Raw genomic sequence first — 72,089 nt, 5'->3', positions numbered from 1 at the left:
AAAAAAAAACAATTTTTTTAATCTATCTAGTTTTTTTTTATCCAATTAATAATTTAATATTGATTTTCACCTTTTAAAGTATTCTTTTTTATCTCTTTTAAAATAAGATAAACAAAAATTAATTTTAAACAATCTTATACACAAATTTAAAGAAAATTAATAAATGTTACATCTATATCTATGTCTATTGGTTCTAGTCAACTAGAATTCATAATTTCAATACATAAATTAGTTGCTTAACACTTATAGTAATACATAAAAAGTCTAGCAATAACATAAAAGATATATGTTTCCATTATTTTGGCACAAAATTACATATCTATCTAATATAATAATATAGCATAAAATTTAAGTTTTTTTTTTCACATCAATAGATCCAAAATCAATTTTAACAAACAAAATACTAGATCTAACCCAAAAAAAAATATAAATCTCTAAAATATATCAAATTCAAAATACTAGATGTAATCCAAACAAAATAATAAATCTCCAAAATATATCAAATTCAAAATACTAGATCTAACCCAAACAAAATAATAGATCTCCAAAATATATCAAATTGAAAATACATTTTCTCAAAAATATATCAAATTCTTGAAATCTTCATTCTACAATTCTCTCCTCAACGTCATCTACATCTGTAAAAATTCAAAAATAATTAGCCAATAATATTTACAAATTATGATCGCAAATGATAAAATTATACCTAAATATTTATCGCAATCTAGGTCCAAATCTATATATGTGTCCATGAATGATGTTTCATTTAGAGGTTCACCTACACATTATTAATAAAAAAGAAAATAAGAACTTAATTTTTTTTTAAATTATTAACAATACCTGATAACCAACTTTTTGCACACATAAAAGCCTCCACCATCTTCACATTAAGCCTACTCCGATGAGAACCAACAATTCTACCACTTGTATTAAACGAAGACTCTAAAGCAACTGTTGACACTAGAATCGCCAACAAATCTCTTGCAATTACTCATAACGTGGGATATTTAAAGTTACCATTCCAATAAGCGATAACATCAATATCCATGGTTGTTGGGAACAATTTTTTCTCCAAATACATATCTAGCTCAGATTTCATTTGTGTGCTCATATATTCGTCGCTCTCACAAAAGCTAGTAAAGTCTGCAGAATAGATAATACTCATTGATCGGAGAATATTTGTGTTACTCGTGGTTAATGGGGCATTGGAAATATTATTTGTGTATTCCTTCAACAAATAATAAAACTTTTGACGCACTTCATCTAACTTTGTTTTTCATTCACTTGGGTAGAAACGTGTAAAATAATATTGAACCAACTTCAATTTACTCCTCGGATCTAGAATACAAGCAACATCCATCAAGATATGTGTATCTAACCAAAATTTGTCAAACTTTGACATCATTAAAATTGTCATATCTTGAATCTTTTCAATGGGAGACTCTATCCAAGTAGCGAAAGTCAGTTTAATCTCACATATATTAGCAAAACATATATTTGACGTAGGATATTTTGTTGAAAAAAATAGATCAATCGCATTGAAAAATAGTTCAAGTCTTTCCCATACTTCTTGGGCAAGATCCCATTCATTATCGTTTGGCTCGTGTTTGTATTGTCTATCCCGAAGAGAGCATCGACAAAAAACCATGCAAAACAGTTCTTAGCATTAAAAAAAGTTGAATTCCATAGAGTTGGACAATCAAGAGACAATTTATTACCCATGTGAATTCCAAGTGTCCTTGCATTATCTTCAAATTCCTCTATCCTTTTAGGCGAAGCCAACCCATACACGACACTATCATACACTCTCAATTGACGACTTAATCACATCTAACTCATCTTTCACAATCAAATTCAAATTGTGTGCACAACAACGCATATGTACATATTCACCGTTAGATAAAAATTACTTTTGTGCAACCTACGCACCACATCTTGAACAATTACATCATTTGTAGAGCAATTGTCAACGGTGATGGTTGACAATTCAAGTCCAAATTCTATTCCAACAATGTATTTGTTAATACATTTGCAAAAGTTTCGCTTTTATGAGGACATGGTACGTAGAAAAATCTTAATAAAAAACTTTGCAACACCCATTTATCGTCGATAAAATGTGATGGAACAACCATATACCCTTTCCGTTGGTATGTGCAAGTCCACATGTCAGTGGTGATAGTGATTCTTGATTCATTTCTTTCTAGCAAAAGCTTCACTCTAGCCTTTTCAACCTCATAAATCTTTAACACATCTTTTTTTGTGGTGTTTCTTGAAGGAAATTGCATTGGTTTTTGATGAACACATTCAAGTAAATCTCTAAACTTGATGTGTTCTACCATAGAAAAGATAGTCATGGAAAAGGATCATCATTGCAACATGTCTTCAAAATTCTTCATCAGTAAATGAATCAGCCTCAACAACTTGTTTTTCCTTCAACAAATCTACGTTTGGAACTTTCTTGCATCTTCCATGATGTTTAAACAAATGATAAGTTCCATTGATCGAAGAACCACCCAAATATTTACCATAATAATTACATTTGGCTTTAACACTCTCCTTAGTGAAATGCTCCCAAATTGTACTTCTATATTTTTTTTGGAGTAGTATTTTTACTAATCTATTCTCTTTCATTTTCAACACGATTCAAGTGTTCCCTAACGGATTCTATTGTGTTATCAAAACAACCTAGGAACTCTTCCATAGTGGTTTCCTTTATAGTTTCTTCCATTTGACTCATTTGACTAAAACAAATTAAATAGAAAATACGTCAAGTGGACAATCTTGATCATAACTCTAATTATTAAAAAAACAAATAATTTAAACTGACAAGCCTACCAGTACAGCAAACAAAAACAAGTTTGGATGCATATTAAAATCGCAAATACAAGTGATTCCATTATACTCTCTTACTCTCAAACTCACAAAGTTTAGAATGAATTGTCATGAACTTTGGCTATAAATACATTTCCTAATGTATATCCACTTAAAGTACTAGAAACTTAGGTTGTTAAACACAATTTATCGTATGAGATTATTTGAGTTGACTAAAGGAAGATCAGAAGCCAAATAAGATTAATTTCCGAAAAAGAGGATAGGCCTAAAGATCAACTAGTAGATAGAGAGGGAGGAGACACCTTATTACATTTACTCTTATAGAATTTCACTATACTCATTCTTTATCTGAGTTGTGGTAGAACAAACTGCATTTTTTTCACAAAGACATTTTTTCTGCGTTTTCACTAATTATCCATTTTTGCATCCTCCTAAAATAAAAGCATTCATTGACAAAGTCATTCAATTTCCATCACAAAATATAGCAATACCACTTTCTGGATTTCAATGGGAGTATGGAAAGGTTGTAAATTCATCATTTATAGGTTGGAAGTGACCTCATATTGTCAGATAATACTGTGGAAGATGATAGTCTGTTTCCTAAACAAGATGTTCTGCAAATTTTACGATTGATGCAAATAAATAAGATGTTTTACAATCCCATTCATTTAAGGAAGGAGGAGAAGCATTTACAGTGAAGAATCTGAAGAACCAATACATTAATTCATATTTATAAACATAAAATCTACAGGTAAAAGAAAACTATAATCCCAAGCTTTAAACAACCCTAAATATTTAAAAGGAATACACTATAGACAAACCAACAGCCTATTTGAAATCAAGATTCAATCCTGCCTGCATTTAAATGTTATTGGTTCATACATGCACTTACTTGGATTAGAGATAGCTATAGTCGTCGTCGGAGGCCTAAACTAGGTTTAAGGATTAGAGATAGTTATAGCCGTCGGAAGTCTGAATAGAGTTGTCTTGGGCAGAGGAGGAAACCAGACTTATCAGAGTTCCAAACTACTTCTTTGGGCGACAGAGGAAATCAGAGTTCCAAATGGGTTCTTTGGGCTGTGGACGGAGGGAATCAGGGGAGACGGCCAAAGTGTAGAAGAGGGTAGTAGATCTGCAAATTTATTTTTGGTTCGATTCTGGACTCGGTTTATTCATTGGGTACCCGAATCGATCAGTTCTACCCCGATTTCGCCCCGAAACCAAAAATCAAAGAAATTACCCAAACCGATCAGTTTGGTTCCTTCGGATACCTAAACTGTCGGTTCCATTTTTCCATGCCCCAAGTAGGGTGGTGTGTGTTATAGTAATTAATACTCATAAACTGAAACAAGTATCTCAATCCTCAATTAAATACTGCACAACAAATATAAATTAGTTAACTCTTCATAATAATTAATCTCTAAATCAAATTCACTTAGATTATTAATGAAAATTTTAAATCATTTATAAATAAACTCTTATCTAGGTTTGGTATTGAGGAGTCAATCGACCATCTTTTGGGCAGTTGCCTATTTACAAGGCAAATGTGGAATAAGTTCATTGCGGCGATGGGTCTTTCGAGCTCTCCGGAGGCATGGAAAGAGATTAAAGTTGATTCCCAAGATAGAGCCAAAGTAAAAAAATTTCCGGCAAGCATTTTCATGTGCGGTTTTGCATCTATCATGTATTATATTTGGGCCGGAAGGAACGCACAAGTGTTCGGAAGGGTGCGTCGAAGCGTTGACCAAGTTTGGAGCGATATTGTCTTTCATTGTGGGGCGCTTATGCGAACTTGGAGGAGGATCCTGCGAGGTGAACGAGAATAAGAATTGTGCTATGAGTGGAAAAGTTCGTATGAAGAAATCACGAGTTTTGAAAAGTTAAAGCGAGATAAAACTTTAAGTGTTTGTGTTTCTTTATTGTAATTCATTAAACTTGTAAGTTTGAATGTTTACGTTTATTGTTTTTCATTTTGAAACTATTTTCTATCATTCTAGGGTGTTAGAATGATAGAACAAACTTTATCCATTTTTTTCGTTTTGGGGATTTTTAATAAAATAACGATAAGTCATTTTCCAAAAAAAAAGTTTGGTCTCTTTATCTATTTTGATGATAAATGTTGTTTACACTTATAAAGAACAAATTACAAAGTTTAGAACAACAAAATTCAATCATAATAAAGTTATCTAAATAAACTAATAAATTTATAAAAATGTAATCCAATTAGATTGGTCGGCTATGGCTAGAGATGGCAATGGGTACCCGTATGCCCGATACCCGTGGGTACCCGATAGTTGGGTTCGGGTATTTTAAATCGGGGTCAGGGTCGGGCATGGGGAGAGGGAGAAGGTACCCGGTCGGGTACGGGGTCGGGGATGGGGAGTGTGCGAAACCCAAACCCGATAACCGGTTATATTAAAATTATTGATTTTTTTTATTAAAGTTTAATGTGTGACTTTTCAAAAATTCTTCATCATTGCAAATCTATCATTAATATACATCATTTAATTTGATCTTATCCACACTTCACTCCAAAAATAGTCATAAATACACTACACTTCAACTTTAATAATTTTATATTCCCCAAACAATATTTCTCTACATAACTTTAATTTTTATTTTAATAACAAAATATTACTCTCTCTCATAATTCTTCATATTCAATCTCTAATTTTTTTCCAATGTTCATTCTACTTTTTCACCACTATAGTTTATCTTCTTCAAGATTTACAAAAATTATGAGGTAGGTAAGTTATGGTTTTGTTTTTATTTTTAATAATTCGATATTACTAATGTTAAAATTATTTATTAAAGTTGTGTTTCTTTTTCTTCGATCATTATAATCATAAGTAATTTAATCGGGTAATTGGGTACCCGTTAGGAATTGGGTACCTGACTAATCGGGGATGGGTATAGAAGTAGAGATACCCGTCGGGTTTGGGGTCGGGTAGTAAAATGAAAATCGAGTTCGAGGATAGGTACTTCACTACCCGTCGGGTAGGGTACCCGTTGCCATCCCTAGCTATGGTAATATAAAAGTGCCTCCAGATTGTATTATTCGATCGTGGCTTAAGAAGCTATCAATTCCGGAAAAGTGATACCTAAATCTAACATAAAGATGAATATAACCAAACTATGCAACCTCGATTCAGAGAAGGAACCTGGTGTTCTTGTTCTACTACTATATCCAAATTGGTTTTGTTGGATGATCGCAATCTTTTAAATTGTTTTGATGTCATTGATTTGGTCCTGGGTCTGGTTCGTCTCCAATAAAGATATGAGTTAGTTTGAATGGCTCCATATTAATCAAGTCATTTAGCAATTTGAACTTTCATTTAGCTTTTTTTAGTATGTGATTGATTCATGATCACATGCATTATCAAAAGACCAATACAAGTTTGGTTAAAATGCATTTTCTAAAATAATGGGTACCACAATGAACAAATAAAAAAACCTTTTATTTATACACTACTTAATAAAATTTCATCTAATTTAATCATATTTTTTATAACATATATATACAAAATCAAATTAAGTCAAAAATGATACTATAATCAACAAATTTGACAAAAAAAAACTCTTTATTTATACGATTTCACTTAATATATCACTTTTTACTCTAACAAATTGTAAATATAAATGCAACAAAATACTAACATAATTTCTGGAAGTTCTTTGGCATCTAAAGCTATTAATGTTTGTATGGTTGATTGGCTCTGTAATTCCAATGGGAAATTTTTATCTTGATTTTTTGGATCATAATTATATATATGAATGAGTGTTATTGATAAACAAAATAAGAATCTTAAAGGGCATGTTTAGATAAGGTGCAACCAAACAGGAAGCACCCTACACTTTCAATCAAATAGGAGGTATTGGCCAACATTCAAATGTTCATGAGATTCTATAATCTTAGCTGGTTCAGTCAACATTGTCATCCTATAATTGGATGGAGTGTCACGATATTATGAAGTTTGAAGAACTAACATCAACATTTCCCAGTCTCGTCTTCAACCTCAAGTGGTTCAAGTCATTTTCATCTTTAATTTGAGTAGGATGTTATAATATATAACTAGCATGTATCATGTGCATTTGCACGAGTAATAATATAAAAAACATAAAAAAAATATTACGTTAAAAATGTTTATGGGCGGGTCAACCCACAATCCGACCCAAATATCTATTACTCTCACATATATCTGAATTAACCACAGCTCTCGACCTAGCAATCCGAACACTTTATAAATTAAGCATCATTATATATATATATATATTAGTTAGCTAAAAAGCTGAACTTATATTGTTAAAATGTCCTGCGTTCATAAATTTGGTGTTAAATTTAAAATATAAAGTGTTATTAACCTAGTTGGTTAAAATGTTGTATTTGTTTTGTTATGTTGCAAGTTTGAACCAAACATATAGTATTTTTTATTTTATTTTTTACCGTTTTAAGTTTATGGGCGGTCAACCCACAATCCGACCCAAGTATCCATTACTCTCACATATATATTCAAATTAACCACAGCTCTCGACCCGACAATTCGGACACTTTTAAAATTAAGCATCATTATATATATATATATATATATATATATATATATATATATATATATATATATATATATATATATATATATATATATTAGTTTGTTACAAAGTTGAACTTATATTGTTAAAATATCCCGCGTTCATCAACTTGGTGTTAAATTTAAAATATAAAGTGTTATTAGCCTAGTTGTTAAAAGGTTGTATTTGTTTTGTTAGGTTGCAAGTTCGAACCATATCTATAGCATTTTTTATTCTATTTTTAACCGTTTTAAGTCTATGGGCGGGTCAACTCATAATCCGACCCAAGTATCATTTACTCTCACATATATATCCAAATTAATCACAACTCTCGACCCGACAATCCGGACAATTTAAAAATTAAGTATCATTATATATATATATATATATATAATATTTGTAAAATATTATCACAATATTATAAATTGTAATAATATTATTATTATATTAATTTTCGTAAAAGTATAATGTCTATATAATATACCAAACATGTAACTCTATCAAACAATTCAATTTCTCCATTCTTTTTTTACATATAAACTCATAGTAGTCAAGCATTCAACCTATAAACTTTTAAAATCCAACCCATGGTAATCAATCCTTCCACTACCATAATTTTTAATAATTGAAATTTTTCAAAAATAAATTAAATTGGGCATTGTTATTTCATATCATTGTGAGCTTCACATGTCTTCCAAATGCACTAATCATCCAAGAATCATTTAAATCAAATCAGTTATTGCATCGCAATTGCATCTCCCAATATATCTTGAAATTTCAAATTTTCAAAATGACCCAAATAAGGTTTTGCCTGAAAAATTATCTGGTTCATTGTGCCCACCATTCACTCATTCTAAATCAACCCAATAAATTTTCTAAGTTGATCAAAAGTCAACATTCATCACAATAAAAAATCATTTCACAAAATTTCATTTGAAAAAATATTTTATAAATTAATCTTGGCCAATATGGTGAATTACAATAAAACAATAGTTGAAGTTATACATCTTAGGTAGCTAATCAAAGTGACAGAAAATTATATTCTTCAAAACTGAACACTTTCCTACTAATTTAGTATAATAAATGAGCAAACATAATGAAATTGAAATGAAAACACAAGACAATTTTAGCATGAAAAAACCTCTCTTCAAATCGAAAGTAAAAAACTACGAGACATGAACAGATCACTTAACAATCCACTATCATCAGCAAGGTTACACTCTAGATATAACTAAACTAGATTCTAATCAATTGCATCAAAATCACACAACAATCTTGGCAAATAACAACAAAGAGCAGAAAGTGTAAGATCAACCAACCTTATCAATTTTGCAATTTTGGTTTTCTCTTGAACTGACTTAGAAGGTTCATAACACAGATTTTCACCCTTCAGAATATAGACTCATAAATAACCAACAAGCTCTCAACGTTTGAAATCGATCAAATGGTGCAAACGAAAATCTTCTACAACTGCTACGTCAAACCCTTGAATTCTTTTTACTTTGTTCTCTCTAAATAAATCCCACACTAAGTTGGGTCTCTCAAACTAGAGGACAAAACCCAACAAACTCCCTAGACTAACTAGTTGGAGGGAAATCTCAACCCGACATCTGAGCGACAACTCGAACTTGTTTCGCGACAACACATTTGTCATCATATTTGATTTATTATCATATTTTCTTTGCAAAAAGCCTTTTACAACCAACCAAAGCTTATATATAGGCTGTGAAGTATGCTCATCTTGCTTCAACCGATAAAGCCATCAATTTTTCAAAGCATTCTTTCCCTTAGACGACTTTGTTAACTCAAAAGTGTTATTCACACGAAGAGATTGTATCTCATCCTCCATGGCATCCATCCATTCATTTTTATTTTCATTTTCCAATGCTTCTTAAGAAAACTCTCGGGTTCTTCAACATCAGTAAAAAATACATACTCATTTATTGAGTATTTAATTGAAGGATGGCTATGTCAAGTATACCGTCTTGGTTCATTAGAAGGTATCGACTCCTCAACATTTTCATTCCTTTGCTCATTTTCATTTGCAGCATTAGATTCACTACTAAAATCAACATCAACAAAATCATTAGTATTTAAAAGATTACCAGAATGTAAACCCATACCTTGATTTTCAGTTTGATCGTTTTTTATGTTTATCAAGTTAGGAGCAACTTGAATTGAATTCATTTCAACTAACTCCTCATTTACTTGAGTGAGAACAATCTCGTCTACTTTGTTGATATCTTCTATGGTACAATCATCCATGAATACAACATTACGACTACGAATATTCTTCTTATTAACCGGATTAAAAACCGATATCCAAACTCATTTAGTCCATAGCTGAAAAACACACACTTCTTGGTATTGGCTTCCAACTTTGACCTCCATATTTGAAAACATGCACATAAGTCATACACTCAAATACTCTAAGATGATCATAAGAGACATTTTTACCACTCCAAATATGGTTTGGCACATACAAGTTCAAAGGAACATATGGTGTGAGATTTAACACATGTACCAATACTCAATACTTCACCTTAAAATTATTTTGGCAATTTGGCTTGTGAAAGAACACATCTCACTCTTTCCACTAGTATTCTATTCATTCTTTCAGCCAACCCATTTAATTACAGTATTTTCGGAGGCGATGTTTTTTGACAAATACTTTGTTGTCGACAATACTCATCAAAATGCCCAATGTAATCTCCCCCGTTATCCATTCGAATATATTTCACTTTTTTTCCAGTTTCCCTCTCAACTGAGGCTTGAAATACTTTGAATGTGTCTAGCACTTGATCTTTCATTTTCAATGTATAGGCCCAAACTTTCGGGAATGATCATCAATGAAGGTTACAAAGTAATACGCACCACCAAGTGATCTTAACTTCATTGGACCACATATATCATAATGCACCAAGTTTAGTAATTCTGACTTTATTTTCGATTTAGATGATCTAAATGACACTCGTCTTTATTTTCAAGTCAAATAATCTGAACATCTCTTCAAGTGCACGTTTGAAACCCTACGTAGCACATTCTTCTTAGTCAACATAACTAAGTCTTTCTTGCTAATATGATCCAAACATTTGTGCCATAACTCAGAATAATAATCAACTTCACAAGTGTTGATGTAGCATTTAGATATTTTAGAAGAAACAATATACAAATTCAAAAGTCTATTACTTTTAGCAACAATCATTGATTCCTTTTAAGTTTTCATTTACCGCCAGAAAAAGAATTACATAAGCCTTCAACATCCAATCTTCTGACTGATAAAAGATTGAAGCGAATTTGAGGAATATGCTTAACCCCTTTTAGAATAAGAGTAGTGTCATTGACCATATCAACACAAACATTACCAATTCCAACCACTTGAACTTGATTAGTATTGTCCATACAAGCAATACCAAAATCACCAGCCTCATATGTTGAGAAAAATTTCGTCATGATGTAGCATGAGTAGAAGCACCGGTATCCACAATCCAATCCATCTCATCACAAGACACATTAACATTCTCAATATTATTATAACAAACAGTAAAGAAATCATCAACAATAGAAACATCATCATAATTTTTACCTTCTTTGTGGTTGGAAGTAGTGAGTGTTTTCTGAGTTTTCTTATTGTTCTCCTTCTTCAATTTAAAACATTTTTTCTTGATAAGGCCCTTTAGGACACAATGATGACACACAATTTTTTCACACTTATTAGAAGCCCCATGAGATTTGTTATGATTACTTACATCTTGTAATTTACTTATCCCCTAAATTCTGTAACTAATACCTCGGATTTCAAACAATAGTCTTGTGTCTTTTGTCTCATCTCTTCATTCAACACACTGTTTTTTACTAAATTCATTGAGAGAATATCATCCAAAGCAGAATTAGACATAGTTGTTCTACAAGTCTCCCATGAGTTAGGTAGAGTACCAAGTAAACATAAGCCATGTATCTCGTCATTAAAGTTGAGTTTCATTGCCTCCAAATGATTAATAATTCCCACAAAAGTATTTAAGTGGTCAGTCATTAGAGAATCAACTTGATACCTTAAGGACATCAATTACTTTATCAAAAACAACTTATTATTACTTGTATTTCTCTCATACAATTCTTCAAGTTTACTCAAAAGGGTATGAGCATCAGTAATAGAAATCACATTGTTTAGAAAATTGTCATCAACCCATTGACGAATATAACCACATACTTGTCTGTGCAAAAATTCAATTCATCCACACTTTTTTTGTAGGATTAACTAAAGAGAACACTGGAAAATGAAAAAAAATTCATATATAGTAAATCTTCTATTTTAGACTTCTAGATATTATAATTAGAACCATTCAAACTCACCATTCTATATGTGTTAGTCTCCATCCTTATAGTCAAATAAAACCAAGCTCTAATATCACTTTGATGAGAAAATGTATTCTTCAAAACAGAACACTTTCTTAACTAATTGAGTATAAGATATGATCGAGCAAAATAGAATGAAATTGAAACGATAATACAAGACAATAAAACCAAGCTCTAATACCACTTTGATGAGAAAATGTATTCTTCAAAACAGAACACTTTCTTAACTAATTGAGTATAAGAGATGAGCAAAACAGAATGAAAATAAAACGACAATACAAGACAATTTTAGCGTGGAAAAATATCTCTTCAAATTGAGAGTAAAAAATCATGGGACCTGAACAGACCACTTAACAATCCACTATATCAGCAAGGTTACAATTAATGGTTCACTCTAGATATAACTAAACTAGAATCTAATCAATTGCATCAAGATCACACAACAGTCTTGGTAAATAACTGCAAAGAGTAGAAAGAGTAAGATCAACCAACATTATCACAATTCTAGTTTTATCTTAAATTGACTTAGAAGCCTCATAAAACAGATCTACATCATTCAGAACGTAGTCCCAAAAATAACCAACAAGTTGTCAACGTTTGAACTCGATCAAACGGTGCAAGCTCCAACAAACAGAAATCTTCTCCAGTTACTATCTCAAACCATTGAATCTGTTTTTGCTTTGTTTTCTCTCTTGTTATTCTCAAAACTCAGTTAACCTAAATGCAAAATAATGTCTTTTTACATTATATATTGTGGTCCTAAATAAACCTCACACTAAGTTGGGTCTCTCCAATTAGGAGGACAAAACTCAACACAAAGTTCATTATGAAGTTTAATAAAATAGCATCATAAAAAAAAAAAGGCCGAAATCAATCAAAGAAGAAAATATGTAATCAATTGAAGAAGGTAAATAAATTTTAGAAAAATAATATTAAATGTTCTTCATTTTCAAACATTTTTAAAATTTTTCCTCAACCTTACAAAGATTTAAAATAACTTTCGCTTCATACACGCGTGCCTTTTGACTTTCTTACATGTTTTTAAATCCGCCCCCGCTTTTTCTAAGTGTGTCCCAAACTTTCGTCCACGGGGAATATTAACCCTAAAGTTTTAAAATAATAAAATCAACCTTTGGCTGGGTTATTTCTCATTATAAATTTTGATTTTTGGACAAATTGTCCCGAAATTGCATTGAACGTACTCAAATTTGATTCCAAATCAAATCTAGAAAAAATATAATATGATCTAAATGATAAATCATATTACTTAATGAGTATGATATGTTTTTGAATATATTAGATTATTTGATTATTTAATAACATTTGGATCATTTGAAAATTATGCAAATGATATCAGAATCGTGGACACATTAGGATTAGCCCCTTTAGATAGCATTGTAGACCATGATAAATAGGAACGACATATTCTCTTTTCTAGCCTAGCGGCAATAAGAGAATGATATCCCTAGTCTACCTGTAGTCTAGGTTCGAGTCCGTTAGGATGTAAATTATGTGTCTGGTTAAATAGTTAAGTGTGTTTGTGGACTATGTACTTTAACCCGCGAAGATTAGTCACACTCCAAAAGAGAAGCATAACTCATCGTTTTAAAATAGAATAGAAACAACATGAGGTCCAATAAAGGAAGGTTCTTTTTGTTCGACTCCTTTTGTTTATTTAAGCTTTAATTAGAACATGTATTAAAAATTGCATGACAAGTGTTAGAATTTTAAATAGTAGATGTTATAAACCGATATTAAATATTTTGAAAGGATTATTCTTTTTAGGTATTATAACGTTAACCGATGGATCAGACCGACATGGAAAATGGAAAGTTTGTATCCATATTGCAGATTATAACAAACCTTAGATTTTAACTCGCTATGAGTCATTGGGCCACGTCAACGTAACATGACAATGTGGCTAGCAAGAGATTCGGCCCGAAAACAACTTGGGTCGTTTACTTATTATGTGATAAATTATTTACATGATTGGACTTTGAGGATAATCCCTAAGTTTTGAGTCAAATGAACTAATCATTGTGCATAAAATAAGATCTTTTGTTATCAAATCTTCTATTTCCTTGGTATTCAGGCCAATCATAATGTAGCATTTTTATTTTATTATTAAATCAAGTTTTGGGTTGAATGAAGAGAGATCCGGAATTTGGATATAATTATGGATCCACTTCGATCAAGTTTGAGAAGCACAACACAAAGAAAGAAATGAAGTATTTTACATCAGTAAGTGATATTCAATGAACCTTATTTCACTCCGCTACTAACGATAAATATATAATTCCTTTAATCTACATGTAAATCCACCTACTAATTCATGTAAAACCATTTATTCATTCTTTAAAATCATTTATATCTTAATTTAAACCTACTAAACAATACCCAATAAAATATATTAATTATTTTATGGTCTATATTATTATATATTATATAAATATATATAACAATATATTTATAAATTTATTTGTGATCTATATAAATTAATTTGTATGAATTATTTTATAATTTATATACGTGGTTATATATATTTAAATATCTTACACATAAATTTTTGAATATGTGATTATATATATATAATATATATATATATAATTATATAAATTATAAAATAATTCATACAAATTAATTTAAATATATCATAAATAAATTTATAAATATATTGTTATATATATTTATATAATATATAATTATATAGACTTTAAAATAATTAATATATTTTATTCGGTATTATTTAATAAGTTTATATTAAGATATAAATGATTTTAAAGAATTAATAAATGATTTTACATAAATTAGTAAGTGCATTTATATGTAAATTAAAGATATTATATATTTATTGTGAGTAGCAGAGTGGAGTGAAACAATGTTCACTGAATAGCACTTACTGATGTAAAATATTTCACTTCTTCCTTTGTGTTGTGCTTCTCAAACTTAATTTTACATGACCTGTAATTATATTCGGTTTCGAATATCTCTTCATTTCAACCCAAAACTTTATATAATAATAAAATAATATAGTATTTGGTAGCATAAGATTATTTGATTTTGCATACCTTGTGAATTTTACAATTTTATCATTCCAATAGGTTTCATGACATTCGGCTTTCATATCTTATTGGGCCTCATGTTAAGCTCTATCAATAGATATTCACAACTTTTCTTTTCTTAGGACCATTTTGGTCCATCAAAATAAATTTATTGATTTTAAATTAATTCAAAATCCATTTTTCATGAAGAATGAATTAATTAATCCTATAACTCATTTTTTCATGAATTATTGAATTTTTTAATTAATTATAATAACTCAATTTTCATGAATTAATTGATTTTAGTTAATTAAAAACCTATTTCTAAACATAATTCATTTCAAATTAGTTGATTCAAAACTTATTTTTCACACTTAGTTGATTTAATTGTCAATTCCAACCTAATATTTTTAAGAATTATTTAATTTAAAACTTAAGTTTAAAATTAATTAATTATTAATTAATTAAATCAAAACCTCTTTCAAAATTAATTACTTTTCAATTGATAATTTAAGATTTTTTCTGTCAAAAATTAATTAATTAATTCAACATCAATTTCACCAAGGTGGTGGTAATTAATGTCGAGTGTGGGATATTTACCTAAATTTTAATAATTTGTTTCAAAATTTCTAACTGGAACATAATTGGTTTATTTATAACTTACTCGAATTTCACCGGCTTGAATTTGAACTCGAACCTAATTCAATTAACCGAATATAATTAAAATCACATATCTTATTAAAATTAAAATGATACTAAAAAATAATAATGAAACTAAATTATAAATAAATAAATAAATAAATATGACTATATAGAGTAATGCCACCTATTAATAGCGACCACTACATAATGATAACAATGTTAAAAAATTTGAAGAGAGAGAGGACCTATTAAGTTTGGAGTTAAAAAAAAAAGGATAGAATCAAGTTGAAACATTCTAAATGCTTCAAATTTATGAGTAAAAATGAGGAGCAGTTAAAAAAGAAAAATCAAAAAATTCTAAAAACAAAATTGTGAACGGATGGTTAGATCTACTTTTGAATGATTTAGGTGAACCAAATTTTGACATGTTAATCGGGTAAACCTAATTATAATTTCAACCTAATACATTATCAAAATCTAATTTTTTTTTTTGTATAATCATATTTTCATATTGGTCAGAAATTGTCAACTCTACTCTCAATATTCATTAATTGTTTTAATTAATTAATTCACCAGCTCATTTAATAATTAATTATGTTAAAATTTAATTACATATTTTTTAAAGCTACATTATTTCATTCTACAAATTTTGGAATAACAAAATAATTTAACTTTGTAAATTATATTCTCTAAACTATTTTAAAATTAACTAAATCAATGAACTTTAAAATACTCATCTCTACACTTTTAAATTAACAAAATCATTTGAATTTTGTTGACTCAATCAATTGGATTCTAAAATTTTATTTTCTATAATTTTAAAATCAAACCAAATATTTTAATTTCAAAATAACATTTTCTACAATGTTGACTAAATCAAATGAACCCTGAAGTTATATTTTCTATAATTTTAGAATACAACAAATTATTTGAATTTTAAAATAACATTTTTGTACAAGTATAATGTTTACTAAATAAATTAGGTCCTAAAATACAATTTTCTACACTTTTAACATTGACAAAATCATTTGAATTTTAAACCACTCTTTTACAATTTTAGAATTGACAAAATAATTTGACCCAGAACCATTTTTTTTACAATTTTAGGGTCCTAAAACAATTTGGACCCCCAATATGTTATGAAAGCGAATTTTAAAGATCAACAATTTGTATCAGTCTATTTTGTTAATTGTGATCATTTAGATATGCAAGTTATCAATTTTTCTTGTTCTTAGCTTCATTTTTTATTATATTATTCAAATTTGTCTTTTAGGTTTGTCTTTGCAAAATAATTAAATGTGCTGGTCTGATAAATGTATAAATAGATAGAGAATTAAAATAATTTTATAAAGTTCTTTTAGTTAGAGAATAAAACAAGAATGGTAGAGGAAGAAGATTGAATAAAAAGAATAGGGAAGGGAGGGTAGAAGAAAAATGAGTAATTTTTTTTCATTTTTTTACATATCTTTTGTATAGGGTATCTATTTTGGTTTGTCTAAACCACTAGACAAATTAGATATGTTTAATATATATATTTATTGTTTTGACTTTTATTTTATTGTAAAATAAAAAATAAAATATTTTTGAAATCATCATTTTTTTTAAGTAAAATTAATAATTTTAATTTGTATATATTTGTAATGATTATAATTAATGATAATTTTAAATTAAATATTTAAAAAATGATTTTAATTAAAAATAATAATAATAAGATTAAGAAAATTAATTTATATAAAATTATATTTATAATATATTTTATTTTAAATCATTATTAAAATATTTGCTAAATAAATATATAATTAAGTAAATAATAATTTAGACTCAAATAATTTGAAATAATAGTTGTAAAATTTTGAATAAAAATTAATAATATATATATAATACATTCTAATAAATAAGAAAAAATATTATATATATATATATATATAGTTGTGCATACGGTTTATATAATAGTTTAGTCTTACATAACTATTATTTATAAATAAAATGTAATACATGGTTTAACCCTAAAAGTAAAATAATATTTTGTACGACACTCTAGATGACGTAAATAGTTTCGTCGAATATCGTATGTTTTTTCTTTTTTTCTCTATTATTATTAGTTTATGTGGTTACTCGAATCAACAATTGGTGTCAGACCATTGTAAATTTAATATAAACTAATTATAGAGGAAGAAGTTGGGTTCTACGTTTGGGTTCTGAGAACAGAATAGATCATCAATCAACGGTGGTGGAGATAACATGTGAAGCTAGCCTGACTAGTTGAAACTTCCAAACGAAGACAAATTTCACGATCGGTGATCGGTAACAAGAAGTAGACATCTTCTTCTTAGTTGGTGAAAAGCTACAAATAGATGGTTTTTGGTTTTCTCTCTGTTACAGAAAATATATCAACATAATCTAAAGGAAAGAGGAAGAATTTCAGATCTGTTTTGATCCGAAAAAAAAATGTATATATCTAAAGAAATATTTTAAAAGAGGAGAGAAGATAATAGCATAAACTAAGGTAGGAGAGAAACAAATCACAAATTTTATGGCTTCCTTAATTTAGGTCTTGTTTGTTTGTCAAAATAAACAAAAGGATTATTTGATTCCAAATTTCAATAGTTCATGAGACTTTGTTTAGTTTTGGTTTTGAACTTGTTTGATTTTTATTGGAGTTAGTTGAGATGTCTTCTAGAACCAGATTTGAAGTTGAAAAGTTCAATTAAACGGATAATTTCAGTATATAGAAAACGAGAGTTAAAGATATGTTAGCATAACAAGAAATATTGAAAGTCTTGAGTGATAAAAGCCAACATGATTTGATAACAATAGAGACTGGTGTCTGGCTATTGATAATAACTAACAATAAACGATTCGATTTTGACTCTGTTAGAAGTTAAAATTTATTTATATTCTTCACAAATCCTTCAAACTTTGAAACGATTTCAATTGCGGAAATGTTCGTCGGATTTGAAGTTTTGAACCAATGAAAGATAAATGATAGAAAGAAAAGAACACAGGGAGTTATTTTTGGATGTTCGGAGCAAACCCTCCTACGTCACCCCTTCTTCCACAACCGGAAGAATTTCATTAAACTCTTTGAATCAAATATAATTTACTGAACTAGCTAACACTCTGTTGAATAGACAACCTCTGTTCAACTTACAATATTAAGAACAATATTCTCACAACTTGTTGGAGAAATCGAATAATAGCACCTGTTTAGCAATTCAGAAATAAACAAGCTACAACAAGGCCTAACAATTCTTTTTCCCTTTTGTGTAATCAAATAGGCAGCCAAAACAATTGAGCATCAAACAATCAAAAACAGAGAGCAGGACACCAAGATTTTACGTGGAAAACCCAAATTAGGTAAAAACCACGGGACACTTCGGCCACTTAAATCATCCACTATATCAAATGGGTATACAATGTAGTTCAATACAAGCCTAGAGGTAATCTAACAAAAGTTATCAATTGACCTCATTCTAACTTGTCATTCACATACATTATCATCATCATTAAAGATGGCTAACCAAATGGAGAAGAGATCAAGGAAATCAGAAGAAGAACCTGCTGCTGCAATGGAGGAATTGCTGCTTCAATGGAGGAAGAACTGCTAGAAGAGAGAGAGAAAAACCAATCTAAAAAACTGCTGTGTTTTTTTTTTCTTAATTAAATATGCCCTAATGGGCTTTATTAATTTGTTAGGCCCAGCTGCCAAATGAGCTGACCCAACAAATCTCCCCCGTCAGCACAACTTCGCGGGCTCCAATAAACCCGCTCTCTCCCGACAATCTTCAAACTTGTCTTTAGGCAAGGATTTCGTAAACATATCAGCACCATTCTCACTTGTATGAATCTTCTCCAAGTTCAGCTCTTTTGCCTCAAGCACATCACGTATCCAATGATATCTCACGTCGATGTGTTTGGATCTCGAATGAAAAGCTGAATTCTTTGAGAGATGAATGGCACTTTGACTGTCGCAAAACAAAGTAAACTTCTCTTGCTTTTGACCCAACTCTTGTAGGAACTTCTTCATCCATAACACCTCTTTACATGCCTCGGTAGCTGCAATATACTCAGCTTCTGTAGTAGACAAAGCAACACACTTTTGTAACCTTGACTGCCACGAAACAGCACCGCCTGCAAAGGTAACCAAAAAACCTGATACAGATTTTCTTGAATCAACATCACCCGCCATATCAGAATCTGTAAAGCCTTCCAAAATAGGAGTATCACTTCCGAAACATAAACGTGCTTTCGAAGAGCCTCGAAGATATCTGAGAATCCACTTAACAGCCAACCAATGTTCTTTTCCTGGGTTGGAGAGATACCGACTAACAACACCAACTGCGTGTGCTATGTCCGGTCTTGTACATACCATGGCATACATAAGACTACCAACTGCAGAGGCATAAGGTACATTCTTCATTTCATCTTTATCTTTCTCACTTGTAGGACATTGTTTAGAACTTAACTTGAAATGACCTGCAAGTGGAACTGAAACCGGTTTTGCATTTTTCATTGCAAACCTCTCAAGTACCTTCTCAATGTACTTCTCCTGTGATAGCCAAAGTGTTCTGTTCTTTCTGTCTCTTGTGATTTCCATGCCTAGGATCTGTTTCACTGAACCCAAATCCTTCATCGCAAAAGACTTGTTCAACTCCCTTTTGAGCTTCTCAATTTTCGCAATATCTTGCCCAACAATCAGCATATCATCAACATAGAGCAGAAGAATAACATAATCATCAACACCGTATCTCTTGATGAAAACACAATGATCAGAAGTAGTCTTACTGTACCCATTTGCTTCCATGAAAGAGTCAAATTTCCTGTACCATTGTCTAGGCGCTTGCTTGAGCCCATACAAGCTTTTCCTCAACCTGCAGACAAGATCTTCTTTACCTTTAACTTTGAAACCCTTAGGTTGTTCCATATAGATCTCTTCCTCCAAGTCACCATGGAGAAATGCAGTCTTCACATCCAGTTGTTAAATTTCCAAATCTTGACTAGCAGCCAATGCTAACACAACTCTGATGGATGACCTCTTCACAACCGGTGAGAAGATCTCTTCAAAATCAATTCCCTTTTTCTGTCCAAAGCCCTTCACAACCAGTCTTGCTTTGTATCGAGGTTGTGAGCTATTCTCTTGATACTTTAACTTGAATACCCACTTGTTCTTCAAAGTCTTCTTTCCTTTCGGAAGTTTCACCAAGTCATAAGTCTCGTTCTCTTGTAAAGAATTTATCTCTTCTTGCATTGCCACCGACCACTTGTTCTTGTTTTCATGAGACAATGCTTCTTGATAGGTTTCTGGTTCTCCCCCGTCAGTCAACATCACATACTCATTGGGAGGATACCTACTAGAAGGTTGTCGCTGCCTACTAGATCTTCTAATATACTGATCATCAGGTGGCTCTAGAGAACTATCATCATCTTGTTCAGCTTCCTCTGTTGGCTCAGCATCAACTAAAGGAGTCTCATCAACCTCAACTTGGGCATTCTCCACATCATTGGGCTGTGATTGTGGTGTACGAATCCTACCATTGTCAGGCAATTCATTCTCTGTAGACTTCGGCTTTTCCTTTTTCTCAAATTCTTCAATGGTCTGATCTTCAAAGAACACCACATCTCTGCTTCTAATGAGTTTCTTGTTAACCGGATCCCAACATCAGTACCCAAATTATCCGTGACCATACCCAATAAAGATACATTGTCTCGTCTTGCTATCAAGCTTAGCTCTCTCATCTCGAGGAACATGAACAAACACTTTACAACCAAAAACTCTCAAGTGATCATAAGAGACGTCTTTACCTCTCCAAACTCTTTCTGGAACGTCGCCATCTAAAGGAGTTGAGGGTGAAAGGTTTATCAGATCAACCGCTGTCTTCATTGCTTCTCCCCAAAAGGATTTTGGCAACTTAGCATGAGACAACATACACAAAATTCTCTCATTGATAGACCTGTTCATCCTCTCTGCAACTCCATTCTGTTGAGGTGTTTTTGGCACAGTCTTCATAAGCTTGATCCCATGACTTTTACAGTATTCCACAAATGGTCTTCTGTATTCGCCACCATTGTCCGAACGAACACATTTCAACTTCTTCCCAGTTTCTCTCTCCAATTCAGCATGAAACAACTTGAAGTAATCCAATGCTTGATCCTTAGTCTTCAAGCAATATGCCCACACCTTCCTTGAGCAATCATCGATAAAAGTGATGTAATAATGAGCACCACCTAAAGTCAAGGAATCCATAAAACATATGTCTGTGTGAACCATATCTAGGATATTGAGCTTCCTAGATGGAGAGAAACTTTTGAAGGAAACCCTATGTTGCTTACCAACTAAGCAATCTGTGAATGTCTTCAAATCTGTGGACTTTAAGCCCTGGAGATCGATTGTCTTGGAGAGAACTCGCATGCCATTCTGACTTAAGTGACCAAGTCTCTTATGCCAAAGCTGTGATGAACAATCATTAACTGCATTTGCTTCTCCACCATAAGACTTAGTCTCTGTTACATAAAGAGAACCGACCTTCTTTCCTTTAGCTATCACCAAAGATCCCTTAGTGAGTTTCCATTTTCCTTCACCAAAGTAACTATGATAGCCCTCATCATCAAGAATACCAGTAGAGATCAAATTCATCCGAATATCAGGAACATGTCGAACATTCTTCAAAAGTAGCTTGCACGAAGTGTTAGTATCCAAACAGACATCTCCTTTTCCAACAATCTTACACGTAACATGGTTTCCCAACGTCACTGAACCAAACTGTCCACTAGTGTAAGAAGCAAATATATCACAACGATTGGTGACATGATAAGAAGCACCTGAGTCTACCACCCATTGTGTATCTTGAGAAACAAGGTTGATACTATCATTGTCGTAAACAATATCGATGTCGTTACCACCCACATCTGCAACCTTACTACTTCCATCTTGCTTATTCTCCTTTTGTTCCCGCTTCAAAGATCTGCACTGATACTTCTTGTGTCCTGGTTTGCCACAATGATAACATGTAATCTCTTTTCTCGAGCTAGATGTTCCCCGTGACCTGTCTGAACTGCCACTGCGATTCTTTGGAGTTTTACTTTTACTTCTACCCCTTTTCTCAGTCACGAACACCTGACTTGGAGTCGAGAAGCCCTGTTCTTTTCTTCTAGCCTCTTCATTCAGCACGCTCTCTTTCATCATTTTCAAAGTGAGCTTACCTTGTGGAACAGAATTGGTAATTGAAACCACAAGTGTTTCCCAACTATCAGGCAGAGAATTAATCAAACACATAGCATGAAGCTCATCATCAAATTTCATTCCTATCGCAGCCAACTCATTTAGAATCCCCTGAAAAGCATTTAGATGCTCAGACATAGAAGACCCATCTTGATATTTCAACGAGCAAAGCTTCCTAAATAGAAATTCTCTGTTTTGAGTGTTGTTCTTCTCATACAGCTCACTCAAAATAGTCCACACCTTATAAGCATTAACTTCAGTAGCCACATGCTGATACACACTGTTGTCAATCCATTGCCTGATTTTACCAACTGCCTTTCTGTTCAGCTTCTTCCAATCTCCATCTGTCATAGCCTCTGGTTTGCCTTTATCACCCAAAATAGTGTCTTCATAATCATAATTACACAATAAGTCCTCCATCCGTGACTTCCAGATTGTGTAATTGGTAGCTGTGAGTTTGATCATCGTTCCATTACTGCTCAATGATTCTTCCATTTGAATTATACAAGAATCACCACCAAACGAACTCAGCTCTGATACCACTTGTTGGAGAAATCGAATAATAGCACCTGTTTAGCAATTCAGAAATAAACAAGCTACAACAAGGCCTAACAATTCTTTTTCCCTTTTGTGTAATCAAATAGGCAGCCAAAAAAATTGAGCATCAAACAATCAAAAATAGAGAGCAGGACACCAAGATTTTACGTGGAAAACCCAAATTAGGTAAAAACCACGGGACACTTCGGCCACTTAAATCATCCACTATATCAAATGGGTATACAATGTAGTTCATTACAAGCCTAGAGGTAATCTAACAAAAGTTATCAATTGACCTCATCCTAACTTGTCATTCACATACATTATCATCATCATTAAAGATGGCTAACCAAATGGAGAAGAGATCAAGGAAATCAGAAGAAGAACCTACTGTTGCAATGGAGGAATTGCTGCTTCAATGGAGGAAGAACTGCTAGAAGAGAGAGAGAGAAAAACCAATCTAAAAAACTGCTGTGTTTTTTTTTTCTTAATTAAATATGCCCTAATGGGCTTTATTAATTTGTTAGGCCCAGCTGCCAAATGAGCTGACCCAACACAACTAGACAGTATTTTGATTCTTTCTCTCTTGGACTTGAATGATGAAAATCAGTAAGGCAAAAGTGAAAATATGAATACATTTGATGAAAAATGATCCAGTTAATCGAGAGATTCGTCCGTTGTCATTGAGCATCTATTTTTAGTAGAAGGACACCAACGGTCGAATCTTCTTCATAGACACATGGAAAGCGTCCATTGAAAGCCCGCCCATAGGACAAGAGTACAGAAGACTCTAAGCAAATGGATAGTGACCGTACTGAATTGGTAGTGCGTCGAATATCTTCTTTGATATTGTCTTGTACTAGACAAACCGTTGGAAGGACATTTGCGTACGTGGCGTTCGTTCATTGGATGCGATTAGCTGGCTTGTTAGACTGCACAGGAGTGAGTGGAGTAGAGTAGCAGACAACTAGTTGATCGTGGGTAGACGTATGTTAACTTCAAACGGCTGCTGAAGCGAGGCATAAGACGTGCTCCATTAGACTACCTAGTCTAAGGGAGTTAGACGCCAACGTCTAACTACGTTACTCATTAAACTACCACGTCTAATGGAGTTAGACTTCAACGTCTAACTACGTATCACTTCAGACTTGTTTGAAGGAGTTAGACGTCAACGTCTAACTACATTACCCATTAGACTACCACGTCTAATAGAGTTAGACTTCAACGTCTAACTACGTATCTGTTAGACTTCAACGTCTAACTACGTATCACTTCAGACTTGTCTGAAGGAGTTAGACGCCAACGTCTAACTACGTTAACCATTAAACAACAACATCTAATGGATTTAGACTTCAACGTCTAACTACGTATCTGTTAGACTTCAACGTCTAACTAAGTATCACTTTAGACTTGTCTAATGGAGTTAGACGCCAACGTCTAACTACGTTACCCATTAGACTACCACGTCTAATGGAGTTAGACTTTAATGTCTAACTACGTATCTGTTAGACTGCAACGTCTAACTACGCAACACGTCTAATTAGCCTGCTTAGACCACTTCTAAGTTAGTCAAGTCTGATGCACCTGCATAGAAACAATTAGACAACTTAGCTTCATTCATATTTAAAAATCATCAAAATCCAGTTGTTTAATATTTCATATTTTCCGTTAATTAACTCTTTACTTAGTTTTTTCCAATAATTTCCCCCTTTTTGATTATTTAAGCTAAATTATCAAAATTAAATTAGTTCATTTAATCCCAAAAATTTCCCTTTTTGATGATGTTAAAACTATGCAATCTTAATAAAGCAATGTAAACACCCATCATATACGATAGAAACTAAAGTAGTTCACAAAAACATTTCAACATAAGTTTTTAAAATATGAAAAACAAAAAAAAGAGATTTATGGTCCTTCCCTTTTCACGTTTGGATCATATTCTTCTCCTAGCAGAGAGTTGCCAGTTAGAAGGTCGTGAAATCGAGTGATAACACCTCGACCGCCTCCACTAACACCACCGTTGTCGCCTCCACGACATGGACCTTTCTTTGCTAGTCTGCAACGTTCTTCGATCTCTTCAGAAGCTTTGCGTTTTGATTTCAATCGGGTTCATCTAGCAACTCCACCTCTTGAGATACCACCTCTAGAGCTACCTTCCCCTTTTTTAACATTATCAGCTTCAATAAGGGCTTTCTCTTTAGCAGCAACAGCCTCGGTTTCTTCAAAAACTTGAATAGACCTTGTAAAAGAATCATCTTGCTCCATTCGCTCGGCTTCAGCTCTACTTATTGCGTTGGACATCTCCATCATTTGGTCTTGCGCAAGATTTATTGCTGACATAACATTTTGATGAAGCTCCAAGATGAGAGATTTGGATTCAGCAGCCTACTTTGATTGTCTATTGAATAAATTCTTCTCAAACTTCTTGTACGTAGAGTTAATGATGTGGAATTCATAAGTGTTTCTCTTCATAGTCTTCTCCAATTCCTTTTGAGTATCCAGAATAGAAGATACCTCTTCCTTGCTAGAAATTGGGCCCTTCATAAGATTGGCCAGTCTAGACTGCATATCCAACATATTCTATTGAATTGAGCTCATTGCGTCCAACATGGAATTGTAGAATTTTTCTCCTCCAGGAGAGGCTTCTTCTGAGGAATGAGCAGAAGAGGACACAACCTGAGAGCAAGTTAGAGCAGTACGAATCGAGCTAACATGCACATTAACTTGTAAAGAACGCTCTGGTTCTTTATCCTTGGAGTGAGAAGAGGGATCCTTGGACGCATCCTTGGAATTATCTTGATCGTTGAGAATGTCTGCACATACTTGATTAATCTGTTCTGAAATACCTTCAGAATGAAGAGGTAATTCAACAACTTTGTCGATAACATCTGTTGGTGTTATGATCGGGGTTGAAGGGGAAGATATAATTTGACTTTCTTTTGAGGATGAGAATGAGGAAGACTCCTCCTTGTCAGTTTGTTCCCCTCAGCAGAGGGAATCTTCTCGAAATCAGCCTCTTTTAAGGGTTCTACCTTTGTTTATGAATCTGGAGACTGATCAGCAACATTTGTTAATTCTTCTTCAACCACTAGAAGCTCTTCTTTCGTTTCAAGAATAGGAGAATCCACCTCTGAGGTCTCCTTTTGTTGAATAACAGTTTGAAAATCTTCAACAACAGCCTCCTCTACTTCCAGATTTGTTTCAGGTTGACCCAAGACCGAGGTCTACTCAATAACCTGCTATACCAATAATCGTTTCTCTTCAAATGATATGTTGGCCAGCTCAATAAGATGGGAAGCAGCCTACTCATCTTCTTCTGCAACTAATTAATCAACATCAAATATCTTCATTGACTTGTCTTCACTAGACAAATCATGAAACAGACTTAACCCGGAGGAGTCTATTCCGTGAATCTATTGAAGGATTGTTAAACAATAATCATTCATAATAAGGTCCAATCTCTTCAAAGCGTTTTGCTCTGCAGGAGCATCCCTGTCGAGCGAATTGAAGTTGGCCTTCCTCTTCTCAATCATGGGAAACAGGAGACTTCCCATGATGTTAGCCCCCACCATATCTTTTCTTCTGAGGGCTTCAAAGACCTCATCAGTTTTAGCCCATTTTAGGACTCTCTTCTCCGTCTTTATCAAATTCCTCCATTCTTTCATAATTTCCTTTCTTGAGAACATCTCAAGAACTGAGTGGCTAATCTGTAGTCCACCCAAGTATCGAAGATATCAATCTTCTCAATGGCCTTCATTTCCATTTCTTCTATCACAATATTGACAATATAACTAGCTTCAGAAACCTTCTCTAGAGATTCTGTAGCAATCACCTTTCCTTTTCCAGGAACCACATCTGATTTAGATTTAGGAGTTGATTGGGGTTCGCAGATAGTAGTGTCGGGATATCCCCTCGTTGATCTCATAATTTCGAAAGGGGACAAGGGCTTTGGAAAGACCCATTCTGGGAGTTCAAACACAACACCCTTTCCTACAACATTTGGTCTGACGACAATCGGCTTAGAATTTGGCAGGGTAGGAGCCTGTTCAGATGGAAGAACAGCAATAGGAATTGGAGCAATAGCCTGCTCTATTTCAGTAGTAACCACGGCATTACTAGTAGCCTCAACCGCTACTAATTCTTTGGGGAGGGCAAACGACACAACTCTGTCAATATTTTCACTATTTGGACCAACTGGCTCAACAGTTGGCCCTTCAGCTTGTTCCATCACAGGAACATCAATAGTAGGCACTAAGGCCAAAGGAGAAGAAGTTACCTTAATAGACTTCTTAGACGCCTTAGGCGCACTTAGATGTTTTAGACGCCTTAGGCGCCCTTAGATGCTTTAGACGCCTTAGACACCTTAGACTTATCAGCATCGGGACTAAAAGACTTAGCCGACTTCTTCAGCGGGCTAGGGGATGGAGAAAGAGATTGAAGAGGAATAGCAGCAAGAGGAGGAAGACATGGTCTTTTCCTGGAGTCAACTACTCTAGAATCCTTCTTTTGAGAACTCTTTTGGCTATTCGTGCTAGCCGCAGACTCCATCACTGATTTAGTTCTTTTTGCTCCCGTAGACTAAACAGAAGCAGTCTGTCTCTTAGATCGAGTGACCGATTGGCCACCTGTTTGTTGGCTGAATGAGCCAGAAACAGTATCCTTCGAAAACTTCATCCTCATAAGAGTGCTCTTCACGGAAAAACTGGTGAATATGCGACTCGGGTTAATAGTCTCACCCTTTCCCATAGACACACCCAAACGTTTCATAAACCAACCAAGTTGGGTTGAGAAGTCCACACTCTCCTTTTTCCTTGTGTAAATCAACTTGCATAGATTAGAGAATAAGGTAGATGCCTAGTTGATTTGCATACCTTTAGAAATGGTCGTCATGAAGTCGAAGCGGTCTTGGCTGTACAGGTCGAACGAACCTACTTTTCCTTGGAGAGCCTTTGTCACTATATCGTTCAATAGAATAAAATGTAGCTTTAGGGCCTTCTTCTTCCCGTTTAGCCTGATAGAAGATTCATCGTTGGAAAAAACAATCTGCATTTCCGAGATGGTTTCCGCATGTAGCGCTAGATTGAAGGTATGACCCTCCGATGGAAGTTCCAGAAACTCGGCATATGCAGCTTCATTGAAAGAGATAGAAGTTTTGTTTATAGTCGTCGTAATCGATTCTCCGATCACGTTCGCCGTTAGGAAGGAGTCCTTAACTTCCTTATCGTAGAAGATGAACGATTTGTCAAGATACTTTCGAATACCGGAATACTCTAGAGACCGGAACATATCAACAATGTCCTATTGATCAATGGTGTAGACCGATGTGAAGTTCACCTGCAAGGTGTTGTGACCAAGCGTAATAGGTTTCTTGTTAGCCATTTGAGAATAGATGAAGAAGATGAACACGATTTCTTAGAGAGAAGTTAGAGAAAAACTAGGGTTCTTAAGAAAGCGTAAAATCTTCAAACACATGCACGATGTCTTTAAATAGAATCTGAAAGGTCACATGTTTTAACTGTCACTTTTGACAAAAAAAAAAAGGACCCAGCAATTAATGTTAGACACCTTTATCCAAAGGTAATCGTCATTAACCGGCTTTAAACCAATAATAATTTAATATTTAAGGGTATGTTAGTCATTTTCCTTGACATTGAAAGAAATGCGTCTTTAAGTCATTAATAAATGACTGCTTTAATGTTTGAGCGGGAAAATTATATGACCGTGCATGAAGATAGTTGTCCTCAATTAGTCTGAAGATGAAACGTCTATTTGCACACGTAGTTAGACGTGTCATTTTCTTCTACATTCTGGCATCTATGTTGAATATACGTCTATTAGACGCATGAGTATATTAGACACATGCGTCTAATCACGTTTGTCTTGTAGATGTCTAAGCGTCTATTAGATGTAGACGTCTAATTACGCATGGACAACACGTATTAGACGTGTGTCTGGTTAGACGTTAGCGTCTAACTACGCTAGTCTTATAAACGTCTAAACGTCTATTAGACTTCGACGTCTAACCGCGCAAGTTTTAAACCAAAGACAATCCCACTCAGAAGCACAAACTGTGTAAGCACATATACATCTAAGTACTTGCTTTTCTTTTAGACGTCCTCGTCTAACAGACCGATTAAAACTTCTGTCAGCGTGCATCTATTTTCATGTGTAAAGTACCTAAGGTGGAATTTTATATTAAACTAAAGAATAATCTTATTGGAAATGTCCATATCATGTTCATCCTTCGGAACCATATCACATCCTAGATCAATGAGATCTAATTCATCATCACTTCAAGTATATGCCTAAGATTACAAAGAGTTCTAACAATACCATCATACATCTTAATTTTGACTTCACCCATGCCAATAATACAACAACATTTATTGTTACCTAAGTGAACATAACCAAAATTACATAACTTGTATGAACTGAACCACTCTTGGTTAGGCGTTATGTGATGATAACATTCTAAATCAAGAATTTATGCATACTTGAATTGACTGTTTATAATTGAATATGTATCCATTCTACTCGGAGTCGTCTTTCTAGACAACATTCACTAACTTGGAAGATTCAACATCATTAATCGTCTTTGGATAATTTTTCTTTATATGACCCGACTCCCTACAATTATAACAACGAAACGTCTTTTTTCTCCTTGACTTGGATCGGAATTTTCTTCTTCTAGAATCCTCTTTTCCTTGCCTTCTTCCACGACCTTGATTTCCCGTAACATATAAACTGTCGGATTGATAATTTTCTCCTACATTTTGCTTCCATTGGTTTTGGGCCATCAATGTTGTAGTAATTTCTTCAACTTTGATAGTTTTCTTTCTCAAATGTCAGAGTAGTCACTAGGTGTTCATAAGAAGACGGTAACGAGCACAAAAGAATTATTGTTTTGTCTTCATCATCAATATTCACATCAAGTTGCGCTAGATCCATGATTATCTAATTAAAGATATTCACATGCTGAGCCAAATTTGAACCCTCGTGCAACATTAGTCCATATAACATCTACTTCAAATACAATTTGGTCGTCAATGATCTGGACATAAATTGACCTTCTAATTTTTTTTCATATTTCAATTGAAAATTGCATATCGATTTCATCTGCCAAACAAAGTCGTATGGTGCCCGATGCTCGTTGTTGCAACTCTTCACAATATTCATCCTCCAATCATGTTGGCTTTTCAGCATGCAAGGGTTTCAATATTCATTTTTGCGCCAACAGATCTTTAATTCTCATTTGTCACAAACCGAAATTACCCGTTCCATTAAATTTTCCAATTTCAAATCTGGTCCTAAAAGACATCTCAACAAACTCCAATAAAAATCAAACAGGATCAAAACCAAAACTAAACAAAGCCTCAAAAACATATTGAAATCTGGAATCAAATAAGCCTTTTATTTATTTTTACAGACAAACAGACCTAAATCTTTTGACAGACAAACAGACCTAAAACAAAGAAGCCCATAAGCTTTCTTTCCCTCTCCTATCCTATTTTTCTATAGATTCTTTTCTTCATATTCTACTTATCTATTTCTAATAATATGTTTTTAACTTTTCACCTACTAACAAATAATACGCCTACTTCTAGTTACCGCAGGTCCGCAGCTGAAATTAATTCGTCAGTAAACTTCGACTAGTCAAACAAGCTTCACCATTTTTTCTCTATCACTGTTATCGATGTTATCGATATGTTCTGAAAATCATAACTAAAATGTTGAATAGAACATCTTCCTCTCTTTAAATTGTTTATGTTAAATCTCAATCATGTTCTAATACTGGTTGATTTGAGCAAACATGTAAACTAATAACATATATTTTAAATAAATTTATATATATATTAAAATAATTAATTTTATTAAAATATTTATATACAATTTTATTTATAATATATTATTAAAATTGTTAATGATCTTTGTTAATATTATATTTTTTAAAATTTATTAAAATAAGTTCTTTATTTTTCAAAAACTATTATATATTTTAATAATATATTATAAATATATATATATATATAATTATTAATCTTATTAATCATTAAATAAAAACATTATTTTAAAATATTTGATTTTAAATTATTATTAATTTTAACCATTATAAATAGTATATATATACAAATTAAAATTACTAATTTTATTCCAAAAGTTAAAAAATAGAAATTCAATATTTTATTACCTTTTATTTTATAATAAAATAATTAAGCTAAAATTTTAGATATATATGAAAAACAAATTTGTTTTTTATAAACTTCATACATTGATTTTTCCCATAAACTCAATAAAGCTCCTTGTAGATAAATATAATATTTTTCTCTTTTATAAATACATTTTTTTATTATTACAATTCACCGTTTTTTCCTCTACCTACACCAACATGTGTGAAGCTTCCTTGATGATTTAAAAATATTTTTATTTACTAGAGTTGATCTAAATCAATGAAACATAAGTAAAAGTGAGCACTCTTGAGTGAGAATAATAAGAAAAATAAAAGTTTATTTTCTGTTTAAAAACTAATTCTATCAACTATATTAACAGTATAAATGTGATGGGCTAAACTATTTTTTTTTTTAAATCAATATTTATTTTAGACAACTATATTAACAGTATAAGTTTTAGTAGGATCTCTCTTAGTTATGACCTTCACATTTAAGGCATTAAGTGGGAATACAAATTGATATCTTAAATATCTTAGACAAGACTTTTTTTACTTTAGTTATTCTAATAAATTTTAAATTAGAGTCAATTTTTAATAATCCAAGCTTATAGAAGAACCAAAATCTGTTGACACACTAATTATTGAAGAATAAAATTAAAGTTTTTTATTATCGATGAAATTGTTTTAGTTTTTTCGTTAATAATGTAAATGAAATTCATTTTGGAGATTAATTATAAGGAATAGCTAACTAATTTATTTACATTGTGGTATTTGATTGAGACTTGGTTAGCATGTTTTAGTTGATGTTTTACTTTGACACATTTCAAAAGAAAATTACTTGGAAACAAAATAGAAAAATTATATATATTACTATTATAACACAATAATAAGTAATATGTTATTATTCATTTATTTAAATGATCATGATATCTAAACAACCAAACCCTTAAAAATATTCTTATTTGCCGAGCTCGGAAAAGGTTGGGACGGGGAGGGTGGGGAGCTCAGGCTTTGGATGTTCATGAAATATTGGAACGGGTAGAATGGGGAGCTCAGGCTTTGGATGTTCTTGAAATATTGGAACGGTTAGGATGGGGAGCTCAGGCTTTGGATGTTCTTGAAATATTGGAACGGGTTGGATGGGGAGCTCGGGCTTTGGAAGTTCTTGAAATATCGGAACGGGTTGGATGGGGAGCTCGGGCTTTGGAAGTTCTTGAAATATCGGAACGGGTTGGATGGGGAGCTCGGGCTTTGGAAGTTCTTGAAATATTGGAACGGGTAGAATGGGGAGCTCAGGCTTTGGATGTTCATGAAATATTGGAACGGGTAGAATGGGGAGCTCAGGCTTTGGATGTTCATGAAATATTGGAACGGGTAGGATGGGGAGCTCAGGCTTTGGATGTTCTTGAAATATTGGAACGGTTAGGATGGGGAGCTCGGGCTTTGGATGTTCTTGAAATATTGGAACGGGTTGGATAGGGAGCTCAGGCTTTGGAAGTTCTTGAAATATCGGAACGGGTTGGATGGGGAGCTCGGGCTTTGGAAGTTCTTGAAATATTGGAACGGGTAGGATGGGGAGCTCAGGCTTTGGATGTTCATGAAATATTGGAACGGGTAGAATGGGGAGCTCGGGCTTTGGATGTTCTTGAAATATTGGAACGGGTTGGATTGGGAGCTCAGGCTCTGGATGTTCTTCAAATATTGGAACGGGTTGGATGGGGAGCTCAGGCTCTGGATGTTCTTCAAATATTGGAACGGGTTGGATGGGGAGCTCAGGCTTTGGAAGTTCTTGAAATATTGGAACGGGTTGGATGGGGAGCTCAGGCTCTGGATGTTCTTCAAATATTGGAACGGGTTGGATGGGGAGCTCAGGCTTTGGCTCATGATTTGGTAGTCCCGGAATTGTTGGGTCTAGTAGGAATGGGGGTTCTGGTTTTGAAAGTCCCGGAAAAGTTTGTACTGATAGTGAGGGGTCATCGGGTTTTGGAAATCCTGGGAAGTTTGGGAGTGGTAGGAAGGGGCGTTCGGGCTTAGGAAGGCCGGAAAATGTTGGATCTGGAAGGGACTGAGGCTCGGACTCTTGCAGTCCTGAACCGATTGGGAATGGCAATGAATTAGCTGGTGGAATGGGATTTGGCAGTCCCGAAAAAGTTGGGATTTGTTTTGAGGGTGTCTTGAGTATTGGTAGTCCCAAAATTGTTGGATTTGGTAGGGAGTCAGTGTCGGGTTTTGGTAGACCCGAAATGGTTGGAACCAACAATGAAGTTGTGTCGGGGTTTGGTAGTCCTGAAACGGTTGAGACTGGGATAGCAGCGTCGCCTAGTTGTAGTAATATGATAGTGAAGAACCATGACATAATAACAAGAGAAGATGATGATGATGATGATACCATTATTCTAGAATTTGTTGTTGTCATCTTAGTTGTTTATTGGTAAGGAGAATACTACACTGTTTATATAGGTAATAAGTAGATAATGACATCTTTTATTATTATTTATTAATAAATAGTTCAAATATAGTGAATCCAAATTAATATCACAATTTACTTTGAAATATCAAACCATTTTACAATAATATTTGGAGCTAACTTTAATTTTTTTTACATTTTTTAATCGAATTATTATAATTTAACCTTGTGAAATTTTTCTAAAAAAATAAATAAAAATATATCAACATTCTTATTCTAACCTATCATTTTTCTTTTTTAATTAATTTATCTTGTTTTTAAATAAAATAATATTTATAAATGTTTTAAACTAATTCATTTTAAGTAAATATATTTTTGAGATTTATGCACTCTAATATTTAAAAGATGGTTTGGTAAACTAAAAAATGTGTAATATGATAAAATTTTGAAAAAAAAATCGAATAGAGATAGATTTGATAGTTTTTTACTGAATTTTAAAACGAAATAATATGTGTACGATCTACCAATTTTGACATATTTGTGTTTTAAATTTAATATGTTTTCGAGATATACGCTTTTAAATTGTTGAATGCTGTTTGAATATTTAAAAAATGTGTGATGTATAAGAATGGTTGAAAACATCAAAAATAGAGAAATTACTATTTATTTATTTTTAAAATATGGTAAATTAAATAAAAATTATATTACGTTAAAATTAAAAAGTCATTTGGTTTGGAGAAAGATTAAAATTGTGATAGTTTTAGCCGTATGATACAGTTCAAAATTCGAACTCATTTTGAAAAAAATGATCCAAATTGGAGCCTCAACAATCAATTAATTTAATATTTATTTTTTATTTATCTTTTATAAATATTCAGAAAACTCAAACTTATCAAAATTTTCATTTTAGTATCTAGTTAAATGGTATATCACTCCTACATTCAAAAATAATTATTATTTATTAGATAGAATATAAGATAATATATATATATATATATTAAAAAAATATTATCATTATTATATTAGTTTATTTATAAGTTGGATGTAATGTTATAATAGACCTAACTTATATAACTTAATATATCATTTAATACAATTTCTTTATATTCTAACATGTTATCAAAGCCAAAGTATTGTTCTTAAGCTACAAAATTTAGTCTTTCGTTCCTTCCATCAATGGTTACTTTAGTCATTGATGGAGAGCTCTAATAATTATTATTTTTTTTTTTAATAAAAGTTAATTTCTTTCAAATAATTGTGTTGATATTTTTATTTTTTCGGTAATCATATTCTCTGAATTTTTTTCGGTTGTTGTTTTATCATAGTAGTCAATGCCCATATTTTTATTCGTCTTAATCCAATCATATGTGTTTTTTAACTAGTTATTTAGTCAACACACTATCATATTTCGTTAGAATGTGTTTCTTTTCAGGTGTTTTTTTACCCCAACATTCTTTGCTCATGGGATTCTACCTTTTTCACTGATTTTCTTTTATGCAACACACAGTCATTCCGTCGTTGGATGAATCTCGAGACTCATGAGTAATTTCAGAGTTCATTCGGTTGTTGTTTCACCCCAGTATTCAATGCCCATAAATTTTATATCTTCGCTAGTTTATCAGTCAACACACTGTCATCATGTAACTTGATAGAGCTCACAAGTTTCTGAAACTTGAAGAATATATCATCAACATTTCAACATCTCGTCTTTAACATCAAATTGTTCAAGTCCTTTCCATCTTGAGTTTGAGAAAGAGTGTTAGAATATAAGATAATATATATGTGAGATATTATCACAATATTTAAATTGTGATAATATTATTATTATATTATAATATTAGTTTTTTATAAGCTTAAGGTAATATTTATATAATAGATCTAACTTAAATTAGGTAATTCAATATATCATTCAATATTATTTGTCTTTATTCTAACCATTATTTCTATCACATCTTACTCACTAATTTTATTTTGCATTTATTAATTTTATTGTAATATAATAAGGGTTTGTAAGGAGCTAACTATTGCTAGTTTATTATGTTTCATATCATAATTAACTTAGAAACAAACTCAAATTATAGTATCAACTATACATACTAAATAATCTAGTTTCAAATTACATTCTCTCATATTTTAAAGTTTGACTAAATCAATTAAATTTTAAAACAGTCCCTCCTACACTTTTAAAACTAGCAAAACCATTTGAATGTTGTTGACATATCAATTGGACTCTAATATTTAATTGTTTGGAATTTTAAAATCGATCAAATACATGAATTTTAAAATAACATCTTTTACAATTTTAGGGTTGCTAAATCAACTGGATCCTAAAATTACATTTTCTAATATTTTAAAATCCAAAAAATCATTTGGATTAACATGTTTACAATTGTAGGGTTGATCAAATCAATTGATTCCTAAAATATAATCTGCACTTTTAAAAATTGACAAAATCATTTGAATTTTAAAAGCACGTTCTTTTACAATTTTGGAGTTAGACAAAATTACTTGAACCCCAAATTCACTTTTTCTACAATTTTAGGATCAACAAAATCAATATGATATAAGAGCGGATTTTAATGATCAATTCTGTTTGCGATCAAGGTTTTCGGATTTTTTTCCTTTAGTTATGTGTTCGAATATTCTGTTTTGTTGTTGTTAGCTTCAAATTTGTCTTTTAATTTTGGTTTTGAAAAGAAAATTTTACTGTCTATTTCGATAAACGCATAAATAGATAAGAATTCAAATAACTTTATAATCTAGTTTTGTTTAATTAGATAGTAATAAAAAAAGTGAGTGGTAGAGGAAGAAGAATGAAGAAAAATAATATAGAAAAGAGAAGGAAAGAGAAAGAAAAAAAAATGAGTAATTCATATTTGTTGTCTGTTGTTTTTCTACTGAATTTATTGTTCTTGAGTTTGTTTATTGAATGTTGGTTGTTGTTGATTTCCTATTGTAATGGTCAGTTATTTTTTGTTCTAATTATTATTTTTGTTTATGTTTTGCAAGCCTACAATTTTGTTGCATTGTAAATTTTAAAGAAATTATTTTGCCCATTTTAACACTAATTAACTTTTCTTTAAATTGTTATACGTACCAAATTTCCGTATATTTTGTACGGTTAAAAATAAAATAAACTGTTTATAAAAATAATATATCTGTAATATATAATTATGATAAATTATAATTTTCTTATAAGTCTAATTTAATTTCTATATATTAAACATAACCTATGTAACTCTAAAAATATCGTCAAATACAATTTCTTTCTTTATTATAACATGGTATCAAAACTTTGGTTTTGTTCTTGAACTACACAATTTAGTCTTATATTGTTTTCATCAATGGTTACTTTAGCCAACCAACCATTGATGGAGCCTAATATTCTAATAATTATTATTATATTTTTGTTAATAATATTTTTTCTTTCAAATAATTTTATTAATGTTTAATATATTTTGGCAATTATATTCTTTGAATTTTATTTTCAGCTGTTGTTTTATTCTAGTAATCAATGCATATATTTGTATTGGTCTTAATCAAATCACATGTGTTTCTTTACTAGTTATTTAGTCAACACACTCTCATCATTTCGTTAGGATGAATTTCTTTTTAGGTATTGTTTCACCCCAGCATTTATGCCCATGAGATTCTACCTTCTTCGCTGGTTTTCTTTTATACAACACACTATCATCTCGTCTTTGGATGAATCTCGAGACTTACGAGTAACTTTCGAGTTCATTCGATTATTGTTTCATCTCATAATTCAATATCCATGCATTCGTTGGTTTATCAGTCAATACATTGTTATCCTATAATTGGATGGAGCTCTCAAATTCTGAAATTGGACATCATCAACATTTCAATATATCGTCTTCAATTTAAGTTGTTCAACCTTCCTCTTGATATGAGGTGTGAAGAAAAAAAATTCTCATTTCCATCTTGAGTTTGAGGAAGGATGTTATAATATAAAAATAATATATATGTAAGATATTATATGATAAATTTTAATAATGTCAATAATATATTATTATATTAAATTTTTTATAAGTCTAATCTAAGGTCTATATATTAGATATAGCCTATATAATTCTAAAAATATCATTCAATACAATTTCTCTCTTTATTATAAAATATTTAATTATTACACCACTTATTGTAATTTATTTTTATAATATTATTTATGAATATATAATTGATATGATTAACAATTTTATATATATATATATATATATATATATATATATATATATATATATATATATATATTATGAAAGAATATATATATATATAAATAAATTAAATTACATAAACGAATTTAAAATATTATTAGTTTAGTTGTTTAAAATATTGAAGTTATATGGTTAGAAATGTCTTAAGTTCAAAGTTGAATTTAAAATATAAAAGGTTATTAGTCTAGTGGGTTAAAATGTTGAACTTGTACGGCGTAGTTACAATTTTATAACTTGTGTACATTATATTTTTAATTTAAATTTTTAAGTTTATGGGTGGGCGGGTCAACTCACGACTCAACTCAAGTATCCATTCTCACATACATATTTAAATTAATCACAGCTTCGACCCGGCAATCCAGACTCTTTGAAATGAAGTGTTATTATTATTATTATTATATATTTAAATACACCCTTTTGATTATTACAATCTACTGGTTTTCATATATATGCCTTCTCTTTCTATATTTTTGTAAGACTAATCAATTCAAACATGTTTTTTTTTCTGGCAAATGGTGAGTAAAAGTAAGCTTGTGATGAGGGTGAGGGAGATTGTAAAGAGAGGTAAAATTATTGAGCAGCACTCTTAGACAGAATAATAAGAAAAAGAAAAGTTTATTTTTTTAAAATAAAATTTGATTGTAAAAAGACAATTAGTACATATCTCATAGTTATATTAAGTTAAAACGTTGAGAATCGAACTTGAAATTTTAGATCTCTTAGATAAGTTTTTTTTTCAACTTAAGTTATTCAGTGGATTTTAAATAAATATAATTTGAATGATATAAATATATATATATATGAAAGAATACAATACATTCATTGACATTCTCATTTAGGAATTTCAATATATTAAATTGATAATATATTATATTGAGATCCACTAATTGATTATATATTATTTACTGTGATCTCCAACATATTAAATATATTACATTTATTACACCCCCGCAAACGAAGCAGGTGAGCGATGTATGCTGAGATTGGATCAAAATTCTTCAAAAGGAACTCACGGAAGCCCCTTCGTGAAGATATCCGCAAGTTGAAAACAAGATGGGACATGAAGAACTCGAACCTGACCGCGAGAGACCTTCTTACGAACAAAGTGAATGTCCATCTCAATGTGCTTGGTCCGTTGGTGCTGAACGGGATTACTAGAGAGGTAGATCGTACTCATATTGTCACAATAAATAAGATTAGCGGTGGGAACCGGGCAATGAAGTTCTAGGAGTAAATTCCATAGCCAACAAGTTTCTGAAACCACATTCGCAACTGCTCGGTACTCAGCCTCGGCACTAGAACGAGACAAAGTGGTTTGGCGCTTAGTCGACCAAGAGATTTATTTATCTCCTAAAAAACACAGTAGCCAGATGTCGAACGACGTGTATCCGGGCACCCACCCTAGTCAGCATCAGTGTAAGCCAAGAGATATGTAATAGAGGATGGAGACAAATGAAAGCCAAAATCAAGAGTTCCTTAAATATACCGAATAATTCTCTTTAGAGCCGCCATGTGTACCTCTCGGGGATCATGCATAAAGAGACAAATCTGTTGCACAACATACGTGATATCAGGACGAGAAAATGTCAAATATTGTAGAGCACCAGCTAGGCTGCGGTACAAAGAAGAATCTGACACAAGAGAAGAGACTGAAGCCCCAAGTTTTGGTGTGGTATCAACCGGTGTAGTTGATGGATTAAAAGATGACATACCTACACGGTCTATAATCTCAGACGCATACTTTCGTTGAGAGAGGAACATACCATTTGTATGAGACCTTACTGAAATGCCCAAAAAATAATGCAAGGGACCCAAATCTTTCATAGAAAATTTCGCACTCAAGCTAGAGATGAAGAATCGACGGAGAGAGTTAGACGATGTTGTCAATATTATATCATCAATATACAATAACAAGTATGCCATGTGCTCACCTTGACGAAACACAAACAATGAGTGATCTGAAACAGTCCGGGAAAAACCAAGTGTGGACACAAAATCCGTAAAGTGTTTGTTCCAAACTCGAGGAGCCTGTTTCAACCCATACGATGATTTCTTCAAACGACAAACATGATGAGGAAATGAGGAATCACATATGGTGATGAAAATTAGACTGATAATGAATCACATATGGTGATGGAGGATCATCGAAAAAATCATACGAGAGTGGAGGTGACTGAATTTCAACAAAAGGAAAACGAGACTCATCAAAGATAACGTGACGACAAATAATGATTTTATCAGTTGACATGTCAAAACACTTATAGCCATGGTGATTCAATGGGTATCCAAGAAAGACACATGGGGTAGAACGTGGAAGAAGTTTATGAATTATCGTGGGTGGAAATAAAGGGTAACACAAACACCCAAACACGCGTAAATGGTCATATGTTGGATCTTTGCAGTATAAACGTTGTAACGGAGTAACGTATGTCATGTGTTTACGCGGAAGAATATTTAGGAGGCACGTGGCCATTTCGAGAGCATGGTGCCAAAATGAGGTCGTTATCTTGGCATGAGTGAGTAAAGTACGAATCATATTATTGATAGTACGAAACTGTCTCTCGGCTTTGACGTTCTAAGACGAAGTGTGAGGACATGAGAAGCGAAAATTCATCCCATGCGTGGACGCAAATTCCCTAAACAAATGATTATCAAATTCCCTCCCATTATCACATTGAAATGATTTTATATCTCTCTCAAATTGGGTTTTGACGAGTGTCCAAAATTGCAAGAAAACACTAAACACTTGGGATTTATGAGATAAAGGGAAAGTCCACAAAAATGACGAAAAATCATCAAGAAACAAAACATAATATTTATGGCCCATAGAACTTAACACAAGAGACGTCTATACATCACTATGAATAATGTCAAACGATAATAAAGAAGTCGAAGTAGAAGCCTTAAAAGGTAAACGAACATGTTTTCCCAATGAACACGAAGGATAAATATGAGAAACATGTTGTTTATTACAATGATTTAATTTATTTAATCTAAGAGATTCAAAACTAGAGTTTCCAGGATGACCTAGGCGATTATGACACAAAGATGGCGACAAAGCAGCAAAAACAGACGACGACACTTGTCTCCCATTTGTGACTGGATATAGATCTCCATGACTGTTACATCTCATTAGACGCATTCCCGTCCGAAAATCCTTAACAGAAAACCCAAAAGGATCAAACTCAACCGACGCGGAATTATCCGTAGTGAATTTACGAACACAAACTAGATTTTTAACAAGAGCATGTAGAACATTATTCAAGGTAAGTTTAGGATTCGAAGAAGAAATAGTGGTATGCCCAATACCCGAAACCGGAATCGTATTACCATTACCTACAAGAATATCATGTTTAATGCCTGAATTAAAATAAGATGAGAGAGTACCTTGTTGAGATGTCATGTGGGACGTCGCACCGGTGTCCATATACCATGTCGAATCAAGAGACGTAATATCAAGGGTATACATGGCCGCTTCAATATCCGTCGGAGTTGGTGGACACTGAGACATGTATGTTTGTGGACGCGGGCCACAAAGACCCGACTGTTGTTGTGGTGTCGACGGACGAGGGCTGGAAGGAGGTCTCTTCCATTGAGCAGTTGGATACGGGCATGGAGGAAAAGCCCATGGCCACTGCCAAGGCAATGAAGGTGGTCCTAAATGACCAGCCCATTGTTGCGGCCAAGGAGAAGGAGGTTGAGTTTGGACTTGGTACTAGGACTGCCCTGATCGACCCCCATTACAAGATCCCTTCTTCATTGGTTTCTGTCGAGATCCAGAATATGACATACGCTGTGACCCATTCGTCCCAAACGTGTCGGAGACAAGAGCTACACCCGACATCGGTGCTGAATCAGAGGCCACCCGCTTCGCCAAGCTAGATTCCTCCAAAATCAACATGAAACGTGCTTGGTAGAACTGAGGCAAAGGATCACTCTGTTGGAGTAACGTTGCCACCCCGTTGTACGCCTCCGCAAGGCCCGCGACCAACTGCAATACGAGTCAGTCGTTCGAGACCGGGCTACCGACGCCCTACAACTGATCGGATAGAACTTTGAGACGTTGACAATAAGCCGAGACCCTAGGAAAATCTGTCACGATAGTGATGGAAAACTCTTGCTCGAGGGAAACCGCACAAGAATGACGGTTATCTTGAAAAATCCCACATAGCCGTGTCCAGGCTTGCTCGGCTGTAGAGTCTGGTTCCAAGATTGTGTGAAGAAGATCCTGTGAGATTGTGGCATAGATCCACTGAAGGACAATGGCATCGAGAGTTAGCCACATATCTTTCTCTTCATCCGTCGATGGCGCGGTAGAATAGGGACCGGCGGGATGATGTGATGAAGGACCCGATGAGAACGAGCATGGATCTTGAACAACTCCGCTCATGTCGTGTAATGAACGTTTTCCAACTCAAGAACAATAGAGACATGATTCTTGATGTTGGAAACGGCAAGGACTGGGTGAAATCCTTGTTTGTTACTCGACATTGGAAAAGAAAAGTGATTGAAAAGAAGATGAACGTAAAAGAATAAATGGACCGTTAGGCTAGGGTGCAGCGGAAAAAAATAAAAACCTAAGCTCTGATACCATGAAAGAATATAATACGTTGACATTCTCATTTCAAAAATGTAAAATATATATACAAAATTATCATATTAAGATCCACTCATTTATATATATAATATGTTGGAGATCAAAATAAATAATATATAATCATTTAGAGGATCTCAATATAATATAATATATATACATATTTATATATGTGGGGTTCATAAGTCAATCTGACCTATTTGAACAATTATATACAATTTAAACCAGATTTTTGTTCTAATGTTTATGTTTATCAATAAGTTTTTTTATTGATTTTGTATAATACAATAAATACACATTTATTTGACATGTGTTTTGTGATGAAGTGTTTTAACCTATTCAAAAGACTTTTTAACGTGTTTTAAAATTAATTAACCCTTTATAAATAAATTATACTTCTCATGCATATATTTTGCTAAGATTTTTTATGCCCAAAGCATTATTTTGCTCTTCTATCATATTTATGATTTAAGATGAGAGATGAGAATGATAAGGAGATAAAATGACATATAGTATAAATAAACGTTACACCTTGTTTATAGTAAAAATATATGTATATTTATCAACAAAGTGTATTCATCTTATAATAACACCAAACTTATAGAAGAACCAAAATCTTTTGACACACTTAATTATTGGTGGATCGAATTGAAGTTTTTCATTATCAATAAAAAAATAGTTTTTTTTGTTTGTTAATAATCAGTGAATTTCATTTGGAGATTAATTGTAAGGAAGATCTAACTAATTTATATTCATTGTGGTATTTGATTGAGACTAATTGGTTTGCATGTTTAATTAGTTGATGAGATTAATTGAATAAATAAGATACCTACTTGACAAATTTCAAAACAAAATTACTTGGAGACAAAATAGAAAATTTATGCATAAGTAATATGTTATTATTCATTTATTCAAATTATCATGATATCTAAACAACCAAATCCTTCAAAAAAAAAAAATATATTCTTATTTTCCGGGCTCGGAATGACATGGAATAAAAGAAATTCGGATTTTAGCAGTGCATGCACTCTAGGAAGTCGGACATCCAACATTGGAAGTTCAGGGAAGGTTGGGACTCGTAATAACTCAGGTTTTAGCAATCCTCGGAAAGTTGGAACTAATAGGATGGGATAATCGATTTTGGCATTCCTGGGAAGGTTGGGATTGGTAGTGAGGGGAGCTCGGGTTTTGGAATATCAGAAAAGATTGGGACTGGAGTAAATGAAGGAAGCTCGGGCTTTGGCAGTTCTGGAAGTGGTAGTAAGGGGAGCTCAGGTTTTGGTAGTCCTAGGAAAGTTGGGTCTATTAGTGAGGGGAGCTCAGGCTTTGGCAGTCCCCAAGTTGATGGGACTGGTAGGAAGGGGAGCTCGGGTTTTGGAAGTCCATGAAAAGTTGGCACTGGTAATGAGGGGTCCTCCGGTTTTGGTAGTCCTGGGAATGTTGAGTCTGGTAGGAAGGGATGCCCGAGTTTTGGTAGTCCTGGGATGGTTAGGACTGGTAGGAAGGGTTCCTCGGGTTTTTGTTGTCCTGGGATGGTTAGGACTGGTAGGAAGTGGTGCTCAGGTTTTGGTTGTCCTGGGATAGTTAGAACCGGTAGGAAGGGGTGCTCGGGCTTTTGTAGTCCCGAAGAAGTTAGGACGGGTAGGAAGGGGTGTTCTGGATTTGGTAGTCCCGACATGGTTGGATGATCAGGAAGGGAGGGAGGTTCGAACATTTGCAGTCCTGGGATGCTTGGGATTGGTTGCTTGGGTGACTCGGGATTAGGCATTCCCGAGCCGATTGGGGCTGGCAATGAGGGAGGATATGGATTTGGCAGACCCGAAAAGGTTGCAACCGAGATTGTCTCGGGGTTTGGTAGTCCTTGATCGTTTGAGACTGGGATATTCAGTAGTTGAGCGTAGCCTAATTGTATCAATATGGTAGAGAAGAGCCACAAAATATTAACGAGATAACATGATGATACCATTATTCTAGAATTTGTTGTCATCTTAGTTGTTTATTGATAAAGAGAATACTACAAATGTTTATATAGGCAATAAGTATTAGATAAGGACATCTTTTTATTATTATTTATTTAATAAATAGTTTAAGTATTGTGAATCCAAATTAATATCACATTTTACTTTGCAATACTGATTTGAATTTTTATAATTTTAATTATTTTAGGCTTTTAGCAAAAATATTTGAGTACTTATAAATGAAATGATATTTATATAAGTTTTGAACATATTTTCTAAATAAAATATTTTTATGAGATTTACATATTCTAAATTTTTTTTTAGAGGGTTTGAGTGACTAAGAAATATGTGATATGAAGAATGGTTTGAGAAACTTGGAATAGAGATAGCTTAAGTATTTATTTTTAATAATTTCAAAAAAATATTTTTTTCACGATATACCAATTTAGATGTATTTGTATTTGAAATTAATTATTTTTTGAGATATACACATTTAAAATTGTCAAATTCAATTTGAATATATGTGATTTGTATGAATAGTTTGTTATTTGTGTTGTAACAAATGTGATAAATTAAATAAGAAAATTATAATAATACTACTTTAAAATAAGAAGTCATTCGTTTGGGAGAAAATCACAAATAACTAAAATTGTATAATCGACCTATGTACAATTCAAAATGTGCCTAATTTTTTTAAAGACTCAAGTTGGAACATGAAATATCCATTACACAAATATTTATTTTTTAATTTATCTTTTTTAAATAATCATAAAACTTAAACTCATCAAATTTTACATTTAACACACATTAGACTAGTCATCTATTAATCTTACATTCATTTTTTTTTCTACTACATCTTACACACTAATTTTACAGCTTTAATGTAATCTTCATCTATTAATCTTTTTATTGTATGAGTCTCATTCTTTTATATAATATGGGTTTGTAAGGAGCTAAATAATCCTAAATTATTATGTTTCATATTACTATTAACTTAGAAGCATACTCAAATTATAGTATCAACTACACATACAAAATAATCTATAACAAGGAGGTGTTGTCTTACAATAAGTTAAATTTTATTTTATTTTGCTCTAAAAGAAAGATTATATTGATCTAATAATATTGCAATGGTTTTTTACAATACTTTTGTACCCATTTGCATAATTCATGTGATGGATTCACCAAAGGACTTTTTGGATACAATATCACATTTTACTTACAAATTTCATGACCAGAGATCTCCCAATTTTCATTTGTCTTACTATTTCTTGTTTAAGATGAAATTATTTTCATTAAAATGAAAATATTTTGAATTAATTTGCTGTATAGTAAAGTAGAGAGAAAGAAAGACTCTTATGAAAGACTCTTATGTAATATAACTATATACATAGTTATCATGTAATATGTGGCATTTGGTTAAGTTTTTTTTAATTATGTAAACACTAAAATGATAAATTTGTTAACACTGGTGTATTATTTACATAATTTAGATTAAATGTTTATATGTAATTGTCTCACCACATCAATTCAGTGATGCATTTCATAATTCATATTTTTTCAATATTTATATTATAAATTAGTGCAAATATTTAACCCACAAAAGTAGTTTAAATGACATGAATTTTTTTTAATGACTATATGTCACGAGTTCGATTCTCACCTAAAAAACCTTAAATTAAAGTGAGTGTTAGAGCGGTGAGTTACTACTAAAATCCTAAATTCCAATAAATAAATAAATATTGCAAATATTTTATATATTTAATCAAAATAATTTTGACAATGAGATTATTTAATTCACTAGTAAAAAAAGTCTCTATACCGATTGGTACCTTGATTACTTATCGGTATAAAGAAATACCGATTGAATTTAATCTAATCGTCATCGATCGCTAGAAACTCTCTCGGTATTACAAATTCAAGACATACCGATTGGAATCTAAGCCATCGATATAGGGTAATAGCGATTGGAATCTAACCAATCGGTATAGGGTGATACCGAAACAAAAAAAAGAAGGTCGTCGACGATGATAAGAAACCCTAACCCACCTTGCTTTCCTTGATGCACTTTACAACTTAGAAGACGCGAGGAAGACAACGAAGCTTCCTACAACTTTTACTTTTTTATTTTCCGATTCCTTAAAGTTTTGAGGTGCATTCATTTTGGCCCTTAGATTTCTTAAATGTTTAAATGTGTCCACAAACTTAATTCAGAATTAAATTGGTCCTCCAACTATTTGCCTAGTGCAATTTTGACCTCAAACTTTTAGATTCGGATTGTTTTCAATAAATTCGAATCAATTTGATCTCTGAACTATTATTCACGTCAAATTCAAACCCAAACTTTATATTCGTTCAATTTTGAATATAAAGTTTCAATTTTAATATTTTGAGAAATTCCTTAGGGCTTGTTTGGTTCCTTTACACCAAACAACCTTATTTTTCAATTGGAGCCTCTAACTAATCTTAGAAAAAAAATCCAAAAATTTATGGATGGTCAAAAATATTATTTTCAATAATAATAATATATTTTCACAATTTTTTAGCTTGTTTGAAAAATGACTTATTTTGAAACACTCCATAGCCTAGAAATTATGAAACTTTTGTAGTACGTTCATAAAGTAGTTTGAGCCTCCTTGAAATTTTTTAGAATTTTCGGAATACTTTCATAAAAAACTCATTTTAGCGAAGTAATATCGGAAGTCTCGTAACCCTGAAAAGTTCCAAATTTGAGTGCAAAGTGTTTCTAAAAATATGTTCAACAAGCACAAAAGCTCTCGAGATTTTCCAACCTTTTTGGAATAATTCTTGATTTCGATTGTTGCATACTTCGGGGCTCCAATTCCCCTCTTCGATCATTAATTCATATCTTAATACACTCGTGAAATTCTTTTTGTACAAGAATTCATTGTTCATACCAACAAGCAAACTTCCAAAGATATATGCAAAGCGATGAGTACACATTGTGGTTCACATGTGTGCAGGAGGAGTGCATTCAAGGTGCTTTTATATCTTTTTATGTCTAAGAAAATCTAACAAGAGTTCAGAATCACTTTTATATTAAATATATGACATCATGTTAAATAGACTTAAGACACGATAAATGAAAACCAAAAGAATTCTAATGGCTTGATGCCAACCTTTATCGAAATCTAATCAAAGTTATGATTACTTTTTTTTAAAATTAGATACGAGGTTAGAATATACACAAACAAAAGAATTATGAACTCAGAATGCAAACATGTAATGTACATTCACTAACAAATGGTCAACTACATTCTAGTAGAGACTATCCCACGAGATAGGCGCGTAGGACATAGTTGTTATGGTATTTTCCTCATCATGTGTAACCAAGTATCGGACCCTTTATCCGTGAATACTCTGTTTTCTTTCCTTTGGTTTCATTGTGAGATAAACTAAAGTGTTGACTCTTAAAGTCAATTGGGTTACTACGTTTTGTACACGTACTAATCTGAAACCTATATGGGTCAAGCAAGAAGGATCTATGATATGAAACTCCACTTTGGTTTCTCATTTCAAACATATAAGACAACATCATATATGGATAGTCTTCTTATCAAGTTTTTGTGAGATTTGAGAGGAATGTAAACCACAGGATTCTATAGCATAACTTTCATAGAATTTTTTTTCTAAAAGTGCACGGGTCGTGTTTACCATTCTAGACCTTCGTTGTGTCCTCTCTGTGGGCGGAGCACTCGAAAGGATAGGTAAGACAGGGACAGATCAATTTCGGATCGCACAAATTGCTCTTAAAACGGAGCATTCGAATGGATAAATCTACACCTATGGACATATTCTTTAATGCCCTAAAACAAAAGACGTTATGCGGACCCTAAAATTGATAGACACATAATAAGAGAAAGCCTGCGTACACAAAAACATTTCTGGAACGTACGTTTGGAGGAGAGACGAAATAAACGCGTACAAAGATTATAAACCCGATCAGGCTAAATAGATTATCGTGGTGAATAAAACACAACACCAACTCAAATTTAAAATGGTGAAAAGAAAAATAAAACACACTCAACATACTTAATAAGTCCGAGTAATGAGTAAAATGACTTTTCAACTTTCCTTAAATTTTTTTAAAGAGATAAAATTATATTTTAATGTGAATCTATCTCACATGGGAATGAGTGATATTGCTAAAAACATAATAAAATTTATTTTTTTACCATCTATTTTTTCCATGCTTCCCTCCTATCTCTCTTCATCATAATCAAGTAGTTATTCTACCTTTAGTTTGAAAATTTTACACTCGAATAGTCATTACCAAGAGTATAAAAAAAACTAATTATTACATTATGAAAAGTTAATTATTAGATAAATAATATGTTGATTTGCATTTATGGATTTATTCATTGTGTAACAAATTGATCGTATTCATTTATATTTACATCAAAATTTAAATGAATAAGAATGATAAATATATATTTTTCAGCTAATCTGATTATATATAAAATTGAACATATTCCAATTTGATTTAAAGTTTAAATTCAATTTTTTTACTTTTATTGTTAAATCAATTTTAAATTTGAATTATTCAAATTCAAATCAAAATTAAAATTCAAAATTTGTTTTTATTCAATTAAATAATCGAAACAATTAAAAAAATATAATATAATTATTTAATTATCTCTAACAAATTATATAATTAAATATATAATAAAAAATAAATTCAAATAAAATTTTCAGTTTAATTTTTAAATTGAAAGCCAAACTCAAAAATAAAATAAAAATTTTTATTTGATTTAGAATCTAATATATTCATTTATTCGTTTGAACCAAATAAATATTCTAAATATAACCACTTTAGACAGTTCCACAAAATATAGGGTAGAAGTTTGATGATTTATTTATCAAGGGTTACATTTTATCTTCATTCAAACTTTAAGGACTAACTAAACTGATTGCTGATGAAATTATGAAATGAGGGTTTAGGGCTTTTGTCTCTTCATACTCTCTCTCTCTCTTCAATTTCATTTAAAGTCGCCGGCCGCCATTAATCTTGTGCTAATCGCAGTCTTCATCGCCGCCGTTAGGGTTTTATAAACTGTATTTTCCGGCAACCAAATATATATATATATATATAGAGAGAGAGAGAGAGAGAGAGAGGGAGAGGGATTTTGTTTGAGAAAGAGAAGGAATCATGTGGTATTTTTGCGTGTTCTACCACAGATTGTTAGATTTCAGGAAACCAGAAGTGGAAGCCCTAGCAGAGATGTTTGGAGCCTTTGATCATAGTAACGACAATGTAGATGAGGAGAACCAAATTAGCAACGGCGGGCCTCGAAACCATTCGTTGAAATGGCGGCTGCCATGTAATCATCACCAAGACACTCCCTTTCATTACGTCGATCTCCCTTCCGAGGAGATTGCTCGAAGTATTGCCCAGCGCAGTGAGTAAAATGACTATCTTTTGTTACTATAGATGAACTGTTTATATTTGGGCAAAGAAAACTTCCATGATTCTTCAACTGAAACATTGTCAGGTATTTTGGTGAAGGGAATGTATGAGCTTTGGGGAGAAGGAAGTAGTTATGAAGAACTAGAAGAATCAATTAAAAATTATCCAGATGATCGAAAGTTGCCATATTTAGCTACTGGAACCACATTCAAGGTCAGTGTTGATTGCTTTGGGAAGGCTATGAGTTCTAGTGAACAACAAGAACGCATCAAGAGTATGGCTTACATCCCATTCCAGGTAATAACTCTTTTTTCTAAGAAATTGTTGAAGAAAATACATCATTCCATTCATGGGAGTGACAATTCTGCAGGGTCGAGTGAGTTTAAAAAATCCAGAACACAAATTCTGGCTTATGGAAACTGATGACTATGGAAAAAACAATGGGCTTCCTCCCATTATCGAGAGGAGAATCTTTTTTGGACGAGAGGTTGGTGCTGCTGATAGGAGTCTTCTGCCTACTTACCAGTTAAAAAGCCGAACTTATCTTGGTCCAACAGCCATGGATGCAGAAATGGCCTTTTTGATGGCCAATCAAGCTTTAGTTACAAATGCAAAACTTGTCTATGATCCATTTGTTGGCACTGGGAGTATTCTTGTGGCTGCAGCTCATTTTGGAGCAATGACAATGGTTACAATCTCTTACTTACCTTTGACATCTTCATATTATAATTTCTAACCAAGAAAAATATCTTCAAGATAAGTTATTTCATTGAACTTATGAATTTGGAAAACTATTCAGGGTGCAGATATTGACATTAGGGTAGTACGCGATGGTCGTGGCCCTGATTGTAACGTTTGGAGCAATTTTAAGCAGGTAAACCACTTAAACTATTTGTTATCCAGATTAATTAAACAGTTTGTTACTCAGATTAAAATTCAACGAAATAATTCATTTGTCAAATCTCAACTGAGATGCGCAACCACACTTCTTTTACCAAACAAAAAATGAACTGTTTCTGATTTCTTTTTTGGACAAAATCTAACTTGGGTCAAGATATAACAGAAAAATGAGGATAAATCTGACTTACCAAATATGCTGGATATCATGGGCTAATGCATATTGTAATTAATCTTTGTGAGTTTATATGCTATGACTTCATTTGTTTAACTTATTCATCCACCATTTCATATTTGCAGTATGGATTACCAGCTCCGCTTACCCTGTTGAGAGCAGATAATAATCTTCCTCCTTGGCGTACTGGGTTAAAAGAGGTAAGTTCATGTTCTCTAGTGGTCTATTGGCAGTGAAAGCTAAAAATAATTGGGTGGTTTTCAGTCATTTTTCAAAAATAAAATAAAAGTTGTTTAATGTATAAGGTAGTTTATTTGGATCAAATGACCAAAATATCCTTAGTACATAATGTCTTATTTGATCTAGGGTTATTCGAATAACCAAGTGGTTATTCCTAAATAACCTTGTTCAATGTAAGTTATTCAAAATCAAGTTATTTTAGTAAAAAGACATTACCCAAGTAAAAGAAAACCTATAAAACATACATTTATTTTTATAGGGTATTTTTGTATTTTGATTGATAATTTGAATGATGTGATTAATGTGTAGGTTGTTTGATTGGATAGTGGGTTATTTGAAATTTGTTATATCCCCTTGTCAATCAAATTATCATCCAAAATACTGTGAATTTTTTCTTTCTTTTTTACATTATATATTTATTCTCTTAATATATTTTATCCAAACAACTCAATTTTCAATAACATACTCCAAACCTTGTTCTGATTGGGTTATTTGAACAAGAACTTGTTTCATCTTTGGTTATTTGGGTTATTTAAATAACCTGAATCAGAACAAAGATCAAGATTATTTTGAAATAACTATTAGCTATCCAAATAATCGAATAACGGACAGGAAACAAGGCCTAATATTTTAGTTGACGATTATGAATGATATTGAATTATTTCGGCAGATATTGGATGCGATAATCTGCGACCCTCCTTACGGTGTAAGAGCTGGGGGACGCAAATCTGGCGGCAGAAAGCTATTAAAAGGTACAGTCAGCCCATATACTGTTCCCGAAGATAAACGAATAGGCCACATACCTTCAACCGCTTCTTACTGCTTAGCTGAATGCATACACGACTTGCTCGATCTTGGTTCAAAGATGTTGGTTATGGGCGGTCGCCTAGTTTACTTCTTCCCTGTTCTACACGACGATGATTCATCATCCAGTCCTAACTTTCCAGAGCACCCTTGTTTCGAACTGGTGGCATCCTGCGAACAAATACTGAGCTTTCGATACAGCAGGGTATTATTGACAATGGTGAAGATTAGGCCGTATAGTGAAGAGCTAGAGGAAGCAGCTAAAATTAAACATTTGGAATTTAAAGAGAATCATTTGAAATGGATGGAAGATGGTAATTTGCATTCAGCTGTTTTTACTCCATCTGATCAGCTTGTTGGTGGTGTTGACAAAACAAAAGGTAAGGATTCTAATAAACCTAGATATAGAGGAAAATATGTCTAACTTATTGAGCAGTTAGATCTTGGCCATTTGTATTTGATATTAGATAAATTAATCCCATTTTTCAAAAAGTGTTTTTTTGATGAAATATGAGAGAATTTTGACTTTCTTATCATTTTATTTTTTATTTTCAAACCCTTATTTGAATAATGCTCATTTAGTCTTAATTTATTGTATTTTATCATACTCTACATATACATTATGTATTTGGTTGGACACTCATTACATGAAATGTCTTTACTTTTTTAGTCTTAAGTTTATTATTAGATGGTGTTCACTTTTTAAAATTGATAAAATAAATTGTTTATTGTGTTTTTATAATTTGATGATAAATAAGTGTATTATTATTTTCTAAATAAGTAAAAAATATGTTTAGTTATGTTCTTTTTAATAATAAATGAGTAATAATAATAATAATATAAATATATATATATATATTTATATTTATATTTATATTGAATGATTAGTTAAGAAATATATAAATAGGAATTTTGATTAGAAAATATCTAATATATAATTGGAGAAGGCTTTGTTGAATATAAGTAGGATTAGCAATTTTGGATCCATCACGTTTGGTAATGTATTTTTTTTTTTCGGATTAAAATCAAGTCAACTACCTTAGTCGACATGAAATTTTTTTTTTGAAAGTAGATCCGATAACCTGTTTATAAAAAAAAATTGTAAATTTTGTATTTTTTTTTACTATTTTCTTTTGTAAAATTTTGTATAAGTAGATTTGTGATTTACTTTATTTTTTAACTTTATTTTTGTTTTTAGTTAATATCATTTTAATTTAAAACATATATGTGATGACTTGAATTTGGTCGATAACAAATAAATAGGTAAGTTAGAGATTTTAACACAAATTATTAAACATAATCTTGTTAACTTGTCATCACCCTTCTATAATAAAATTTTGATATTGATAGTGATAACTTAAATTTTAATTTAAAATATTTTTAAATGAATCAATACTAGTATTAATTATATATAAAAGAGATTATTCACCATTCCAAATGGGTTATACATAATCATTTCTTTCAAAATGCTAAATAAGGGGATGTTCAAAAATAGAAGAAAATAATTGTGAATCAATTAAAAAACCATTTACAAATCAAATTAAGAGAAGGGAGAAGAAAGAAAGGTGCCATCTTTCTTCTCTTTCTCTTCCAATTAAAAACAAAATTTTCAAATAAATCTCCAAACCTAAATCCTATATATTTCCAAACCAATGGCTCCATCAAGCAAGTTAAGAAAAGCAATAGGTGCGGTAAAAGATCAAACAAGCATAAGCCTAGCCAAAGTCGGAACCAGTGCTTCTCTATCCGATCTCGAGGTCGCCATTGTTAAAGCTACTCGTCATGAAGAATATCCAGCCGAAGAAAAATACATTCGTGAAATCCTCAGCCTAACCTTCTATTCCAGAGCTTCAATCGGTGCATGTGTCGATACAATCTCAAGACGTCTTAGAAAAACCAAAAATTGGATCGTAGCTCTCAAAACCCTAACTCTTATTCATCGTCTTCTCGGCGATGGTGATCCCGCTTTTGAACACGAAATCTTCTTCGCCACCAGACGTGGTACACGCCTTCTTAACTTATCCGATTTCCGTGATTGTTCTAGACCCGATGCTTGGGATTATTCCGCGTTCGTTAGATCGTACGCGTTCTATTTGGATGATCAACTCGAGTTTAAGATGCAGGGAAGGAAATCAAAATCAAAACGAAAAGCAGCATCGTCGTTCTCGTATGAGGAAGATGAGGATGGCGGTGAAGAACGGATCGCCAGTCCTAAGGAGGAGGAAGCGATGAAATCTTCGAAAATTCCATATGAGGAGATGAAAACAGAGACTCTGTTTTCCAGAATTCAAAACCTAATGCGTCTTTTGGAGAGATTTCTTGCTTGTTATCCAACAGGTGATACATTTTCTATAACTTCGATTTTCAAATAAATCTTGTTTGATTGATCTTCTTCGTGATGAACAGGTTCAGCTGCGCACAATAGAGTGGTTTTAATTGCTCTGAATCCAGTCGTAAAAGAAAGCTTTCGTATATACTACGACATTACAGAGATACAGAGAATAATGATAGACAGATTCACAACAATGGAATTCTCACATTTGGTTATTGTTTACGAAATCTTCTGTCGTTTACGCGAATTATTCGATGAACTTGATCAATTTCACGACTGGTGCAAACGATCCGGTGTAGCCAGGTCCCTTGATTTTGTCGACATCCAAAAGATCACTCAAAAGAAACTCAATGTCATGGATGATTATGTACGTGGTAAATCCTCACAAAGGCAAAACCAAAATCAAATCGATTATTACAAAGTTGAAGAAGAAGATGATGATGATGAAAAAGAAGAAGTTAAACAAATCCATGATGAAGAAATCAAAGCTCTCCCAGCACCTGAACCAGAGCCACCAGAGCCAGAGCAGAGCCCAATTCCAGCTAAAATCGAAAAAACACAAACAGAAGGAGATTTACTCAATTTAGGCGAAGATGCAATGTCTATACAAGAAAACGGGGATATGTTAGCATTAGCCTTATTCAACGGGGGCATTGGGGGGACACAATCGACAACGACAACAATGAGTCCATGGGAGGCGTTTAACGATAATACAGAGAATTGGGAATCGTCGCTAGTTCAATCAGCTAGCTATTTGGGTAATCAAACAACAACGTTTTCAGGTGGATTTGATATGTTGATGTTGGACGGAATGTATCAACAAGGATCAAATGCGGCGGCTAAAATGAATTATGTTACAACCGGAAGTGCAAGTAGTGTGGCACTTGGATCTGTTGGTCGGCCGGCGATGTTGGCTCTACCGGCGCCGCCATCGGCTGATGTCGGAAAGTGGAATGTCGACCCTTTTGCGGCGTCGCTTGTTGTGCCGCCGCCGTCTTATGTGCAGATGTCGGAAATGGAGAAGAAACGGAAATTGTTAGTTGAGGAACAGATGATGTGGCAACAATATTCGACCAATGGTGTGCAAGGGCAAATTAGGTATTCTAATAATAATATGCAACAAAATCCATTTATGTATAATAGAATGGGAGGGTAAAATGGGCAAAAGAAAAAAAACCATAAATGTAATTATTTGCATTCAATATATATACATGGCATCTTTTTTAATCTTTGAAACAAAAGAAATAAATCTTTAAAGAAATGCAAAATAAAGGCATCATTTTTTTAATTTAAACTTGAGTATATTAGAGCCCCTCATTTTAAAAAATATAGAGTTTTCTTAAGCATAAAAGAATTTATTTAAAAAATATATTTGTTTTATATTATTATTTAAGAAATGATAAGGTTTGAGAATTTAGAAAAGGAAATAATATAGCAAAAATTTATTAGGCTAAAAAATAAAATAAAAATTATCTTAGACAATTTCTCTTTTTTCTTACCTTTGCCTCCCCTAATTTCGTTCCTTTGTCACTTTTCCTTATTATTTATATATATAAATAAATATAAAATAATTTTAAAATAATAATAAAAAAATGACACTAAAATAAATTATAATTATACTGGTTCAAATTTTAAATAAATAAATAAAATTAATATGAAAATAAATTCAGTTTATTTATGTAAAATCAAATCATATTGACAAAATAATTTAAGAATTTCAATAATTTGTAAGTTTTTCCAGTCATAATATTTTAATTATCTTGATTCTACCCATATTTTTCAGTATGATTTCAAAAAATCCTTTCTGAGCATCTTATACTATATTTTAAAAGAAAAGTAATTCTTATAAAATATCCTTTCATATTATTATTAAAAAATTAAACCTAATTCTTATAAAATATAAACAAATATAGTAATAATATTATATTTTTATTAGTGTTAAGGACCATCAAATGACACAAAATATAGATAATGATACACTTGAGCTAGACTCTTCTTATTTGTTGAAAATAAAGGAACATAAAACACATTGGTTTATTATTAATCAACAATGAATTTCTTAATCTATCCAAATGAGAAACCTTACAAAAAAAATTGTGTTTACAGATGAAGCAGTATATCCAAAATACAATTTTTACAAGCCTAAAATGATGATATTCAAAGAATTTACAAAATCAGTTAATTCTTCTTTTTACACCCAATTGCATTCCAACAGACACTAGTGTCTCCAGTGATCTCTCGCTATTCCCCAAAAGATCTTCGTCAATTTCAATTGAATCCTGCAATATTTGTTCGATCTCTATGTTCAATAATGGCCTAACACATGATTGAACCGATATATAAACTATACTAACCTTTTCGAATACACAAATTACAGTGCTTCCACCGAAGGAAAAATAACCAAACTGTAAAAAATGAGTGTAGAACTTCATTAGAATTGAGAAATATTGAATAGAAGAATTAACTATTATCATAAAAGTTATATAGCTTAGTTAGTTTGAGTTTGCACTTCTAAGGTATAGGCTAGTACAAGGACAAGATGTGTATATATATATATATATATATATTAGTTATGTCATTTTTAATGAACCGCTCCAAGTTTTGAGGACGGGTCAACTCGCAAACCAACAACCCGACTGGTTTACACTCACATAACGGGTCGTACGTTATGGTGTGAGGACCCGGTGATCTATAGTTAAGTGTTATTATATATAAAGATATTAGGGCTTTTTCATTCAATACTAACCTCATCCCCTTTCTTGACATGATCCCCTTCCTTTTTAGTGAAATCAATACTACCAACCATTGTTGCTCCAATTGCTACAAATGCTACCTGCAAAAGAAAACAAAACAGTAAAAAGATACATAAAGATGATGAAATCTTACTCAATAAATGTATTTACAAATAGAGATAATGTATAAACTAAAGGCTAAAGCTATTGTGGATTGTGTTTTTCTTTTTCTTATTTTCATGTGACTTTTTTTATTTATTTTCTTTCATCATTTTTCATTATACATGGACCATTTAAAAAAAATTAATAATTAAAGCGCTATTACCTTTCCAAACTCTGTTGTAGAAATGAGAGATACCGCACGCTTGTTCTCGGTGAACACATTACAATATTTGCTATTAACAGCAATAGGGTTAACCTTGAACAACACAAAATATATAAGATAAGGAGAGCAAAAACTGATAACAGTCGCAACATTTGAAATCCGGCTCTTACAGTATATAGGCATCCAGGTATGTTAACGAATTTCTGAACTATTCCCGAGACTGGTAAATGGAAACGATGATAATCCTGCAAAAAGAAAGAGAACATAAAAAATATTTAAAAAATCGAAGACCTTAAGTTTTCTCATTATTGAAAATGAAAATAACCTGTGGTGCCAATCTGAAGATTACTAATGTTCCATCGCGGAAAGCATTTGAGGAAATTTCATCTCCCAAAAGTCCTTTCAACGAAAATTTTCGACCCTATTACGAAAATAATCAAGTCCACATTTTTAGCTAAAAAGTGGTAACTGAAAGTAACACTAACCAACTCAACTTGATGGTACAGAGAATGTCTATTAGAACAGATTTAAACATTTCAATTTTTTTTTACCTTTATCCAAAATCTTTGACTATCTTCAACATTTCTAAATGCCATCAAACGGCTATCAGCAGCACATACAGCAACATCATCGCGGTCCATGCAAGCAATTGGTCTTGTGCCAGGTTTCAACTCTCTTATAAAGAATTCATTGAATGTCTGTGGAAGAAAATGCATCAAACATAAGTCAACTTTCTTACAAATGATCGTTGATACTAGATTTACCAAGTTAACCAAATTTTAAATGAACGACAGAAGTTTTCTCCACCTTAAAATGATCCAAAGGATATTTGATTTCTGCCAAATTAATTTGACCCTATAATAACAAGAAGATAAATAAGATGAAAGACTGGACTGGATCCTCAACCGCCCCAAAATAAAAAGATAATATATATATATGTTAAAATTTTCAACACGGGTATCATGCCTGATACGATTCGACAAACTTTGGTATATCTTTGACAGACTCTCGCGATTCCATTCTCCTGCCTTGTTTTTCTGAAAGTTTTTGTAGGATCTCTTTGACACCTGCAAGAGCATCATAGCTGTTTAGATATAGCGATCACTTGTTTAGTCACAATTTGGTATTATATCGACAAATTAAACAATACCCGTATTTATGAGGCCAAGACCCATTTTAGATTGATAAATAGCTCTCATTGATAGAACAATCTTTCCATCAATCACTTCCTCCACTAGCCTCTTTGTTCTGCGATCGAAAACCTGAAGCAAAAAAAAATACTAGTGTTTATCTAGACCGAAATTAAACTGATAAAAAAATATATTTAAGCATTAAATTACACAAATGATTTATTAGAATTACCAGTCTAACACAAGAAATGAAGACTACTAACTCATCTGAGACAGTTAGGGCTTGTGTTTTTTTCCAAAAAGTCTTGATAGATAAAAAGTGGATTATTTGGGTTAAATAACCAAAATACCCTTAGTATTTAATATTTTAAAATGTTATAAAGAATAAAGCAAGGTAATTTAGTGGATGAGTTAAATGATGTGATTGAAGAAATTACTGATGAATGATGATGGGATTGTGGACATCAAACAAGACCTTACTTTTGAGCTATATGAAATTTAGTCTATTGACGACCGACAAGTTCATGAGTTCCTAAGTTTAGAACCACCCAAAATCACAAGTGTACACTTCATTATACTCGTAAAACACTTCAACCAACAAATTCACAAAACAACTCCAATTAATGAAAATAAAGATGGAAAACAGTTTATATACAAGAGAAAGGACAAAATGACGAGAGTTACCACAATATGAGAGGCACTTGATCCAGATCTCAGACCAATGTCATATGAGGAAAAATGTGTCCATTCACTTAGTTTAAACATCCACCTACAATTGAAGCCATCTTGAATCTTGAAACACACCAAAACGACACAATATATAACAAACGGGAAAAAAAATCATAAATGCAGATGTGGGTAAAAATAGTCTTACCCATATGAAGCTTGTTTTTCAGTCAAGAATCCACCCGTCATAATCTGTTTTCCTGTTCCTTCATCGAAACACAAGGTCAAGTGTATCATACTATTGAGCTCATCAGACACTTCAAGATTCTCACCACACACAGGACAACAATTGATTAGTGGTTCTCTGCAGTAAACAAGATGATAGAAAATAATTACAAAATGCTAACTGAAACAAATCAAACAAAACAACATCAGAAGAAAGAAACAGCCTTACTTATCTTGCTGATCAGCAAGAAGAACAGCCAACTCATCAATGCTAACAGAATTATCTCCATTCTTATCAGCTGCTTTGAAAAGCTCCTCTTTCTAACAAATAAAATAAAAGGTTTAGTTGACAAATCCTAAGCAATGCAAGTCCTATTAGGTTTCATATTCTACACCTGAGCTTGATCTCTGAAATAAAAACAAATGTAGTAACATTAAAGATTTCCCTTACCTTCTTAGCTGCTACTTGATTGCCAAAAGCATCAATTAATTGAGAAAACTCTGATAATGAAAGTGTTCCATCCGCATTTGAATCCTGCAGCATTCATGTTGGTTCAGTTAAATGGTGTGCCCAACCAGTAGATAAATTAGTTCATAATCTTATAAATAAACGGAACAAGTTATAATGATGAGATTTAGATAGCAAAAGCATGAGACAGAAAATCAATGAACTTTTTTATTTTTGAAAAAGAAAATTGCGATGACTTAAAAATGGCCAAATCTAACATAGTCCTTTAAAATTAATGTGAAAAAGAACAGGTAAACAAAACAAAAACATTATTATAAAAGGAAAACATAAACAAAAGCAAACGTACCGCTAAGGACAAGATGCGCCTTGTGAAGCTCTGTTTTGTCTCAGTTGGGTCCTATAATTGACTTAAAACAGCTTAGTGTGCATACATACAAGTATAAGTATGAAATGCTAGTCAAATCTTCAACTGACTAAAGACATTTTTTGTTACACACCTCAAAAGTAAATGAAATAGAAAGTCTGCCAACTTCCTCTGAGGTTGATGGATCTAACAATTTATGAACAGTAGACTCGGATTCACAGTCCTGTAACATCAGTCCATGTGGAACACAAAATAAAAGTTAAAAGAAATACTAGAAGTGTGACTTAAAGGATGAAAAGCAAAGGATTAAAGCTTCAATAACTTGATCAAACTCCAAATTTTGTAAGAAAACAAGACTACGTCGAAAAGTTGATGTCAGGACAATTACAACCATGGTAAACTTATTTTGAACATGCCTATCTGGAAACACTTTTGTTTTATTTAGGAAACTAGCATGATCCCCACGCGTTCTAAATGGGAATCAAACCCGTGACTTTGGTCTCTTAGGCACAGACTCTTGCCACTTGAGCTATCCTAATGGGTTTGGAAGCACCTATGTTTCTTTATCTTATATGAATCCAGTTCCCAATGAGAAACCGTTAATAAATTCCTGAATTTATCATAAACTCAGTTTCCAAATGTGAGACAATCTGGATCTACGCGAGGATATCAAATTTGACAATACAACGATTAGTTTGATGTCATAGTTACTAGCACAAACCCTCTTAACCCCTCTGACTAGAAAAGACATACATGATAATTAATTTTACGATAAGCATGTGATTATCGGTTTTAGTGGTACATAATAATTAGAAGAACTGTGTGATTATCAATTTTCATTTTTTTAAGGCTGCTTTTGGGTTTGATATGGATGAATGCAAGATTTCAAGCCAAATCAAAACCCAAAAAAGAATAGTAGAAAAATCAGCCAACAATCAAAGCAAAGAACAAACTGAAAAGTCATGCAGTTAGTTCACCTTAATGAGTACATCAAAAAGATCGATTTCGCAATAGCCAATGAGGTTGTTCTTCGATAATCTGTTGGTCTGCATCAAATGAAAAGTCCATGAATTTAACAATTAAATTGAACATGTTCAGAAGAATACAAGGATTATGTGACTTGATGCAAACTCAAAACTACACAAGCAGAAAGTAAAATAAAATCACCATCAAGTTATAAACCACTTCTAACTAACAGATACCTCGTATACAGAAATTCTCGCAAGATGAGGTCCTTTGCTTTCTATAAGAAGTTTCTTCTCCTACAAAATAGCATCATCAATCCGATGATTATTAAAAAAATACATATATAGTTTCCATGCTTTCTCAAGATAAAATCTTAAAGAACTGCTAACCGAATTCCAGATAGGCTTCTTTGTGCTGCAAAACAAAACAAAACAAAAATTATTAAGAACAAACAAATCATGTAAATCTGATCAACAAGAGACAACCCAATATGAAATCTTTCACAATGATCCTTCTTATCAACTGTTAAGAACAATTCCATGACTAAGAAACTGAGAAAAGACATATATGTAGTTCAAAACATATACTAACCCATCAATCTCATCATACTACGTGCTTGCTTGTAAAACTAAACAAAAACAATGAGAGTTCAAATTCAAAAGGTGACGATCTTAACTTATCAGATACTTCCGTCTTATAGGTTTGTTCTCCAAATGATAAGCAAGCCATCCACTTATCTTCGAAATGCATTTCCGCCTTCAAAATCAATAACAAGAAAAATGACATCTGATACATAAACAAACATATAGGGAGGAGATCCTTAGATTCCTTACATCAATAAGTCTAACATTGACTATTCCGGCGAAGTCTTCAGCTTCAAGTAACCTACAAAGATCCCGATCTGAATTGTTAGTTTTCCGGCGTAAACGTCTGCGTATAGAACCGCGTAGATCAGAACGATGGAGAGTCAGTTTCCCCATGACTTTGGAAATACTTTTACGGCGGCTGATTTTTCCGTCGGTGCGGACAGGATGCGAATCATCGGATGACGATGAAGACGATGTTTCAATGGATTTAGAAACTGTTTGACCCATATCTTTGTACGTAGATTTTGCAGAAAGATGAGGTTTTTAAGAATATGAACAAGAAATAAAAACCTTAAAGGTGTGTGACTTTAGATTTTTCTAACTTTTTGCAGACCCTTTAAGATAAAACATGAATATCTGAAAAAGAATACTTGGCCCTAGCTTTGCTCTGTTGGGGGGTTTTGTATATTCGGAAAGTCACTTTTGTGGGTTGTATCTTATTATTATTATTATAATTATTTGACTTCAAATATATATATATATATGAATAATATATTAGTCTCGTAGTTTACGTTGAAGGAGAAGGCTGTGGTCCAAAAGTGAAGGCCGTGTTGAAATCCTTACCAGTTCCTCTATCCGCCGGCGACCGGCAGCCGACAGCCGACAGCGTCCGTTAAAGTTTTGAAGAGTTATTTGATTTTATTTATCTTATTTGGTCACCAACAATATATTTTTTATTTATTAGTCATGAGATTTTATTAGCAAAATCCTCATTATTTAACTACTAAGTTATTATCAAACTTTATATTATATTTTATATTGGAAAAATTATATATATATATATATTATGAATATTAATAAATGGTTTGATAATTATTTAAGGATGGATGAGATTTGAGTGAGAAAATAGTGTATTATTTAATCACTCACATTAAAAATATTAAAAATGATAAAAGATGAAAAAAAAGAAAATTTATTATTTTTGATAAAAGATGAAAAGAGAGAGAAAAAAAAAATTTATTATTTTTTTAAGATGACTTTTCTATTTCTGCCTCACTCTCAAAATTAGTTATTTATCTCTATTACCTTTATATATTTATTTTTCTTATTTTATTTATTATATTTATTTTATTTTATTTAATTATTAAAATTTTCTTATCATTAAATATAATTAATTAATTAAGTTTTAATATATTTTTTTACTTTATTTATTTAATTAAAAATATAAAATATTATTATTTTTATATTATAATTATTTGAAATATATAAAATATTGAAGTGTGTCATATTTAATAAAATAAATATTAAATATTTTATTATATTAATTATATATATATATATATATATTTTAAATACTTATAAAAAAAATAATTTTAATTTTTTTATTTATAAATAAAATTATTTATCAGAGATAATAAATATGTTTTACTTAATCATATATAAACATTGCATAATAAGATTTTACGTAAAACAAATGAATTTATATTTTTTAAATAAAAAAGAATTCTTAACAGAAATAAAAAAAAATATTCGGATCGATATAAATAATATTAAATAAATATATTAGAAAATAAATAATTAATTTAATGAATAAAAAAATATAATAATAAAGTTAATTTAAATAAGTAAATAAATAAAATAATAAATGTAAATATATAAAAGTGATAAGGATAAATAGATAATTTTGTAGGTGAGCGAGGAGTTAGACCGGTTGGAGGTTGGAAATTTCAGACAGGGAAAGCAATTTGTTTTTTTTCAATTGCAAAATGTAATTCACTTTATACATTTAATAATTAATTATAGATTTCTCAAATTAGGGATCCTTATTTGGGATGGATTGGGATTTCGGACACTTTTTTTAAATCTTATAATTTAAAAAAAAAATGATTAATTTATACAAAATGAGGTTATTGATTGGATTTCGGATACTTTTTCGAACCTTATAATTTTTAAAAAAAAAATTGATTAATTTATACAAAATGAAGTTATTGATTGGATTTCGGACACTTTTTCAAACCTTATAATTTTAAAAAAAATGTTTAATTTATACAAAATAAGATTTTCTCATAACTGTTTCAAACAACGTTAGTTTATTATTTATGTAAAATTTATGAATAAATAAAATATCAATGTCACAAATTTAATTATTAAATTTCAACGAATTTACGAATTTAGGGTTTTGACTATTTTTTTTAATTTGGTGGTCAAAACTCTCTATTCTATGAAATTCAATAAATATTTTTAATATGGATCATTTATTTATTTATAAATATAATTTACATAATAAGTTAAAATGGTTTAAACCGTTAAAAGAGAAAATCTCAGTTTGTATCATTTGAATAATTTTAACATCAAGGAGTCCTAAATTATAAGATTTGAAAAAAGAAATCTTAAATTTTTTTTTCTGAATAAGGAACCTTAATTTAACAATTGGACTAATAATTAATAGTCGACAAATCTTAAATTAATTTTAAAAAATTAATTACAAAATTACAACTATAATAGATAACTAATTAAACATGAAAAATCAAAATAGTATATTGGATAAAAAATCTCTTCAATAATAATCATATAAATTAATACTACAGGAACTTTTTGATTTTGTCAAAATCAAAACAATTATGTATAATAAAAAGAGTTGATACATAAAACAATTTTGTATCGAACAAAAAAATTATTAAAAGATTGTTTTTTTAGATTCGGATTGAATCGATAAACGGTTTAGATCAATTTAAATGCTCACATGTTATTAGTCGATAAATCTTAAATTAATTTAAAAAAATTAATTACAAAATTACAACTATAATAGATAACTAATTAAACATGAAAAATCAAAATAGTATATTGGATAAAAAATCTCTTCAATAATAATCATATAAATTAATACTTCATGAACTTTTTTATTTTGTCAAAATCAAAACAATTATGCATAATAAAAAGAGTTGATACATAAAACAATTTTGTACCGAACAAAAAAATTATTAAAAGATTGTTTTTTTAGATTCGGATTGAATCGATAAACGGTTTAGATCAATTTAAATGCTCACATGTTATTATGTTTAATTTTATTTATACAATGCGGAAGATATCCATTGTATTAAAGCCATTTACTTATAATCACTTTTTTGTTTTTATATTTAAATAATATATAAGCTTAGAGACTAACTTTACATGAAGTTAAGTTTAAAATTTGTCTATATAAAAGTCTCATTCAGATTAAAACATTTTAGAGGTGTTTTAAATGGGACAACTGTTTTATATGACCAAATCAAATTGTTTGAATAGGATTGTTTTAGATAAAGTTATTCCTTAAATAAAGCAAGTAGGTGTGACTTGTTGATCACAGACATTAAAAATTAAAATATTTTTAGAAGATACTGTACATTAAAAATCATAATAATAAAAAATGAAGATGATCTTCTACATTAATTATATAAAAAAAAATATTTGAAGATGATCTGGTACAATAACAATATTTTAAGAGGATGTGTACAATATTAAAAGTTACAATTAAAATTTTGAGAGGATTTGTGAATTAAAATTATAATAAAAATATTTTAAGACATCTCTTACCTTAAAGTTACAATAAAAATATATTTTTTTTTATTTTAAAATTGTCATAAATAAATTTCTCTATTCAATTTATAGTGATTTCAAAACTCACCATTTCAATTTAAAACTGAAAGAGTTCTTAGAAAAATCAAACAAATCAATATTCTTTTAAACATTAGTCTAGTTAAATGAGAGATATTTTTTATAATTAATAATTACAATACAAATATTTTGACTCATTTTAATCTTATTGCTACGTATTCAAGGTTCATATTTGGTATTTTATTGGTAATAATTTAGGGGTGTAAATGGTTTGGTTCGATCGGTTTTTTACCGAAAAATCCACTCCAATTATTGGTGTCGATATTTCAAAATCTTCGTACGTCGGTTGATGATTAAAGGTTGGTTCAGTTTGGTCGGTTATAAAATCGGTTTGATCGGTTTATTAATTTAATCGTTTAAAAAATAACAAATATATCTAATATAATAAACTATAGAATTAAAAAATTAATTGAATTTTATAAAAAATAAAATATATATATAATATAATAAATTAATTGAGTTTTATAATAAAATTCTAATAAATTAGATAATAAAATAATTATTTAATTTAAAAAAAAAATATATTAAAATATTAATTAAATAAAAATAAATTTAAGAAAAAAAAATATTAAATATACAAAATAATAAATATATGAGCTAAAAAGGAAATACATTTATAAATATAAAAAAATAGTATACATATATTGTCATTCGGTTTATATAAATTATCAACTGAACCGGACACGGTCAGTACAGAAAATTATGAACCGACGATAACTCGGTTCGATCGGTTTATAATTATTTTGGTTGGTTTATCGATTCGATTTTTCGATTTTACTTATATATCTATCTAGGCAGTACTTTTATTATAATATTATATTTAATTTATAACAAAATTGTAAAAATAAATTTATAAAATACCTTTTTTAATGAGAGTGTTTAGCATTATTCCAATAATATTAAATTACATTTCAATAAAAGAAAAGTTAATATTTAAAATTAAGTTAATATAAAAATATATAACATCGTATATATAATATATTAATCATTAAATATTAGTAAAAAAACATAAATATAAAAATAAATAAGCTCAATCAAACTTAGTGAAGCGTGTTAACAATAAAATTAACTAAATAAATGAAGCCATTACTGGATACAAAAATTATGAGCTGGTTTGATATGAGTGATTTAGTTGTCTTTTTATTAGTTTTTTTTATAAACTCCTCTCTTTATCAAACTCAAATAACTTACCTTTTTTATCAAATAAAAATTTATAAGAAAAAAAAACTCAAAAAACAAACAAAACGAACTCTAAATTAATGGGACCGTGTAGAAACTGTTATGGTCTAAAATTAGAACTAAATGAGAAATTGATAAATAATTTATAAATGTGTTTTGGTTACTTTTGGTATAAAAAGTGTAATCAAAGCTGATTTTTAATTTATAAAATTTTATTTTTAATTTATAAGTATAGTATAGTATAGTATAGTATAGTATATATATATATATATATATATATATATATATATATATATATATATATATATATATATATATATATATATATATATATATATATATATATATATATATATATATATATATATATATATATATATATATATATAAATTATATAATATTTTTTTAATATAAATATGCCTATTTTTTATTTTAATAAGATACACGCCTATTATTTTCAAGTTTCAACGTAACTTTTTATATTTTTAATATTGAGATAATGATTTAATTCATTACAATAAATATTTGTTAGAATATAAGATAATATATATATATATAAATATATAAAAGATATTATTAAAATATTATAAATTATGATAATATTATTATAATATAAAATAATATATATGTAAAAATATGATATAGTTTAATAATATTATTATTATTTTATATTATTAAATTAGTTTTTTTATAAGTTTAATGTAATGTCTATACAATATATATTACTTTTGTAATCGAAACATATCAATCCAATACAATTTCTCTCTATATTCTTATATGCTATTAGAACTAAAATTTTGTTACTTTAGCAAAGCAATTTTATGTCAATGGGATTTGACCTTTTCGTTGATTTTATTTTATGCAACACACGGATATTCCGTCATTGGATGAATTTTGAGACTCACGAGTAACTTCGGAGATATTTAGTTATTGTTTCACCTCAGCATTTAATGCTTATGAGATTTGACGTATTTGTTGGTTTATCAGTCAACACAATGACATCCCGTAACTGGATGGATCTCGAGAGTTTTTGAAAATTGAAGAATACATCATCGACATTTCACATCTTGATCGTCTTCAACCTCAAGTTATTCAAGCATTTTTCATCTTAAGTTTGAAGAAGAAGGTTAGAATATAAGATAATATATATGTAAATATTATCAGAATGTTATAAATTATGATAATATTATTATAATATAAAATAATATATCTGTAAGATATCATATTGTGATAATATCATTATTATTTTATATTATTAGATTAGTTTCCTTATAAGTTTAATGTAATGTCTATATAATAAATATAACCTATTTTCCAATATAATTTCTCTATATTCTTAGAATATTGTTAATTAATGAATTCGTTCTCTGAGTCGTTCGTAACTTCGAAACTAAAAAGGTCTTGGAATACACACATTTAATTAATCTGGTTTCTATCACACAAATTTTATTGTCGTCGTTTTCGTTTTCAACAAAATGGTTGTTAGCATCTCATCGTTGACATAAATTATCTCCACCCTCATTAATGAAATGTCGTCTTATATAATTGTGTAAACACATTGTTACTACATTTGATCTGTTTTTGTATATATGTTTGTATATGGGAGGAACACTATTGAGTTAGGTTAAATTAGAAATAAAATAGGTAACATAATAGATGATGAGAACTTAAAGGAAGAAGAAGAAGGTGGAAGGAGTGAAGTTGGTCCCATTTGTCTAATAAAATAAGTAACAACAGAGAGGTTGAGAACTGAAAGGAAGAAGAAGAAGGGGAAGGAGTCAACGGTCCCATTTGTCTAATAAAATTAATTAGACATGCATATCTGAAACTGAAGTTGAGTCCCATTTGTTTTATCATTTGACAATTTAAAAGGTTTTCAAACATAAACTAGTGAGACGCTGAACTCAAACATAATTAGGGTTTTCAAAATAATCGTACAATACTTAGATTAGAGTTATAGCTTAACGCCATCAAAATATGAATATCCCCGACCTCCTTGGGATTATTTGTTCCCGAACCCTATTTCCTTCCACAGTGGAGGAAACAGTAAAATTAATTATTAATTTATTTTTTAAACTGATTGTTTTGTCCTCTCTATGTGAGAGAGAAAGAGAATATTGTAGCAGAGAATCCTATCCCACTTAAGATTTATTAGTTTTTTTGGATAAAAAGTTGGAACAAATCTATTTATTTAGGTGGAGTGTTATAAATAAGTGATTCTGACATAGGATACTCATATTTGTTGAAAAAAAATTTAATTTAAATACATGATAAAAGAATATATAAAAATAAAGTGGTAAAATATAATAAAGAACATAAAATATAACGAGGTTCGGCCAAGAATGCATACATCCTCGGGGAGTCGTCAATTTTATTGATTTTCTATGAAATAATCGTCCAATTAACCCTATGTTACAATGTCTCTATTTATATGAGTACATCAAAAGTTAAAAAGACCAAACTAATTCTTTTAAACTCAATAAAGATTTAAAAACCCATTACAATATATAAACTCTAATAAAATATGACCCCAAATCCAACGTATTTCTAATCCTATTTATATTATCAAAATTATCAAAGTACCAATCCAAATATGAATCATTGTAGATGGTATATAATCATTTGTTAGCTAACCCTCTATTTGAACTTGTCAAGCTTCGGGCACAAATTAGTTAGGTTTCTTTGACTACAAAATCTACTGTTCAGACACCAATTGATCCACCAGAAAATAAGAGATATATGGTCTCAATGTCTTAAACTCTAAAGTTAAAGTCATTTTAATCCATTAACCCAATTGATATCAATTATGCTCAAAAACCAGATCGAGATAAGACACTTACACATAAAATTCAAATGTGAATCGCACTTCATTCAAAGAAAGAGATGTCACATAGAATTCAGTCGTGGATCGCACACTCTATCCAAAGTAAGATATCTTTGTGGGAATCCTAGGCTTCTACCACTTCTCCCAACATAGTACAGTAAGAACAAACTTATCGAAAAAGATAACAATGACCTACATTAATAATATTATTTTTATCTTTCCAATGCATGACATCCTTGTTTCATCGAAGACACCCTTAGGTCGGCCATCAAGAACAATGACCCACATTAATATTATTTTCTCTCGTCAAGAACAATAATTTGATGAGAGAAAAAATATGAAAGCCTCGTTCCGAATCTGTTATGGCGAGGAGCAAAAGCACCAGAGTGATGGTCGTACATATCCTTGACATCGCTGCATATAGTAGTAAAGTCTAATAGGGGAAGGCAACAACAAATTCTCCCAAATTTGGACTGAGGATTCATTCATGTCATTCATTGTTCATATAAATTTGATAGTATTAAGTTTCATCTGCCTACAAAAACTAAAAATCTAATAACCTACACAAATAAAAAAAATCATATAAAGTTATTGGGAAACATATTCAAATACTCTGTTTTTGCAAAATTTAATAATTTATCCTTTAATAAGTTGAAGTTGACAATGGATACAAAAGTATAAAAGTGCTCATAAGATATCTTAAGTCACCTTTTGTATAATTAAGTCCCTTTATAATTATGACACTTTATGAAGAGATTGAATAAACAAAAGTTGTCGTAACTTTATTAGGCAGACAAATATCGCATCGACTATTATTCAATAAAAGTGGGATAACATCTCATTCACATTCTCATTAATTTAATTTAAGATATAAATGTCAAATTGTACAATAGTACTTAATAGAAAGGAAAAATAAAACATGTGTTTAAAGTAAAAGAAATTGTATTAAATCATTTTAAGACTATACTTGAACCATAATATTTATTTTTGTTATAATGAATTAATTCACATTTCATCAGTTAAGAGTTACATATATGAAATTAATTAATAGATAATATAAATAAAACTTACAGAATTAATACAAACAATGGATTATCTAGATATTAAATTGTATGAACAATTTATCAAACTAAAATTCAAAATAGACAAGATTCAACAGTGATGCACTTTGTTAAGTGTCACCCAATGAACAAACTCATAAGAGTTCTAAATGATAAGTGTTGGCTTAAATTAAGTCGAAAAAATCTCAGTAATTTTGAGCGGCAGTTGAAATTGTAATTAGTCGATAATTGGTAAGTGGTCGAAAAGTTTTGTCAAATGATAATTGACCATTTACATATATGACCACAATAGTAAAAAACTTGTACAAATAATAGGAGGATGCTCTAAGAGGGTATTCCACTAGTAAAAAAATGAGCATTAATAAGGGTCGAAGCCCTTACTGAAAGTGGAAAAGGCCGTTACTAATTAATTTCAGTAACGACCCTATAAGCCGTTACCATTCGTTACTAAAACTGTTGTTACTGATATAAAATAGTATATGTAGTTGTTACCGATATTAATATCAGTAACGACTCTCTAAATATAATGTAGTTACTGATATCATCAGTAACGACTCTCCAAATGTAATATTGTTATTATTAATATTTATATTAGTAATGACTACCTTTAGAGAGTCATTATTGATATTAAAATAAATAAATAATAATAAAAATAATCTCAGTAATTTCATAAACTAAATGGAAATTAGAAGAAGTCGGTTAGAAAAAGGGAGGTTTTACTTGAAAAGTAGAGAAGAGAAAACTCTGGCAGCCATTGATGAGTGAAGTATCAAATACTTGAATATACCTATCAAATATAAAGTAGATCAAACCATTGATCCCGGTTTAAAAATCATATACAGAATCAATATTCACATATTTCACAAGTTCATTTCTAATAAATCATAATAACATGATCTATAAAAAAAAATCCATCAAAAATAAATAAAACATGACCAAAAAGCATAATACCTCCGTGATAATTCTTAGATATTATCAGCAAAGGAGTCTTCTGATTAGATCTCTCATTAACATGATAATACATATCTTTAATTCTGCAAAGGCCAAACCCATTGTCAAAATCATTAAAAACTACAAATAACAGCAATTAAAATGCAACACTAAAACACATACGTGTTTGAAAACGATTTCTTCGTATTCTTGTGAAAATTTGAGACAACAATCCTTGTAGCCAACTGTAGTATATAAAAGTTTAACAAATCAAAACTAATAAATAGATAATAAAAAAAATGTTAGACGTTGTCTTTAAATTACATAAAT

The 72,089-nt window shown here is 31.1% G+C and overlaps 4 protein-coding genes across 4 annotated transcripts; 2 read left to right on the top strand and 2 right to left on the bottom strand.

Annotated features, from left to right (window-relative positions):
- Positions 1–42,032: 42,032 nt before the first annotated feature.
- Positions 42,033–42,389, bottom strand: LOC124933594. The gene has a single exon (XM_047474021.1). It carries the CDS (start codon positions 42,387–42,389, stop codon positions 42,033–42,035), a length of 357 nt encoding a protein of 118 aa, XP_047329977.1.
- A 7,153-nt stretch (positions 42,390–49,542) lies between these two features.
- Positions 49,543–52,624, top strand: LOC124919040 (tRNA (guanine(10)-N2)-methyltransferase homolog). Its single transcript, XM_047459157.1, has 6 exons — positions 49,543–49,971; positions 50,065–50,276; positions 50,350–50,667; positions 50,779–50,853; positions 51,177–51,251; positions 51,962–52,624. The coding sequence occupies exons 1-6, from the start codon at positions 49,722–49,724 to the stop codon at positions 52,517–52,519; spliced, it is 1,488 nt and encodes a 495-aa protein (XP_047315113.1). The 5' UTR covers positions 49,543–49,721; the 3' UTR covers positions 52,520–52,624.
- Positions 52,625–53,720: 1,096 nt separating this feature from the next.
- Positions 53,721–55,626, top strand: LOC124919039 (putative clathrin assembly protein At4g02650). Its single transcript, XM_047459156.1, has 2 exons — positions 53,721–54,432; positions 54,502–55,626. The coding sequence occupies exons 1-2, from the start codon at positions 53,748–53,750 to the stop codon at positions 55,581–55,583; spliced, it is 1,767 nt and encodes a 588-aa protein (XP_047315112.1). The 5' UTR covers positions 53,721–53,747; the 3' UTR covers positions 55,584–55,626.
- An 816-nt stretch (positions 55,627–56,442) lies between these two features.
- LOC124919038 (phosphatidylserine decarboxylase proenzyme 2-like) lies at positions 56,443–62,578 on the bottom strand. The gene is made up of 21 exons (XM_047459155.1): positions 62,138–62,578; positions 61,981–62,060; positions 61,694–61,718; positions 61,541–61,600; positions 61,316–61,384; positions 60,472–60,561; positions 60,321–60,371; positions 59,957–60,040; positions 59,735–59,826; positions 59,489–59,644; positions 59,299–59,383; positions 58,635–58,746; positions 58,451–58,551; positions 58,292–58,339; positions 58,036–58,182; positions 57,810–57,905; positions 57,655–57,729; positions 57,485–57,577; positions 57,174–57,260; positions 56,782–56,832; positions 56,443–56,706 (listed from the first exon to the last, which is right to left on the bottom strand). Exons 1-21 carry the CDS (start codon positions 62,396–62,398, stop codon positions 56,602–56,604), a joined length of 1,968 nt encoding a protein of 655 aa, XP_047315111.1. The 5' UTR covers positions 62,399–62,578; the 3' UTR covers positions 56,443–56,601.
- Positions 62,579–72,089: the final 9,511 nt, after the last annotated feature.

The sequence above is a fragment of the Impatiens glandulifera genome, chromosome 1, assembly GCF_907164915.1.
Source record: "Impatiens glandulifera chromosome 1, dImpGla2.1, whole genome shotgun sequence".
In the NCBI taxonomy this organism is placed as follows: domain Eukaryota; kingdom Viridiplantae; phylum Streptophyta; class Magnoliopsida; order Ericales; family Balsaminaceae; genus Impatiens; species Impatiens glandulifera.
The sequence above is the reverse complement of the archived record's forward strand: the minus strand, read 5'-3'. Positions and strand labels throughout refer to the sequence as shown.

Bases quoted from the DNA above. Each gene is read 5' to 3' on its own strand.
- LOC124919039 (XM_047459156.1), top strand. From the start codon at position 53,748: ATGGCTCCATCAAGCAAGTTAAGAAAAGCAATAGGTGCGGTAAAAGAT. The intron at 54,433-54,501 runs GTGATACATTTT...CGTGATGAACAG, and splicing joins TCTTGCTTGTTATCCAACAG to GTTCAGCTGCGCACAATAGA.
- LOC124933594 (XM_047474021.1), bottom strand. From the start codon at position 42,389: ATGAGCGGAGTTGTTCAAGATCCATGCTCGTTCTCATCGGGTCCTTCA.
- LOC124919040 (XM_047459157.1), top strand. From the start codon at position 49,722: ATGTGGTATTTTTGCGTGTTCTACCACAGATTGTTAGATTTCAGGAAA. The intron at 50,277-50,349 runs GTAATAACTCTT...ACAATTCTGCAG, and splicing joins TGGCTTACATCCCATTCCAG to GGTCGAGTGAGTTTAAAAAA. The intron at 51,252-51,961 runs GTAAGTTCATGT...TTATTTCGGCAG, and splicing joins GGCGTACTGGGTTAAAAGAG to ATATTGGATGCGATAATCTG.
- LOC124919038 (XM_047459155.1), bottom strand. From the start codon at position 62,398: ATGGGTCAAACAGTTTCTAAATCCATTGAAACATCGTCTTCATCGTCA. The intron at 59,384-59,488 runs GTAAGACTATTT...CTTCAATTGTAG, and splicing joins GAAAAACAAGCTTCATATGG to GTGGATGTTTAAACTAAGTG. The intron at 57,578-57,654 runs GTAAGAGCCGGA...GTGTTGTTCAAG, and splicing joins TACCTGGATGCCTATATACT to GTTAACCCTATTGCTGTTAA.